At 45.7% G+C, this 72,089-nt stretch overlaps 1 protein-coding gene across 1 annotated transcript; it reads left to right on the top strand.

Moving 5' to 3' along the window:
* The first annotated feature begins 17,371 nt into the window (after positions 1 to 17,371).
* On the top strand, positions 17,372 to 68,859 carry SMAD9 (SMAD family member 9). Its single transcript, XM_063951844.1, has 7 exons — positions 17,372 to 17,703; positions 58,156 to 58,709; positions 59,229 to 59,486; positions 59,573 to 59,677; positions 61,625 to 61,846; positions 64,316 to 64,572; positions 68,130 to 68,859. The coding sequence occupies exons 2-7, from the start codon at positions 58,298 to 58,300 to the stop codon at positions 68,271 to 68,273; spliced, it is 1,398 nt and encodes a 465-aa protein (XP_063807914.1). The 5' UTR covers positions 17,372 to 17,703; positions 58,156 to 58,297; the 3' UTR covers positions 68,274 to 68,859.
* The last annotated feature ends 3,230 nt before the right edge of the window (positions 68,860 to 72,089 follow it).

The raw sequence follows: 72,089 nt of genomic DNA, 5'->3' as shown, positions 1-72,089 counted from the left end.
GAGTTTATTGATTTTCAGACCTCGAGGTATTAATTGGTCCGTACAATATTTTTCTAGGGACATCACCTCCCACCATAATTTTCCCTCTTTAATGAGAAGTTTCTCCAATTTGTACATAACATTGTCTAAGTCAGTATCCACCAGACAATGTTTATCATCATTTCCAAATACATCGTCCATCTGGGCCTTCCTCTGGGCCCTATGTGAAAACATTCCTATAGTAGATAGGCAGCAAGGCACAACTCAACTGGTGTATGCACAATATACCAAAAAACAGACAAGAAAGTAATAACTTGCGCCTCTTTAGCAGCTTTGTACTGAAACCCCTTGGAGACACCACTTCCAAAAATGCATATATATTATCAAAAAAATTGGAGTAGTACACAAGCGCTTCTAGTTCTATAGAATTTCTTTACACGATACACTCTTAGTATCCGGTATTCTCAGTTTTCTGTGTAGTTCGCACCTCCAAACTGACCTCCTTGCAGGTGCTTGTACACATATAAAGGTATCTTTTTCCCAAATCTTCCTTTCTTATGATCCCTCTTAGTAAGACGCTCACCTCATATAGGAACCCTATATGCTCTAAAAGGTTTCTTTACGGTCTTCATACATCACATCACAATCTGAAGGCACCCTCTCCCTTGTTATAGCGCTCACCTTAAGGTAGATCCCTATGTTCCTTGAAAGGTTTCTTTTGCCGTCAGCGTCCACTGGATGTGTAATGGAAAGGAGCCACTTTTTTCAATCCTAAGCACTCAAGTATGATACCGTACGTCCACAGTAGTAAAAAAATGTAGTTTTAATTAAAAGAAAAAATGTCATACAATTAAAAAACATACATATACCCACATAAGGCCGTCTGGGTTTGTCCCTCTCTACTCCCTTCGGAACCGATGGTGATAATTTCACCAAAAAAGGTTTTTTGATGGCACTTACTGCCTGGGTTCCTGATTGGAGAATTTAACTGATGGAGGAGAAAACAACCCTTAGACCGGGGTAAAAATGAATTAAAAGCCAACGCGTTTCGGAAAAATCCTTCCTCAGGGCATGTTTGAGGACCTACCCAGTCGGCCTTTTAAACCTAACTGAGATTACCTCCCAATATCATAACCAATCAGATGCATCCGTTTTGGGCATCCGTTATAAACATGTTTCTGATGTTCAGAAATGATATTACTGTCCTGTACATATCTATGCATGATATTTTACATGTTTAAACATGAATTAGTACATGTAAATAAAGAAAAAAACAAACTTTTGCATTAATTGGTATTAAACAAGATCCGTTCCGGAATACCCCTAATCCCAATCCCTACTCGTTTTATACGAGTTGATTGCCCTTAGTCCGGAGTTATTGTCCATGTTTCCCTAATGTGCCGTTTTGTCACTTCCGGTTCCGGTTTCTATGGAGACGCACATATCTCCATGCGGTGGTGCGTCTTCAAAGACTCTCCTACTAGCGGTGATGTGGTTCCGAGTGTTGTTATGGAAACCGCTTCCTCAGAATAGTAGCCATGGAAACCTGTGTAGTTTGTCAGTTCCTGTATATGATGACGTGTTTCCGGTTCGGTGGAACGCAAACAAGGAAGTCTGCTGGAACGCATATCCCGTTTTTCACAGCATAGAGTGTAGATGTTCACATATTCTCATTGTGAAAGACAGAGACAACACAAAAAAAAAATTTCTGTTAGTCATGGATCAAGTTTCTATACTTTGTATACATATACAGTTAGACAGTACTTAGAAAGATTTCTATTACAGGAACCACTTCATTTCGAATTCTACATTTAATCCATTTGGGACCAGAGTTTTTAGCTCATAAATGGTCCTCATCTCACTTTTTGCCAGTCGTTTTTCCCCATCGTTAGTTCTCCAATTAGGGGCAATTAATTTAATTCCACTGAAACTTTTTAGATGGTTAATATTGCATGCATGAGCATTTTTGAAGTGCAATGATACATTGTGGGTTTCTAACCCTTTTTTGATATTACGTACGTGTTCAGCCATCCTTATCTTAAGCACTCGGGTAGTTCTACCCACATATTGCAACCCACAAACACATTCTAAGAGGTATATAACGTTTTTAGAGTTGCATGTTATGAAGTCTTTGATGTTATAAAACTTCTGGGTTTGTACAGACTTGTATTGGGTGATTTTGCTCTCTTTATTTTTGCACATTTTACACACAGTGCACAGACCGCATCTGTAAAAGCCTTTTGATCTATTCCTAGTAAGCATTTTTGGGGCTGTAACCACACTGCTTACTATGCTTTCTTTCAGATTTTTAGCTCTTCTATATGTAAATCTGGGTACTTTTGAGACCACATCTTTAAGACATGGGTCTTTTCCTAAAATTGACCAGTGTTTTCTTATTATTTGCTCAACCTGTCTGTATTGGCTGTTATAGGTAGTGATAAACAATACATTGTTTAACCCTTCTTTATTTTTAGATGATTCGGTGGTCAACATCTTAATGCGGTCATGTTTCCCAGTTTCCTTCATAATCGATGTCACATTGTCTTGCTCATATCCCTTTACTTTAAATTGATCCTGCAAGGTTTGTGCCTGTTCCCAATATTTATCAATATCTGTACAGTTCCTCCTTATCCGTTGGAACTGACTTTTTGGGATGCTTTTAAGCCAGTTTAAGTGGCTTAAAAGCATCCCAAAAAGTCAGTTCCAACGGATAAGGAGGAACTGTACAGATATTGATAAATATTGGGAACAGGCACAAACCTTGCAGGATCAATTTAAAGTAAAGGGATATGAGCAAGACAATGTGACATCGATTATGAAGGAAACTGGGAAACATGACCGCATTAAGATGTTGACCACCGAATCATCTAAAAATAAAGAAGGGTTAAACAATGTATTGTTTATCACTACCTATAACAGCCAATACAGACAGGTTGAGCAAATAATAAGAAAACACTGGTCAATTTTAGGAAAAGACCCATGTCTTAAAGATGTGGTCTCAAAAGTACCCAGATTTACATATAGAAGAGCTAAAAATCTGAAAGAAAGCATAGTAAGCAGTGTGGTTACAGCCCCAAAAATGCTTACTAGGAATAGATCAAAAGGCTTTTACAGATGCGGTCTGTGCACTATGTGTAAAATGTGCAAAAATAAAGAGAGCAAAATCACCCAATACAAGTCTGTACAAACCCAGAAGTTTTATAACATCAAAGACTTCATAACATGCAACTCTAAAAACGTTATATACCTCTTAGAATGTGTTTGTGGGTTGCAATATGTGGGTAGAACTACCCGAGTGCTTAAGATAAGGATGGCTGAGCACGTACGTAATATCAAAAAAGGGTTAGAAACCCACAATGTATCATTGCACTTCAAAAATGCTCATGCATGCAATATTAACCATCTAAAAAGTTTCAGTGGAATTAAATTAATTGCCCCTAATTGGAGAACTAACGATGGGGAAAAACGACTGGCAAAAAGTGAGATGAGGACCATTTATGAGCTAAAAACTCTGGTCCCAAATGGATTAAATGTAGAATTCGAAATGAAGTGGTTCCTGTAATAGAAATCTTTCTAAGTACTGTCTAACTGTATATGTATACAAAGTATAGAAACTTGATCCATGACTAACAGAAATTTTTTTTTTGTGTTGTCTCTGTCTTTCACAATGAGAATATGTGAACATCTACACTCTATGCTGTGAAAAACGGGATATGCGTTCCAGCAGACTTCCTTGTTTGCGTTCCACCGAACCGGAAACACGTCATCATATACAGGAACTGACAAACTACACAGGTTTCCATGGCTACTATTCTGAGGAAGCGGTTTCCATAACAACACTCGGAACCACATCACCGCTAGTAGGAGAGTCTTTGAAGACGCACCACCGCATGGAGATATGTGCGTCTCCATAGAAACCGGAACCGGAAGTGACAAAACGGCACATTAGGGAAACATGGACAATAACTCCGGACTAAGGGCAATCAACTCGTATAAAACGAGTAGGGATTGGGATTAGGGGTATTCCGGAACGGATCTTGTTTAATACCAATTAATGCAAAAGTTTGTTTTTTTCTTTATTTACATGTACTAATTCATGTTTAAACATGTAAAATATCATGCATAGATATGTACAGGACAGTAATATCATTTCTGAACATCAGAAACATGTTTATAACGGATGCCCAAAACGGATGCATCTGATTGGTTATGATATTGGGAGGTAATCTCAGTTAGGTTTAAAAGGCCGACTGGGTAGGTCCTCAAACATGCCCTGAGGAAGGATTTTTCCGAAACGCGTTGGCTTTTAATTCATTTTTACCCCGGTCTAAGGGTTGTTTTCTCCTCCATCAGTTAAATTCTCCAATCAGGAACCCAGGCAGTAAGTGCCATCAAAAAACCTTTTTTGGTGAAATTATCACCATCGGTTCCGAAGGGAGTAGAGAGGGACAAACCCAGACGGCCTTATGTGGGTATATGTATGTTTTTTAATTGTATGACATTTTTTCTTTTAATTAAAACTACATTTTTTTACTACTGTGGACGTACGGTATCATACTTGAGTGCTTAGGATTGAAAAAAGTGGCTCCTTTCCATTACACATCCAGTGGACGCTGACGGCAAAAGAAACCTTTCAAGGAACATAGGGATCTACCTTAAGGTGAGCGCTATAACAAGGGAGAGGGTGCCTTCAGATTGTGATGTGATGTATGAAGACCGTAAAGAAACCTTTTAGAGCATATAGGGTTCCTATATGAGGTGAGCGTCTTACTAAGAGGGATCATAAGAAAGGAAGATTTGGGAAAAAGATACCTTTATATGTGTACAAGCACCTGCAAGGAGGTCAGTTTGGAGGTGCGAACTACACAGAAAACTGAGAATACCGGATACTAAGAGTGTATCGTGTAAAGAAATTCTATAGAACTAGAAGCGCTTGTGTACTACTCCAATTTTTTTGATAATATATATGCATTTTTGGAAGTGGTGTCTCCAAGGGGTTTCAGTACAAAGCTGCTAAAGAGGCGCAAGTTATTACTTTCTTGTCTGTTTTTTGGTATTCAGTGTGTGTATGTTGTTGTATGTATATGTGTAATCATGTGTATGTCAGTGTATGTACAGGTGTCAGTGTATGTATAGTAGTCTGTGTGCATATGTTGGTTTATGTGCAGGTGTCAGTGTTTGTATAGGTGTCATGTGTATGTCGGTGTATGTATAGGTGTCAGTGTGCATATCTTGGTGTATGTACAGGTGTCAGTGTATGTATAGGTGTCAGCATGTGTATGTCAGTGTATTTATGTTGGTGTATATACAGGTGTCAGTGTATGAATAGGTGTCAGCGTATGTATAGGTTTCAGTGTGTGTATGTATATGTTTAATCATGTGTATATCAGTGTATGTAAAGGTGTCAGTGTGTGTATGTCGGTGTAAGTACATGTGTTGGTGTAAGTACAGGTGTCGGTGTATGTATAAGTTTCAGAATGTGTATGTTGGTGTATGTACAGGTGTTGGTGTATGTACAGGTGTCGGTGTATGTACAGGTGTCTGAGTATTTATAGGTGTCAGCATGTGTATATCGGTGTATGTACAGGTGTCTGTGTATATAGAGGTGTCATCGTGTGCATGTCAGTGTATAAACAGGTGTCGGTGTAAGCATAGGTGTCAGTGTGTGTATGTCGGTGTATGTACAGGTGTCAGTGTATGTAGTTAGTGTGTGTATGTTGGTGTATGTATAGGTGTCAATGTGTGTATGTCAGTGTATGTATAGGTGTCAGTGTGTGTATTTTGGTGTATGTACAGGTGTCAGCGTGTGTATGTTGTGTGTATGTACAGGTGTCAGCATGTGTATGTCGGTGTATGTACAAGTGTCAGCATGTGTATGTCGGTGTATGTATAGGTGTTGGTGTATGTACAGGGGTCAGCGTTTGCATGTCGGTGTATGTACAGGTGTCGGTGTATGTACAGGTGTCAGCATGTGCATGTCGGTGTATGTACAGGTGTCGGTGTATGTACATGTGTCAGCGTGTGTATGTAAAGTTGTATGTATGTATAGGTATCAGCATGTGTATGTCGGTGCATGTACAGGTGTCAGCATGTGTATGTCGGTGTATGTACAAGTGTCGGTATATGTATAGGTATCAGTGTGTGTATGATGATGTATGTACAGGTGTCAGCGTGTGTATGTCAGTGTATGTACAGTTGTATGTATGTATAGGTAACAGCATGTGTATGTCGGTGCATGTACAGGTTTCGGTGTATGTACAGGTGTCAGCATGTGTATGTCGGTGTATGTATAGGTGTCAGCGTGTGTATGTACAGGTGTCAGCGTTTGTATGTCGGTGAATGTACAGGTGTCGGTGTATGTACAAACGTCAGCAGATGTACAGGTGTCGGTGCATGTGTAGGTGTCAGCGTGTGTATGCACAGGTGTCAGCATATGTATGTCAGTGTATGTACAGGTGTCAGTGTATGTACAGGGGTCAGCGTGTTTATGTCAGTGTATGTACAGGTGTCAGCGTATGTATAGGTGTCAGTGTGTGTATGTTGGTGTATGTACAGGTGTCAGCAGTGTGAATACCCCACCACCTGTTTGCGGGATGAAGCAATGTCAAAAGTTTCCCTAGACTGTCCCCTGACCCTCATATGTCACTATATCCCTCTACACCCCCTGCTTATCATGATCTGTGTCAGTGGCGGAACAAGCAAGCGGTGGGCCCAGGTGCAACAAAATGCTTTGGGCCCCCCCCCCCCCATCCCATCCAAGTCCACCCCATGGGCAGTGCGCGCCGTAGGCGCGCGCAAAAATACATAGTGGCGTGGCTTCGTGGGGAAGGGGTGTGTCCACAAAATAATACCAATTCATAAAACGGTGCACAGTAGTCTCCATTCTTCAAATTACGCCGCACAGTAGCACCACTACACCAGGTAGAGACCCTTTTACTCCTTACAGCGAACAGATTCCCCTTTTTACACAACGGCAGACAGCGTGCACTTTTTACACATAACGGCAGACAGCGTGCCCTCGTTACACATAGCGGCAGACAGCATACACTTTTTACACAATGGCAGACAGCGTGCCCTCGTTACACATAGCGGCAGACAGCGTGCCCTCGTTACACATAGCGGCAGACAGCGTGCACTTTTTACACATTACGGCAGACAGCGTCCCCATTTTACACATTACGGCAGACAGCGTCCCCATTTTACACATTACGGCAGACACCATACACTTTTACACATAACGGCAGATAGCGTGCCCTTTTTACACATTACGGCAGGCAGATTCTACCTTTTTACACATAGCGGCAGGCATATTCCCCATTTTTATACATAGCGGCAGGCAGATTCCCCATTTTTACATTGCGGCAGGCAGATTCCCCATTTTACACATTGCGGCAGGCAGATTCCCCATTTTTACATTGCGGCAGGCAGATTCCCCATTTTTACATTGCGGCAGGCAGATTCCCCATTTTTACATTGCGGCAGGCAGATTCCCCATTTTTACATTGCGGCAGGCAGATTCCCCATTTTTATACATAGCGGCAGGCAGTCCCCCCTTTTTACACATTGCGGCAGGCAGTCCCAACAAATAAAAAAAGAAAGAAAGAAAGAAAGAAAGAAAGAAAGAAAGAAAGAAAGAAGAATTATACTTACCCTCTCTGTTGGCTCAGGCTCCTCTGTGCAGCTTCCCGGGCAGTAGTGAAGAAGGAGGAGGGAGGTGGAGGAGGGAGCCGCAGCAGCGCTGTGTTACTGGTGGAGGCGCTGCTGCTGCTGCCCCTCTGCTTCCCTATAGGCTGTTCTCAGAGACAGCCTATAGTGAAGCAGAGGAGCAGCAGCAGCAGCGCCTCCACCAGTAACAAAGCGCTGCTGCGGCTCTCTCCTTCACTGAGAGTCGAGACTGTGACCTGTTTGTATATGAGGGAGGGAGGGACGGACCCTCCTCCCTCCTTCGTGTGCGGGTGGCCAGAATCGTTCCTTATGACGGGCGGGTCACGGGAGCGCTGGTGTGCGGCTGCGGCATGACATACAATGAGTCATTGTGACTCATTCATGTAATGCCGGCCGGCGGCTGTGGGCCCTTGAGTGCGGCGGGGCCCCAGTGCAATGCACTGCCTGCCCCGCCAGTAGTTCCGCCCCTGATCTGTGTTCCCTGAACTGCACCCTGCCTCCTACTGGGGGTCATTCCGAGTTGATCGCACGTAGCAACTTTTTGCTGCTCGTGCGATCAACCTGACGCCGCCTATGGGGGAGTGTATTTTAGCATAGCAGGGCTGCGAACGCTTGTGCAGCCCTGCTATGCTAAAAAAGTTTCAAGTAAAACAAGACCAGGGCTGCAGTTACTCACCCAGTGCGAAGAATCCAGCGATGAAGGTCCCGGTCCTGATGTCAGACATCCGCCCTCCAAACGCCTCGACACACCTGCGTTGGACTCACCACGCCTGGAAAACAGTGAGTATCCGTCCCGGAACGCCTCCAGTCTGTCCATCCTCTTGCGATCGCCGCTGCGTTCACATTTCTCGCTGGCGTCGTCGTTGCCCAGCGACAATCATCGCCAGGCAACGACGCATGTGCGCAAAGCATCCGCCGCGCATGCGCATTTCCAACCCATTCGCACTGCAGCGAAGAACCGCTGCGTGCGAATGGGTCGGAATGACCCCCATTGTACCCTGCAGAGGAGCCTCCTCCTTCCCTCAGCCTCCTCCTCCTCCCCACCACCAGCAGCACAGCCGGGATCAGAACCCAGGCTGACAAACATGACAAGCTCTCATTTGTGCACACCCTGGCTGGGCAGATGCAGTCAAGGTACCCAGAATCCTCCAGCACCTCTGTGACAGGCAATCACCCCAGCCTCAGTCAACCAGCCACCGAGTGACTCCCTACCTGCACCTGCCAGTGATCTCTGTCAGGAATAGCACTGCTCTCACACTCTGCAGTAGCTCCTGAAGTTCGGCACTTCTGTCTGTCCTCAAGACCACTTTCTTCTGGCGAGGTCACGTGTCACTCAGCAGCCAGCACGCGGGTGAAAGTCCTTGATCACCAAGCTCTGGTTCTGTATAATGCTGCAGAGCTGTCAACTGTCACTGATACAGTTTAGTTGTAAATGGTGCAGCATCTGCAGCAACATAGTAATGCCTTCGAGAGCATCTCCTTCATTGCAGGAGGTGGGTGCCGACTCTATTTCAGCAGTAATTTAGGGCACCGAACGGGGCAACACACCCGGCTGCCACACAGAGCACTTTTAGATTTAAAATTTCCCGGAAGTGCAATTAATAAACTAGATGACGTTACTCACTGAGCTCTTAAAGCCACCTCTGGCAGAGCACGGGCAGTACAGAGATTATTAATTAGAGCAGTGTTGGGGCTAATAATCGCACAGCGTGCCCCCACCCCCACCCCCAACCACGATACTCCCCCACCCCCCTGTATAACATAAGCACTGCTAATTCCCCTAACACAAGAATTCAGTTAGCGAGTCAACCATGTTTGTGTACCCAAGTGAAGCCACTGTACACCCCCCGCAGGTGGCTATGTACTGCGCAGGCGCAACAAATTGAAAATTCCTTATCTCTATAGTGGGGAATATTTTACTAAATTTAAAAAAAATCTGTAACTTTCTGAAAAGTCTTAACCCTAAAAGGCACTACACTGGGACAAGCTATATCTAATAAAACAAACCACAAGTCTTAATTCATTCTCTACCCTGAGTTATGCCTTCCCAAAAATCCCCCCATAGACTACATTAGAATAACTGGCAAAAAAGCCAAACAGGAAGTGGCAGAAAAAAACTGACAGTTTAAACTTTTTAGATTACTCCCAATGACTAATTTTTAATTATTTTGCCCTGACATTTTAGTAGTGTTATATACCTGCGCACTGTGACTCAATACAATGTTGTGGCTAGCTGCTGCACATCAATAGATAACCAGCCTATATGTAAACAAGAATGCAGTATAGGATGTGCTGCGCTCAGCCTGGTGTTGTGATGCTCTTATACTAATACTCTGTGAGAGTAAATAATCAGTCTGAATAAAACACTTTAACTTCGAATAAACAATGAAAACAAATATAGTTTTAAATGAGTTGTATATCTTGAATTGCACACATTACATAGTTCATATACTTAATGTGGTGATGGATTTGTAAATGAGGGGAGAGAATGAAGGAAGGAAGAAAGAAAGGTAAGTATTAAAGAGAGGTGTTGAAATGGAAGAAATAAGTAAATGAGAAAATATGAACGGGACAACAATGGTATATATGCACTGATGTGGCTATGATCAATCACAGGTGTATGAAAAATAGAAAAAATAAATAAATATATAAATGAATAAAAAAAAATGAAGGATGGAAATCCCAATACTGAAAGTCTCTGTATAAATTGTGAAGAGCAATGTATAAATTCCCTGGATTGCTGGATTGTAGGTAATGTCTCTTAAATAATGATGGTATCGGCTCCAAATGTTGAAAATTAATGAGGTAGATAAACAATTAAAAATAAAAGTCTGTGGCTGGCAGCATCCCACTCACTCACTTTTGAATACCTTATGAGTCTGCGGTGTCTGTCTGGGCTGGATATTTTTCACCGCCTGCGTGCTCCTGAGCTCCAGATTTGACACGCTCCCATCCGGAGCCGCCGTCTAGGGGAGCGGTCACAGAGTGATCGTCCACTAGGATACGGAGCCCGGGCAAGAGCTGGTCGTTAACTGGGGAGAGGAACTAACAAGGTCGGGTTTTGACAACCTTTCCCTGCAGCTTCTCCCCGCTATGGAGACTTACCAATGGTGCCTTACAGGGTTTGTCTGTCCTTCCAGCACTGGATGACAGTTCTACACATTCATGCCAAATTTCAGCTCAGTAGGTCCAATCACTTTTTGAGTTGTAGCCCCTCAAACACCATGCCCCCATCTCAGAAGTTCCCTATGGGAGAATTCCGGTTGTTTGATTCAGCCTTAATATAAGGGCACGACCGTGCCCTTATAACATATACACACACACACACACACACACACACACACACATATATATATATATATATATATATATATGTTAGGTACGTGTGACCGGCGGTCACAATACCAGTGGTGGGATCCTTGCTGTGAGATGGCCGTCGGGGGAGGCAACTGGAATAAAGCCCTTTGCGGGCTCACTGCGCTCCCCACGCTGCAGACAGTGGCAGGTGGGGAGTATGACTGGGGCGGTACACCTGTCAAAACGTAACACAGGTGTCCTAAGGCGAGCTCAGGGAGGACAGAAACCTCCCGTGGAGCAGAAGGGCATAGAGCGCTCGCCACAGGTTCGATTCCCATTCTATGGGTGCTGTGGACACCCACGAGTGGGAATAGTCCCTGTTAGTCGGCATGCCAACTGTCAGGATTGTGAGGGGGCTTCGGTACTGTCGAACTGGTCTTGCATCAACTAAATAAGCTATTGCAAAGAAATGTGTGATGATGTGCCAAGATGGCATTGACGTGCCCAAACAGTCTCATATTTGCCGGCTCGAAGAGAGCCCAGACTAGTTCACCACAGTGTCCGGCTTTTGTTTGTATTGGAATCGCTGCAGACTTGCGAAGTCCAAAGAACCATGGAGAATTACTCACTTGGGTTCATCTTGCAGCAAGATCTTCCGCATCCATTTAAGTGCTTCTCCCAGGGGCGCTCCTCTTCTCCTCCCTTGGAATAATTTAGCTATGCATTTTAGGGGTATACAAGACACTATAGTTTAAGGTTCTAGCGTGCATATGCTCTATCAAGATGTCTTAAGTACAAATAGAAAATTTATCGGGAGTTGCAATGTACAATGCAATGGACCTAGGCCCTCATTCCGAGTTGATCGCTAGCTGCCGTTGTTCGCAGCGCAGCGATCAGGCTAAAAATCGGCACTTCTGCGCATCCGTACGGGCCGCAGTACGCACGCGCGAAGTACTTTCACACAAAACTATGCAGTTTTACACAAGGGCGAGCAACGCTTTTCTGTCGCTCTGCTGATCGGTGAGTGATTGACAGGAAGTGGGTGTTTCTGGGTGGTAACTGACCGTTTTCTGGGAGTTTGCTAAAAAAACGCAGGCGTGACAGGTGAAAACGGAGGCGTGCCTGGGGAAACGGGGGAGTGGCTTGCCGAACGCCATGCGTGTTTGTGAAGTCAAAGCAGGAACTAAACTGACTGAAGTGATCGCAAGGTAGGAGTAGGTCTGGGGCTGCTCAAAAACTGCATGAAAAATTTCACGAGCAGTTCTGCTAACCTTTCGTTCGCACTTCTGCTAAGCTAAGATACACTCCCAGAGGGAGGCGGCTTAGCGTTTGCACTGCTGCTAAAAGCAGCTAGCGAGCGATCAACTCGGAATGAGGGCCCTAATTCAGACGTGATCGCAGCAGCAACATTTTTCTCTAATGGGCAAAACCATGTGCACTGCAGGTGGGGGAGATATAACATGTGCAGGGAGAGTTAGATTTGCACGTTATATCTGCCCCACCTGCAGTGCATATGGTTTTGCCCATTAGAGAAAGATTTTGCTGCTGCGATCAGGTCTGAATTAGGCCCAATATGCCTAAACACAGAAGATGCATTAACCTGCAGATTTATTACAGCGGTAACTCATATGACAACCAAGAATGGAATCTTCTTCTGGTTCTTAAGTCACTAATGAGGGAAGCTTTTGAACCACAGGATTCCATTATCTATGGACTGTGTCAGTGAAGATAACACCAGAGTACTAGTTAGATTCCTGGATTACTTTTAACCCAAAATGATTTCAGTGAACATATTCCATCATTCTTTCATTCAGATTAACATAAGTGGCATGCATTATAAGGTCAGGTCCCTTAAAATGTAAACTGGAGGGAAAGAAGTTTCGGGAAAACTGATTTTTACTTTACTTTTTATGTCAAATACTAAACAGTGCATGAGTCAGGCCATCTTAGAGCTCACTCTACAGGACGTTCTATACTCTATGCACATGTACTCTAGGAAAGATTTTCAGACCTGCAGTGTGGTCTTCATTTACCAGTTTTGTCAATTATTAGAGTTATGCAGCTTCCACAACTGAAGTTAATGCGCCAAATATAATAGCCACTGCCCGTAACTCACAGAATATTACATTTGGGCCAATATTGGCTGTAAAGCTTTGGGGGAAGAACTTTTTCAATAAAGTATTTTGCATTTGTCATTGTCCTTCCCTTTGTTAAATGGTATTTTGCTGGGTGGTCTGCTGTGTGAAGGTAGAGACATATGTAAACAATAATTACCAAAATGTTCTTTTCCACTACAATTCCTACCAATGTCTGGTTCAGGATAGTCAATGACAGGAGAAGCCAGTTATGAACAGATGCTGTGTTGCAATATATCTTGTGGATTTTAATTAATATTATCTACCAATATTTGTATGCGAAGAGTAATTTAATTTAGAGTATTATTATACAGCGTGGGTAACTGAAAAAAATCTAAATATGAATGATTTCATTATTGCAGCTAATCTATTTTTGCGCAAGTGTCGCTTCTTCATTTAAGGAGACATTATATGGTTACAACTTTTTTGTAACGCCTATTTTCCTAACACAGGCATGGGGACCATACATAACATAGGATCCCGCTCTGTGGGTGTTTCAGCACCTACAATATTTGTTCTGCAAATAGCCATTTTTCAGTAATGTGGGGAAATGGTAAGACAATCAACCAAAATCATTGTAAAAGCTGTTTCCTTTATAAATAGGGGTAAATTTACTAAGATGGGAGTTCTATTTAAGATGGGATGTTGCCCATAGCAACCAATCAGATTCCAGGTATTATCTTCTAGAAGGTACTAGATACACGAGAAGTAGAATCTGATTGGTTGCTATGGGCAACATCCCATCTTAAATAGAACTCCCATTTTAGTAAATTTACCCCATAGTGTCACTGTATGTGGCAGGAACACCTTAGAGCAGAAAAAAAGTCAATATAGCGGTGGTATGGGAGCTCAGGTTTGGATCATAGGGTCGACAGTAACTAGGTTGACAGTCATTAGGTCGACCACTATTGGTTGACAGTGACTAGGTCGACACCTGAAATAGGTCAAAATGGTCATTAGGTCGACGTGAGTTTTACATTTTTATGTGTTTTTTTTTTCCGTAAAGTGCTCAGGAACCGTTGCACTCAGCACAGGTTACTATTTCCAATCGAAGTCCACGTGGATCGTAAACTATGAAAAAGGCAAAAAATTAAAAACAAAGTGTGCAAAACTCATGTCGACCTTTTCCATGTCGACCTAGCGACCATGTCGACCAATATTGGTCGACCTAATGAGTGTCAACCTAAGTGCAGTCGACCTAAAGAGCGGATCCCGGAAGCTCGCCTCTACTGCAATCCTTGTCCTGCCTGTATAGTATCAGCCTAGTGCTGATGCGATATGGAATGCTCCGATGGTGAGCATCTGTGAGGTCGTAAAAAAAGGGACTTTATGGTGCACAGGCGAGGATGTCTAGTAAGCGGGGCTGGTAAGTAAGCAAACAGCCTGCCTTTTAATACATTTTGGAGAAGCAAGTAATCACCTATTGCTATTATCGCATAGTACCCTAATGAATTACTTAGACCAGTGTTTCTGAAACTGAGCCCTGGCAGCCTGGTGTGCCACGAGGCTCTCACACGGGTGCCTTGGGTTGGTGGTCCAGGACCATTACAAATTATTTATGGTCAATGTAATAGGCAAAACCAGTGCTGGTTGCTGTCAGTTATAAAATATGTGGACAAACAGAAGCAAACCTTGTACCTCACCACATAACTGAACCTAAGGATGACATATAAACACAATTCATTTAATGAAATATTTCTTTCTAAATTTCTCAATAGAAACGTTTGTCCTAGTGGTGCGTTAAAAAAATTCTAATACTCTAGGGCGCCGTGATTCAAAAAAGTTTGGGAACCACTGACTTAGACAATCGATGAATAAACTGTCCTCAGTAATACAATTTTGTCACTTTATTGGGGACCGCATGATGCAGAATACAAGCAGGGGTCAATGGAGCCTGACTGCCTGATCTCCATCACCTCCAGCCCCTGCATGGCAGTGCAGCCCACAACAACAGTCATCAGTACTGGAGGAAACAGGTAAGGCAGCAGCAGTGGGTGCATGTCTGTATATAGGAGATGCGGGAGTAGCAGGCAGGGCAGCAGTTGGCAGTGGTGGGTGTGTGGAAGATGCTGGAGCAGGCAGGACAGGAGCTGGCCGCAGTGGGTGTGTGGGAGAGGCTGGAGCAGGCTGGGCAGCAGTGGGTGTATGAAAGATACTAGATCAGGCTCTGTAGCAGTGGGTCTGTGGGAGATGCTGGAGTAGCAGGCAGTGGTGGGTGTTTGGAAGAGGCTGGAGTAGGCAAGATGGCAGCTGGCAGTGGTGGGTGTGTGGAAGAGGCTGGAGCAGGCAGGACAGCGGTGTGTGTGTGTAAATGGTATATGCTGGAGTAGCATGCAATGCAGCGGTGGGTGTGTGTATGTGGGAGATGCTGGAGCAGGTAGGGCAGCAGCTGGCAGTGGTGGGTGTGTGGGAGAAGCTGGAGCAGGCAGGACGGCAGATGGCAGTGGTGGGTGTGTGGAAGAGGCTGGAGCAGGCAGGATAGCAGCGGGCGGGTGTGTGTAAGTGGTATATGCTGGAGTAGCAGGCAGTGCAGCAGCTGGCAGCGGTGGGTGTGTGTATGTGGGAGATGCTGGAGCAGGCAGGGCAGCAGCTAGCATTGGTGGGTGTGTGGGAGAGGTCTGGAGCAGGCAGGGCAGCAGCTAGCAGTGATGGGTGTGTGGAAGAGGCTGGAGCAGACAGGGCAGCAGCTGGCAGTGGTGGGTGTGTGGAAGAGTTCTGGAGCAAGCAGGGCAGCAGCTGGCAGTGGTGGGTGTGTGGAAGAGGCTGGAGCAGGCAGGATAGCAGCGGGCGGGTGTGTGTAAGTGGTATATGCTGGAGTAGCAGGCAGTGCAGCAGCTGGCAGCGGTGGGTGTGTGTGTGTATGTGGGAGATGCTGGAGCAGGCAGTACAGCAGCTAGCATTGGTGGGTGTGTGGGAGAGGTCTGGAGCAGGCAGGGCAGCAGCTAGCAGTGATGGGTGTGTGGAAGAGGCTGGAGCAGGCAGGGCAGCAGCTGGCAGTGGTGGGTGTGTGGAAGAGTTCTGGAGCAAGCAGGGCAGCAGCTGGCAGTGGGTGTGTGGAAGAGGCTGGAGCAGGCAGGATAGCAGCGGATGTGTGGAAGAGGCTGGAGCAGGCAGGACAGCAGTGTGTGCGTGTAAGTGGTATATGCTGGAGTAGCAGGCAGTGCAGCAGCTGGCAGCGGTGGGTGTGTGTATGTGGGAGATGCTGGAGCAGGCAGGGCAGCAGCTAGCATTGGTGGGTGTGTGGGAGAGGTCTGGAGCAGGCAGGGCAGCAGCTAGCAGTGATGGGTGTGTGGAAGAGTTCTGGAGCAAGCAGGGCAGCAGCTGGCAGTGGTGGGTGTGTGGAAGAGTTCTGGAGCATGTAGGGCAGCAGCTGGCAGTGATGGGTGTGTGTATGTGGGAGATGCTGGAGCAGGCAGGGCAGCAGCTTGCATTGGTGGGTGTGTGGGAGAGGTCTGGAGCAGGCAGGGCAGCAGCTAGCAGTGATGGGTGTGTGGAAGAGTTCTGGAGCAGGTAGGGCAGCAGCTGGCAGTGGGTGTGTGGAAGAGGCTGGAGCAGGCAGGATAGCAGCGGATGTGTGGAAGAGGCTGGAGCAGGCAGGACAGCAGTGTGTGCGTGTAAGTGGTATATGCTGGAGTAGCAGGCAGTGCAGCAGCTGGCAGCGGTGGGTGTGTGTATGTGGGAGATGCTGGAGCAGGCAGGGCAGCAGCTAGCATTGGTGGATGTGTGGGAGAGGTCTGGAGCAGGCAGGGCAGCAGCTAGCAGTGATGGGTGTGTGGAAAAGGCTGGAGCAGGCAGGGCAGCAGCTGGCAGTGGTGGGTGTGTGGAAGAGTTCTGGAGCAAGCAGGGCAGCAGCTGGCGGTGGGTGTGTGGAAGAGGCTGGAGCAGGCAGGATAGCAGCGGGTGTGTGGGAGAGGTCTGGAGCAGGCAGGGCTGCAGCTAGCAGTGGTGGATGTGTGGGAGAGTTCTGGAGCAGGCAGGGCAGCAGCTGGCAGTGGTGGGTGTGTGGGAGAGGTCTGGAGAAGGCAGGGCAGCAGCTGGCAGTAGTGGGTGTGTGGGAGAGGTCTGGGGCAGGCAGTGCAGCAGCTGGCAGCTGTGGGTGTGTGGAAGAGGCTGAAGCAGGCAGGGTAGCAGCTGGCAGTGGTGGGTGTGGTCTGGAGCAGGCAGGGCAGCAGCTGGCAGTGGTGGGTGTGTGGGAGAGGTCTGTAGAAGGCAGGGCAGCCGCTGGCAGAGGTGTGTATGTGGAAGACGCTGGAGCAGGGAGGACAGCAGCTGGCAGTGGTGGGTGTGTGGGAAAGGTCTGGAGCAGGCAGGACAGCAGTGGGTGTGTGGGAGAGGTCTGGAGCAGGCAGGGCAGCAGCTGGCAGCAGTGGGTGTGTGTCTGTGTGTGGGAGACGTGTCCTGGGCCGCTTCCAGCTCTGCGCAGTAACAACCCTGACTGACTGACAGACTGGGGCTGAGCGGCTCCCGCCTGACTGACGCCTGGCTCTTCTGTACAGCAGCAGCAGCCTGTGTGTGTTGTTGTTGCCGCCGCCACCGCTCCTCCTCCTCCTCCTGCAGCAGCAGCCGGCTGCTCACTCCTTCACATGCACACCAGACCGGGGGCACCAGCCTGCGACAGCCCGTACAGGTAAGGCGGCATCTCCCCCAGTCCCATCCCCTCAGCTTGCGCTGGGACCATTCTCTGCAGTAATGATCATGCTCTCCCTGTAGGTGATCTATACCCCAGCCTATCAGCGGTCATACGCCTGCTGCGCTGCAATGCCCAGCTCCCATAATAGCTGCTGACACCGGCGCTCTCCTGTCTGCACCCTTTCTCTATATATAGATGCCGGCTGGGGGTGTGCGGCTCACCTTCCAGCCGCTGATTAGATCAGACTTCCAGCATGGGCATTGCTGCTGCTGCTGCTGCTCTATAGAAGTGACATTAGTCAGACAGGGATCTGTTACTTTGGCTTTATTTAGGTAACACGTGTGTTTCTGGATGCTGTGGAACTACAAGTCCCGGCATGCCGGCTGGAGGAGTACGCAGTGACTTTTGGCTCATTACCTTTGTAGAATATATTAATATTTCGTCATGATGATTTTGGTCTCTATCACTTATAGGTGGTCCCTCTTATTTACACCAAATATCCCAAACATAGTTTTCCCAAAACTTTTTGGAAGTTGCCCCAGAAGCAGCAGCAGGGGGCAGCGGGGTGATCAGACTGGGCCTGCTGCAGCATCACACACTGTATGCATCCTGGAGATGCCCTGACATATTGGCTGTGTTATAGTGTGATAGATATTTGCACCAGGGGAGGGGGAGAGACATGGAGAGGAGACACACTGACGCCAGCATTGTGATCAGGAGAGAGGGGAAGGAGGGGTTCTCCCTCACAGGACTGCATCACTTCTCCCTATACAAATAACACGGTGACGCAGGAGACTGCTCTCTGCTCTGGTGACAAACTCATTCTCCCTTTGTTATAGGTTCAAGTGTGTTAACCCCCACACTGCCAGGGATACATGATCAATTATTGTTATTAGTTTTACAGGCGAGTCTGACCCATCCCTCATTGTAGTAGAACCTGTTTAGGGATTTATCTATCTAGATGAGGGATCATTTTCAAGTCTAGTTCTAGTATTGATACATTAGATACACAATAAACTGTACCGCTTGTTGGGGGGCGTCAGAATACATATATACCACAATTCACACCTTGAAGGGTGGGGATGTATCATGCAGTGGTATATAGGTCCACAGAGAGAACTGCAGAATTCCTATTACTATAATTGTTGTTTGTTGACACATAATTTACCGGCTGTCACCTGGACTGCGGTCATTTGCTTTCCAGGTCCTGCACAGCATCATCTTCTGCATGCTGTACCACTACGTCTTTGCACAGACCATATTATTATATAGATTAACACTCATTTTTATATAGCACCGGCGTATTTCATCATACTTGACAATTGGGGTATACAGCAATAAAAGAAGACTGGGTATTAACTGTTAGTGAGAGAGGTAAGAGGGCCCTGCTCACATGCTTACATTCTATAGGATAACTGGGTAAATGGAATAGCCTGAGACTTGCAGGCAAGTGTGAGATCCCGGTGAGTCTGGCCGATGTTTTAAAGCGGAAATATTTAAAACCTAGTTTTGCTTTTGAAATGATTTCCACTTTAAGGGGGACATTTACTAAGCAGTGATAAGATCGGAGAAGTGAGCCAGTGGAGAAGTTACCGCATCAACCAATCAGCAACTCTGTATAATTTTATAGTATGCAAATTATCAACCAATCAGCAACTCTGTATAATTTTATAGTATGCAAATTATAGGTGTTAAATCAGTGCTGATTGGTTGCCATGGGGAACTTCTCCACTGGCTCACTTCTCCGCACTTATCCTTAGTAAATGTCCCCCTAAATCAGGGGTGGGCAATTATTTCAGCTGGGTGGCCACTTAACACTTTCAAGTGAATATCGAGGGCCGCACACAAAACAATGTGGCGCCAGCAGGGTACTTATCGCAGATTATGCTTCGAGTGCTTTCCCTACTGCCACCGACATTGAATAGGTGTCAAAACATCACTTGCTAACAATCACATTTAATAATAATTATAATAATAGAAAAAACTTTTTACAGTTATCATCTTCCCTCTCATCTCCTCCCTCCGTGGACAAAATAATCAGCTCCCCTCCCCAGACAAAGTTACCAGCTTCCCTCCCTGGACAGAATTGCCAGCTGCCCCCACCCTGGCACCCCCACACTGGGCACTCCTGCCCCCTTGCCAGGCAGATCCCGCTGCCACCCGCCATCCAAACATGTACCTTACTTAGGTGCTCTTCCCCGAGTCCAGATAGTGCTGTGCCTGTGCTGCTGCATGTGTTCAAACTGCCCGCCACACGCCGCCCGCATCCACGCTGCCGCTCTGCCTTTGGCTCCACCCCCAACAGCGCCTGATATCACAGGTAATCTGGCCGGCTGTACCCAACATGACCAGGCTTACTCAGCAGCGCCCACGGCTCAGAGGTAATGCAGCGCAATGACAAGCAGCTCAGCCAGTCGGAGCGCTTGTCATTGCACACTGATGCGGTCCGCAGGATCAGTTCACGGGCCGCATGTGGCCCGCGGGCCGTAGTTTGCCCACCCCTGCCCCAAATTATTGGCCAGACTCGTAGGGATATCGCTGATGCTTGCCAATAGTTTGTACCTAGAATGGGTTGTTTGTGCATAGAAAGAGAACACTCGTAATAATAGATAAATAAAATAAAGTAACATGCGTAAATTGTAGTAAAATGTAATGTGACATAGTAGTAGCAGAGTAACTCTAACTTCAGAATGCCACAAGGGAAATAAAATGAAGAAATTATGCAATCCTGTTTTACTGCACCAAAGCATAATAAACAAACATGGTAGTAAAAAGTACATGTTATTTACATACATAATCCACTGACTGACTTTAACAGACATGAAATATCAGGAACATTTCCAAGTCAACCAAAAGTGTTTAGATAGTTTTTCATTTATAGCATCTTGTAATCTAGTAGAAATGGGTAACAGACAGACAAACATGAGGCCAGCTCCCCCCATATGAAAGAACAATTGCAGGGGAAATGCTGTTTTGTCGGGTGTGAATTATCGGTGGCATCTACAGGGGAGCAACAGTTTGACCCTTATTATACTTTAGGTCCGTTTGGGGCGGATCAGTAGTATTCATTGACGGGTACATATTTGGGGCATGAGTATCCACCCAAGGCAAAATTAAATTTCTCTGACGTCCTAAGTGGATGCTGGGGACTCCGTCAGGACCATGGGGATTAGCGGCTCCGCAGGAGACAGGGCACAAAAGTAAAAGCTTTAGGATCAGGTGGTGTGCACTGGCTCCTCCCCCTATGGCCCTCCTCCAAGCCTCAGTTAGATTTTTGTGCCCGGCCGAGAAGGGTGCAATCTAGGTGGCTCTCCTAAAGAGCTGCTTAGAGTAAAAGTTTTGTTAGGTTTTTTATTTTCAGTGAGTCCTGCTGGCAACAGGCTCACTGCATCGAGGGACTTAGAGAAGTGAACTCACCTGCGTGCAGGATGGATTGGCTTCTTAGGCTACTGGACACCATTAGCTCCAGAGGGAGTCGGAACACAGGTCTCACCCTGGGGTTCGTCCCGGAGCCGCGCCGCCGACCCCCTTGCAGATGCCGAAAAGTGAAGAGGTCCAGAAACCGGCGGCAGAAGACTTTTCAGTCTTCATAAGGTAGCGCACAGCACTGCAGCTGTGCGCCATTGTTGTCAGCACACTTCATAGCAGCGGTCACTGAGGGTGCAGGGCGCTGGGGGGGGGCGCCCTGGGCAGCAATGATAGTACCTTATTCTGGCTAAAAATACATCACATATAGCCCCTGGGGGCTATATGGATGTATTTAACCCCTGCCAGGTCTCAGAAAAACGGGAGAAGAAGCCCGCCGAAAAGGGGGCGGGGCCTATTCTCCTCAGCACACAGCGCCATTTTCCCTCACAGAAATGCTGGTGGGAAGGCTCCCAGGCTCTCCCCTGCACTGCACTACAGAAACAGGGTTAAAACAGAGAGGGGGGGCACTTATTTGGCGATATGACTATATATATTAAAATGCTATAAGGGAAAAACACTTTTCTCTAACGTCCTAGTGGATGCTGGGGACTCCGTCAGGACCATGGGGAATAGCGGCTCCGCAGGAGACAGGGCACAAAAGCAAGCTTTTAGGATCACATGGTGTGTACTGGCTCCTCCCCCTATGACCCTCCTCCAAGCCTCAGTTAGGTTTTTGTGCCCGTCCGAGAAGGGTGCAATCTAGGTGGCTCTCTTAAAGAGTTGCTTAGAAAAAGTTTTTAGGTTCTTTATTTTCAGTGAGTCCTGCTGGCAACAGGCTCACTGCATCGAGGGACTTAGGGGAGAGAATTTCAACTCACCTGCGTGCAGGATGGATTGGATTCTTAGGCTACTGGACACCATTAGCTTCAGAGGGAGTCGGAACACAGGTCTCGCCCTGGGGTTCGTCCCGGAGCCGCGCCGCCGACCCCCTTGCAGATGCTGAAGATTGAAGAGGTCCGGAACCAGGCGGCAGAAGACTTTTCAGTCTTCCTCAGGTAGCGCACAGCACTGCAGCTGTGCGCCATTGTCTGTCAGCACACTTCCCACAGCGATCACGGAGGGTGCAGGGCGCGGGGGGGGGGGCGCCCTGGCAGCAATGTAGAATACCTGTATGGCGAAAAATACATCACATATAGCCCTTGAGGCTATATGGATGTATTTAACCCCTGCCAGACTTCACAATCTCCGGAGAAGAAGCCCGCCGAAAAGGGGGCGGGGCCTATTCTCCTCAGCACACAGCGCCATTTTCCCTCACAGAAAGGCTGAGGGGAAGGCTCCCAGGCTCTCCCCTGCACTGCACTACAGAAACAGGGTTAAAACAGAGAGGGGGGGCACTGATTTGGCGATATACATATATATTAAATGCTATATGGGAGGAACACTTATATAAGGGTTGTCCCTGTATAATTATAGCATTTTGGTGTGTGCTGGCAAACTCTCCCTCTGTCTCCCCAAAGGGCTAGTGGGTCCTGTCCTCTATCAGAGCATTCCCTATGTGTGTGCTGTATGTCGGTACGTGTGTGTCGACATGTATGAGGAAAATGTTGGTGAGGAGGCGGAGCAAATTGCCTGTAATGGTGATGTCACTCTCTAGGGAGTCGACACCGGAATGGATGGCTTACTTATGGAATTACGTGATAATGTCAACACGCTGCAAGTGGGTTGACGACATGAGACGGCCGGCGAACAAATTAGTACCGGTCCAGGCGTCTCAGACACCGTCAGGGGCTTGTAAAAACGCCCATTTACCTCAGTCGGTCGACATAGACCCAGACACGGACACTGATTTCAGTGTCGACGGTGAAGAAACAAACGTATTTTCCTTTAGGGCCACACGTTAAGGGCAATGAAGGAGGTGTTACATATTTCTGATACTCCAAGTACCACAAAGAAGGGTATTATGTGTGAGGTGAAAAAACTACCTGTAGTTTTTCCTGAATCAGATAAATTAAATGAAGTGTGTGATGATGCGTGGGTTTCCCCCGATAGAAAATTATTGGCGGTATACCCTTTCCCGCCAGAAGTTAAGGCGCATTGGGAAACACCCCTCAGGGTGGATAAGGCGCTCACATGCTTATCAGAAAAATATCCTAAAAAGTATACACACACATGCTGGTGTTATACTGTGACCAGCGATCGCCTCAGCCTGGATGTGCAGAGCTGAGGTGGCTTGGTCGGATTCCCTGACTAAAAATATTGATACCCTTGACAGGGACAGTATTTTATTGACTATAGAGCATTTAAAGGATGCATTTCTATATATACGAGATGCGCAGAGGGATATTTGCACTCTGGCATCAAGAGTAAATGCGATGTCCATATCTGCAAGAAGATGTTTATGGACACGACAGTGGTCAGGGGATGCAGATTCCAAACGGCACAAAGATGTATTGCCGTATAAAAGGGGAGGAGTTATTTGGGGTCGGTCCATGGGACCTGGTGGCCACGGCAACTGCTGGAAGATCCACCGTTTTTTACCCTAAGTCACATCTCTGCAGAAAAAGACACCGTCTTTTCAGCCTCAGTCTTTTCGTCCCTATAAGATATCTGCCCAGGGATAGAGGAAAGGGAAGAAGACTGCAGCAGGCAGCCCATTCCCAGTAACAGAAGCCCTCCACCGCTTCTACTAAGTTCTCAGCATGACGCTGGGACCGTACAGGACCCCTGGATCCTACAAGTAGTATCAAAGGGGCACAGATTGGAATGTCGAGGCGTTTCCCCCCTCGCAGGTTCCTGTAGTCTGCTGTACCAATGTCCCCCTCCGACAGGGAGGCAGTATTGAAAACAATTCACAAGCTGTATTCCCAGCAGGTGATAATAAAATTACCCCTCCTACAACAAGGAAAGGGGTATTGTTCCACACTATAGGGTGGTACTGAAGCCAGAAGGCTAGGTGAGACCGATTCTAAATCTGAAAAATTTGAACACTTACAAGGGTTCAAATCCAGATGGAGTCACTCAGAGCAGTGATAGCGAACTGGGAACAAGGGGACTATATGGTGTCCCGGGACATCAGGGATGCTTACCTCCATGTCCCAAAATTTGCTTTTCTCACCAAGGGTACCTCAGGTTCGTGGTACAGAACTGTCACTATCAGTTTCAGACGATGCCGTTGGAGTGTCCAAGGCACCCCGGGTCTTTACCAAGGTAATGACCGAAATGAGGATTCGTCTTCAAAGAAAATGGACGACCTCCTGATAAGAACAAGGTCCAGAGAACAGTTGGAGGTCGGAGTAGCACTATCTCAAGTAGTTCTACGACAGCACGGGTGGATTCTAAATATTCCAAAACCGCAGTTGTTCCGACGACACGTCTGCTGGTCCTAGGGATGATTCTGGACACAGTCCAGGAAAAGGGTGTTTCTCCCAGAGGAGAAAGCCAGGGAGTTATCCGAGCTAATCGGGATCCTCCTAAAACCAGGAAAACTGTCAGTGCATCATTGCACAAGAGTCCTGGTAAAAAATGGTGGCTTATTACGAAGCGCTTCCATTCGGCGGATTTCACGCAAGAACTCTTCAGTGGGATCTGCTGGACAAATGGTCCGGATCGCATCTTCAGATGCATCAGCGGATAACCCTATATCCAAGGACAAGGGTGTCTCTCCTGTGGTGATTACAGAGTGCTCATCTTCTAGAGGGCCGCAGATTCGGCATTCAGGATTGGATGCTGGTATCCACGGAGGCCAGCCTGAGAGGCTGGGGAGCAGTCACACAGGGAAAAAATTTCCAGGGAGTGTGATCAAGTCTGGAGAATTCTCTCCACATAAATATACTGGAGCTAAGAGCAAATTTGTAATGCTATAAGCTTTGCAAGGCCTCTGCTTCAAGGTCAACCGGTATTGATCCAGTGGGATAACATCACGGCAGTCGCCCACGTAAACAGATAGGGCGGCACAAGAAGCAGGAGGGCAGTGGTCAAAACTGCAAGGATTTTTCGCTAGACGGAAAATCATGTGATAGCACTGTCAGCAGTGTTCATTCCGGGAGTGGACGACTGGGAAGCAGACTTCCTCAGCAGGCACGACCTCCACCCGGGAGAGTGGGAACTTCATCGGGAAGTTTTCCGCATGATTGTGAACCGTTGGGAAAGACCAAAGGTGGAAATGATGGCGTCCCGCCCGAACAAAAAACGGGACAGGTATTGCGCCAGGTCACGAGACCTTCAGGCGATAGCTGTGGACGTCCTGGTAACACCGTGGGTGTAACAGTCGGTGTATGTGTTCCCTCTTCTGCTTCTCATAACCAAGGTATTGAGAATTATAAGACGTAGAGGAGTAAGAACTATACTCGTGGCTCCGGATTGGCCAAGAGGGACTTGGTACCCGGAACTTCAAGAGATGCTCACAGAGGACTAATGGCCTCGGGAGCTAAGATGGGATTTGCTTTCAGCAAGAACCATGTCTGTTCCAAGAGGAACCGTGGCATCTGCCTCTAAGAAAGGACCTGCTCCAGCAGGGACCTTGTCTGTTCCAAGACTTACCGCGACTGCGTTTGACGGCATGGCGGTTGAACGCCGGATCCTAAGGGAAAAGGCATTCCGGAAGAGGTCATACCTACCCTGGTCAAAGCCAGGAAGGAGGTGACCGCACAACGTTATCACCACATGTGGTGAAAATATGTTGCGTGGGTGAGGCCAGGAAGGCCCCACGAAAAAATTTCAACTAGGTCGATTTCTGCACTTCCTGAAAACAGGAGTGTCTATGAGCCTCAAATTGGGGTCCATTAAGGTTCAAGTTTCGGCCCTGTAGATTTTCTTCCAGAAAAAATTGGCTTCAATTCCTGAAGTCCAGACGTTTGTCAAGGGAGTATTGCATATACAGCCCCTTGTGTGCCTCCAGTGGCACCGTGGGATCTCAACGTAGTGTTGGGATTCCTCAAATCATATTGGTTTGAACCGATCAAATCTGTGGATTTGAAATATCTCACATGGAAAGGGACCATGTTGTGGCCCTGGCCTCGGCCAGGCGATTGTCAGAATTGGGGGCTTTGTCTTAAAAAAAGCTCATATTTGTTTTTCCATTCGGACAGGGCAGAACTGCGGACTCGTCCCCAGTTTCTTCCTAAGGTGGTGTCAGCGTTTCGCCTGAAACAACATATTGTGGTGCCTGCGGCTACTAGGGACTTGGAGGACTCCAAGTTGCTAGACGTTGTCGGGGCCCTAAAAATAGATATATATATATATATATATATATATATATATATATTTCCAGGACGGCTGGAGTCAGAAAGTCTGACTTGCTGTTTATATTGTATGCACCCCAAAAGATGGGTGCTCCTGCTTCTAAGCAGACTATTGCTCGTTGGATTTGTAGTACAATTCAGCTTGCACAGTCTGTGGCAGGCCAGCTAAAATCTGTCAATGCCCATTCCACAAGGAAGGTGGGCTCATCTTGGGCGGATGCCCGAGGGGGTCTCGGCTTTAAAATTTTGCCGAGCAGCTACGTGGTCAGGGGGGAACACGTTTGTAAAATTCTACAAATTTGATACCCTGGCTGAGGAGGACCTGGAGTTCTCTCATTCGGTGCTGCAGAGTCACCCGCACTCTCCCGCCCGTTTGGGAGCTTTGGTATAATCCCCATGGTCCTGACGGAGTCCCCAGCATCCACTAGGACGTTAGAGAAAATAAGATTTTACTTACCGATAAATCTATTTCTCGTAGTCCGTAGTGGATGCTGGGCGCCCATCCCAAGTGCGGATTGTCTGCATTACTTGTACATAGTTATTGTTACAAAAATCGGGTTATTATTGTTGTGAGCCATCTTTTTTAGAGGCTACTTCATTGTTATCATACTGTTAACTGGGTTCAGATCACAAGTTGTACGGTGTGATTGGTGTGGCTGGTTTGGGTCTTACCCGGGATTCAAGATCCTTCCTTATTGTGTACGCTCGTCCGGGCACAGTACCTAACTGAGGCTTGGAGGAGGGTCATAGGGGGAGGAGCCAGTACACACCATGTGATCCTAAAAGCTTGCTTTTGTGCCCTGTCTCCTGCGGAGCCGCTATTCCCCATGGTCCTGACGGAGTCCCCAGCATCCACTACGGACTACGAGAAATAGATTTATCGGTAAGTAAAATCTTATTATATAAAGGTTGTCCCTGTATAATTATAGCGTTTTTGGTGTGTGCTGGCAAACTCTCCCTCTGTCTCCCCAAAGGGCTAGTGGGGTCCTGTCCTCTATCAGAGCATTCCCTGTGTGTGTGCTGTGTGTCGGTACGTGTGTGTCGACATGTATGAGGACGATGTTGGTGAGGAGGCGGAGCAATTGCCTGTAATGGTGATGATGTCACTCTCTAGGGAGTCGACACCGGAATGGATGGCTTATTCAAGGAATTACGTGATAATGTCAACAGAGACGGCCGGCAAACAAAATAGTACCTGTCCAGGCGTCTCAAACACCGTCAGGGGCTTTAAAACGCCCATTTACCTCAGTCGGTCGACACAGACACGGACACTGATTTCAGTGTCGACGGTGAAGAAACAAACGTATTTTCCTTTAGGGCCACACGTTACTTGTTAAGGGCAATGAAGGAGGTGTTACATATTTCTGATACTACAAGTACCACAAAAAAGGGTATTATGTGGGGTGGGAAAAAACTACCTGTAGTTTTTCCTGAATCAGATAAATTAAATGAAGTGTGTGATGATGCGTGGGTTTCCCCCGATAGAAAATTATTGGCGGTATACCCTTTCCCGCCAGAAGTTAGGGCGCGTTGGGAAACACCCCTTAGGGTGGATAAGGCGCTCACACGCTTATCAAAACAAGTGGCGGTACCGTCTCCAGATAGGGCCGTCCTCAAGGAGCCAACTGATAGGAGGCTGGAAAATATCCTAAGAAGTATATACACACATACTGGTGTTATACTGCGACCAGCGATCGCCTCAGCCTGGATGTGCAGAGCTGGGGTGGCTTGGTCGGATTCCCTGACTAAAAATATTGATACCCTTGACAGGGACAGTATTTTATTGACTATAGAGCATTTAAAGGATGCATTTCTATATATACGAGATGCACAGAGGGATATTTGCACTCTGGCATCAAGAGTAAGTGCGATGTCCATATCTGCCAGAAGATGTTTATGGACACGACAGTGGTCAGGTGATGCAGATTCCAAACGGCACAAAGAAGTATTGCCGTATAAAGGGGAGGAGTTATTTGGGGTCGGTCCATCGGACCTGGTGGCCACGGCAACTGCTGGAAAATCCACCGTTTTTACCCTAAGTCACATCTCTGCAGAAAAAGACACCGTCTTTTCAGCCTCAGTCCTTTCGTCCCCATAAGAGTCATATCTGCCCAGGGATAGAGGAAAGGGAAGAAGACTGCAGCAGGCAGCCCATTCCCAGGAACAGAAGCTTCCACCGCTTCTGCCAAGTTTCTCAGCATGACGCTGGGGCCGTACAGGACCCCTGGATCCTACAAGTAGGATCCCAGGGGTACAGATTGGAAAGTCGAGACGTTTCCCCCTCGCAGGTTCCTGAAGTCTGCTTTACCAACGTCTCCCTCCGACAGGGAGGCAGTATTGGAAACAATTCACAAGCTGTATTCCCAGCAGGTGATAATCAAAGTACCCCTCCTCCAACAAGGAAAGGGGTATTATTCCACACTATGTTGTGGTACTGAAGCCAGAAGGCTCGGTGAGACCTATTCTAAATCTGAAATATTTGAACACTTACAAAGGTTCAAATCAAGATGGAGTCACTCAGAGCAGTGATAGCGAACCAGGAAGAAGGGGACTATAGGGTGTCCCGGGACATCAGGGATACTTACCTCCATGTCCCAATTTGCCCTTCTCACCAAGGGTACCTCAGGTTCGTGGTACAGAACTGTCACTATCAGTTTCAGACGCTGCCGTTTGGATTGTCCACGGCACCCCGGGTCTTTACCAAGGTAATGGCCGAAATGATGATTCTTCTTCAAAGAAAATGGACGACCTCCTGATAAGAGCAAGGTCCAGAGAACAGTTGGAGGTCGGAGTAGCACTATCTCAAGTAGTTCTACGACAGCACGGGTGGATTCTAAATATTCCAAAACCGCAGTTGTTTCCGACGACACATCGGCTGTTCCTAGGGATGATTCTGGACACAGTCCAGAAAAGGGTGTTTCTCCCGGAGAAGAAAGCCAGGGAGTTATCCGAGCTAGTCAGGAACCTCCTAAAACCAGGAAAAGTGTCAGTGCATCATTGCACAAGGGTCCTGGGAAAAATGGTGGCTTCTTACGAAGCGATTCCATTCGGCAGTTTTCACGCAAGAACTTTTCAGTGGGATCTGCTGGAAAAATGGTCCGGATCGCATCTTCAGATGCATCAGCGGATAACCCTGTCTCCAAGGACAAGGGTGTTTCTTCTGCGGTGGCTGCAAAGTACTCATCTACTAATGGGCCGCAGATTCGGCATTCAGGAAGGGTCCTGGTGACCAGGGATGCCAGCCTGAGAGGCTGGGGAGCAGTCACACAGGGAAAAAATTTCCAGGGAGTGTGATCAGTCTGGAGAATTCTCTCCACATAAATATACTGGAGCTAAGGGCAAGTTACAATGCTCTAAGCTTAGCAAGACCTCTGCTTCAAGGTCAGCCGGTATTGATCCAGTGGGACAACATCACGGCAGTCGCCCACGTAAACAGACAGGGCGGCACAAGAAGCAGAAGGGCAATAGCAGAAACTGCAAGGATTCTTCGCTGGGCGGAAAATCAGGTGATAGCACTGTCAGCAGTGTTCATTCCGACGCCCGGGAGAGTGGGGATTTCATCGGGAAGTCTTCCACATGATTGTGAACCATTGGGAAAGACCAAAGGTGGACATGATGGCGTCCCGCCTGAATAAAAAACTGGACAGGTATTGCTCCAGGTCAAGAGACCCTCAGGCAATAGCTGTGGACGCTCTGGTAACACCGTGGGTGTACCAGTCAGTGTATGTGTTCCCTCCTCTGCTTCTCATACCCAAGGTACTGAGAATTATAAGACGTAGAGGAGTAAGAACTATACTCGTGGCTCCGGATTGGCCAAGAAGGACTTGGTACCTGGAACTTCAAGAGATGCTCACAGAGGACTCATGGCCTCTGCCGCTAAGAAGGGACTTGCTTCAGCAAGTACCATGTCTGTTCCAAGACTTACCGCGGCTGCGTTTGACGGCATGGCGGTTGAACGCCGGATCCTAAGGGAAAAAGGCATTCCGGAAGAGGTCATTCCTACCCTGGTCAAAGCCAGGAAGGAGGTGACCGCACAACATTATCACCACATGTGGCGAAAATATGTTGCGTGGTGTGAGGCCAGGAAGGCCCCACGAAGAAATTTCAACTCGGTCGATTCCTGCATTTCCTGCAAACAGGAGTGTCTATGGGCCTCAAATTGGGGTCCATTAAGGTTCAAATTTCGGCCCTGTCGATTTTCTTCCAGAAAGAATTGGCTTCAGTTCCTGAAGTCCAGAAGTTTGTCAAGGGAGTACTGCATATACAACCCCCTTTTGTGCCTCCAGTGGCACTGTGGGATCTCAACGTAGTTCTGGGATTCCTCAAATCACATTGGTTTAAACCGCTCGAATCTGTGGATTTGAAATATCTCACATGGAAAGTGACCATGCTGTTGGCCCTGGCCTCGGCCAGGCGAGTGTCAGAATTGGCGGCTTTGTCTCACAAAAGCCCATATCTGATTGTCCATTCGGACAGGGCAGAGCTGCGGACTCGTCCCCAGTTTCTCCCTAAGGTGGTGTCAGTGTTTCACCTGAACCAGCTTATTGTGGTACCTGCGGCTACTAGGGACTTGGAGGACTCCAAGTTGCTAGATGTTGTCAGGGCCCTGAAAATATAGGTTTCCAGGACGGCTGGAGTCAGGAAAACTGACTTGCTGTTATCCTGTATGCACCCAATAAACTGGGTGCTCTTGCTTCTAAGCAGACGATTGCTAGTTGGATGTGTAGTACAATTCAGCTTGCACATGCTGTGGCAGGCCTGCCACAGCCAAAATATGTAAATGCCCATTCCACAAGGAAGGTGGGCTCATCTTGGGCGGCTGCCCGAGGGGTCTCGGCTTTACAACTTTGCCGAGCAGCTACTTGGTCAGGGGCACACCCTGACTGAGGAGGACCTGGAGTTCTCTCATTCGGTGCTGCAGAGTCATCCGCACTCTCCCGCCCGTTTGGGAGCTTTGGTATAATCCCCATGGTCCTGACGGAGTCCCCAGCATCCACTTAGGACGTCAGAGAAAATAAGAATTTACTTACCGATAATTCTATTTCTCGTAGTCCGTAGTGGATGCTGGGCGCCCATCCCAAGTGCGGATTGTCTGCAATACTTGTACATAGTTATTGTTACAAAAATCGGGTTATTATTGTTGTGAGCCATCTTTTCAGAGGCTCCGCTGTTATCATGCTGTTAACTGGGTTCAGATCACAGGTTGTACAGTGTGATTGGTGTGGCTGGTATGAGTCTTACCCGGGATTCAAAATCCTTCCTTATTGTGTACGCTCGTCCGGGCACAGGCCCTCATTCCGAGTTGTTCGCTCGGAGTTTTTCATCGCATCGCAGTGAGAATTCTCTTAGTGCGCATGCGCAATGTTCGCACTGCGACTGCGCCAAGTAACTTTACTATGAAGAAAGTAAGTTTACTCACGGCATTTTCATCGCTCCGACGTTCGCATTGTGATTGACAGGAAATGGGTGTTACTGGGCGGATGCACGGCGTTTTAGGGGCGTGTGGCTGGAAACGCTACCGTTTCCGGAAAAAACGCAGGAGTGGCCGGAGAAACGGTGGGAGTGCCTGGGCGAACGCTGGGTGTGTTTATGACGTCAGCCAGGAACGAAAAGCACTGAACTGATCGCACAGGCAGAGTAAGTCTGAAGCTACTCAGAAACTGCTAACTCGTTTGTAATCGCAATATTGCGCGTACGTCGGTCGCAATTTTAAGAAGCTAAGATTCACTCCCAGTAGGCGGCGGCTTAGCGTGTGTAACTCTGCTACATTCGCCTTGCGAGCGAACAACTCGGAATGAGGGCCACAGTATCCTAACTGAGGCTTGGAGGAGGGTCATAGGGGGAGGAGCCAGTGCACACCACCTGATCCTAAAGCTTTTACTTTTGTGCCCTGTCTCCTGCGGAGCCGCTAATCCCCATGGTCCTGACGGAGTCCCCAGCATCCACTACGGACTACGAGAAATAGAATTATCGGTAAGTAAATTCTTATTATAACTTTGTAAGATGAGATTTAGTATGTAAGACAAAGAGATGCACTATTAGATCAAAAAGCGATTTTCCTCATTCTCTGAGGTGGAGGAGATTGGACCTCGCTACAATGGGATGTGCTTTGCACCTTCCACTTGGACTTTAATAGGAAATTGTATTTCTAGGCGTAATTCGGCTGATGTTATATAAAAACTCATACATAGGAAAGATATTTCTGATGCCCCCTCACTCTCCGGAAGAAATAATGGAGCAATGTTTTAGAAAGAAAGTACAGGTTGAGTATCCCTTATCCAAAATGCTTGGGACCAGAGGAATTTTGGATATGGGATTTTTCCGTATTTTGGAATAATTGCATACCATAAAGAGATCTCATGGTGATGGGACCTAAATCTAAGCACAGAATGCATTTATGTTACATATACACCTTATGCACACAGCCTGAAGGTCATTTAATACAATATTTTTAATAACTTTGAGTATTAAACAAAGTTTGTGTACATTGAGCCATCAAAAAACAAAGGTTTCACTATCTCAGTCTCACTCAAAAAAGTCTGTATTTCGGAATATTCCGTATTTCGGAATATTTGGATATGGGATACTCAACCTGTATAACATTTGAGCTTCAGTAGGTAGCACTATGAAATAAAATTTTTACTGTTTTCACCTTGTACAACTGCAGTATATCCAGGTCCAGCTGCTTATCTGTGATGGTGCTGAATGCAGCGCCTTCATGTCTGTAATAGGCTGGGGGTATTGCATTGGGCTATGGTGTCTTAGCCCAGCACTACACACTACCTAGTAATGTGCAGTTTCCCCTCTCCCACCTCTCCTTGCAAGAAGAGCCTTACAGTTGTATTTTCCTGAGCTCTGTTCCTCCCTCCTGCGCATACATTCCCTCTGGTGCCACTCGAAAGACTTGAGTGGCATTACTTGATTCTTTATTAAAAACCAAGGAAGTCCTGGAACAATGGTTGCATATAGCAGACCCTAAGTGTGGGACCTGCACTGCCACCCTATACGAAGTAGTGGTGAAGCTGTAATGTACAGTATTGGCACATATGCTTTAGTGCTACTTGTACTTGGCATATTGCTTTATCTGTCCAGCAACACACTGGGTTTTGACTTTAAAAAATCGCTTCAAGTCGAAAGAATGATTGAAAATTGGTAATTTTGTAAAATCGTGCATTATTAAACATACCCCCAAAACTTCAAACAGGCTCTCAAGACCCACTTTTTCACCAAACCTAGCCTAATGTCATCCTTACCCTCTGTTCCTCCCTCACTGTCTACCCCACCTGTGTCACCCCCTGTCTGCCCCTCCCCTTTATAATGTAAGCTCTCACAAGCAGGGCCTTCAACCCCTCATGTGCTCATCCTTCCCTTACTTAACCACTTAACTGGCATGGTCAGATTTCATGCAACTGCGCCATCCCACCCTTGTCCCCTCATTTTTGACGAGGAGATCCGTTCTGCAGATGTGCATAATATAATGTTTAAATATTTAAAAAAATACTTTTTCAACTTTATTAAATAAAATTATTTAAAAAAAAAACAATGTTGTGAACGCTTTTGAAGGGAAAAATCGTCAGTTAAGTGATTTTAAACCATCTTTGACGGCACCAAATCCCGCGGTTTTCTGCCATCCTGATACTTTTGTCAGTGTTGTCTGCTGCTGTAGTTATGTTTATTTACCCTGTACTTGTCCTATATAGTCTTCAAGTCACGATTTTCCTGTTTTGATTATTTTGTTTATGTACACTGTAATTGGGTGCTGCGGAACCCTCGTGGCACCATATATATATAAAGGATAATAATAATACTGTGTGTTACAAAGACTTTGCGGGAAAACCCAGATGATATCTATTTAATGTATTGCTTAATACAAGTCATCTAATAACATTAAAATTGCAGCTGAAGGTTAAATATTTTGCACACACATCTCTAATAACGCTCCTTCTCCGTACGCCATGCAGGGAGAAGATATTGTACTCCTATAATTCATGGTGATAACGGCCCATTTTAGCACTGGAACAGTTTCCTGCCAGTCACAGCCTGCTAAAATACCTAGAAGATGACTAAGTCACTTTTCCAGCAAGTGTTGCATTTCTCTCTGTCTGTCCAAACACATAGTTCTATAGTGTTTACTGATCTTTATTTTGTCTCCAGTGAACCTGTCCCTAACCAACAACTAGAACATGTCACACAGTCTGGTGCACATAGATTGGTTTTCAAACATAAAATAGAACATAAGAAATATTCTTCTTTGTGTACATCAGTCACATTACATGTCTTAAGTCTGCATTTGTTCTATGCAAGATTGCTTTAGTTGCCTGTAATCAAGGTAAAGATGCAGCAGCTTTTATTTTTTTACCTGCGACATTTTGTGATACACATTATAAGTAAGACACACATTGGTTAGTTATGCTTACTCCATCTATAGCTTTGTGGGTTCAGAATAATCACAACACTGAGAGTATACTGCACCCCTTCAGTGGAACGCGTTCCCCCGCTCCATTAGCTCCCCGACCTTGCAAAGCTTCAAACGGGCACTGAAAACCCACCTATTTATCAAAGCGTACCCCTCCAATGCATAACCTAGTCCTTAGGCTGCTCCTCCATCCCCCTGCCCCATGCCTTGAACATCTCTGCATGGCTTACATACTGCCATCAGGCTTCCTCCTGCTTGCTTGCACCTCATGTCATCTGTCTGTCGCCCATCCCCACTAGATTGTTAGCTCTTCGGAGCAGGGCCCTCTTTACTCTTGTTGTCTAAGCCCTCTTCTCAACACATTTCACTCAGCGACCATCTTTACCTGCTTTTTCTCCTACTGGTAAAGGCTCCTCTCTATCTATGGCCGCCAGCCCCAAGTAGTACAATGATTACTCCTTCGCTACTTACATATAAGCTGTATTATGTTTTGAGAATTGTGGTGCTCTTTGTTACCTGCACTCCATCTTTGTTATTTATTTACTGTTATGCTAAGTTTTGTCTCCCTGTACTGTCCTTTGTACGGCGCTGCGAAACACTTGTGGCGCCCTATAAATAAAATGTAAAAATAATAATAATAATACTGGTCATGATAAAATTGTCATCTAGAGTGCACAGTCAACTTTCCGAATGCACTAATACTCCTTTCAAACTTGACAAATATTTCCCGGGTTATTGCACATGAACGCGCATCAACCCGGGAATTTGCTCAATGTGAAAGGGTCCTGAAAGAATATCCCGGGTCGAGCGTCCCGGCATTTCATCCCAGGTCTCCACCTGGGTTGAATTCGGAATCGACCCGAGATGCAGTGCAGTGTGAATGGGCCCTACCCGGCATTCAGTACACAGGACTGTTAAAAGGCCTCTCATTGGAGCTTTCTTGGGCTCAGAAAAGATGATGTCATCATCCAGAGCCCGGGAAAGCAGAGGAGAAGCCCTGGAAGCGGAGGAGACAGGCAATATGGCGACCTGGACAGATCAAGAGATCAGAGAGCTGCTCAGCATAAGGGGGAGGAGGAATTAAAGAGACAGATAACTGGCACAGTGAAGGATGCTATTGTTTATAAGAACATTGCAAAGCTGCTTGAAGCCAGAGGAATTATCCGTACACAACAGCAAGTTGTTAATAAAATGAAGACTTTGAAAAAGCAGTTCTCCCTTTGCTTGCCTATTGTGACCTCATCTATGTGAGCCAGAAAAATGTCCATTTCTAATGACATACATATGTATTTGCAGGGATTTCCCGGGATCAGTGTAAACGGGGCTATCCCGGATTGATCCCAGGTCTAAGGGGGTCATTCCGACCCGATCGCATGCTGCATTTGACAGGCAGAGGAGGTCGCTCGGCAGGAGGGGACAGGACGGCGGCGTTAAGCCGCCGTTTAGGGGGTACGGTCCGGCCAACGCAGGTGTGGCCGGACCATTGGGGGGATGGGCCGCGGCGGCTGCGTGACGTCACACGCAGCCACTGCAACCCGGGCAGCAAAGAGGTTCTCCCGGCCAGACGCAGGAGCTGCGCTGGCCGGGAGGTACCCCTGAAATGCTAAAGCATCGCCGCTCTGCGATGCTTCTGCACTTCTGCGGGGGTGTTGGCACTGACATGCGGGGCGGACTAGCCCTGTGCTGGGCGTCCCCCCGCATGTCTGAGTGCCTGATTGTAGCTGTGCTAAATTTAGCACAGCTACGATCAACTCGGAATGACCCCCAAAGTGCAGTGTGAAAGGGGTCATTCCCGGGTTGTGTCCCGGGATGCATCCAGGAACACATTCCCAGGTGTGACCCGGCTCTGTCAGTCTGAAAGGGGTATAACAAGCCCTAGTTTAAGCTGGAAATGGTCCGGCTGCTTGTCCCAAGCTCAGAAAGATGGAGTCTCCACCAGTTTGACCACAAACATTCGTATCCATGTATCACTGGCCTCTTAACAGACATCTTTAAATATCTGCCGTAACAGTTACATCAGTAATCTAGTGTCAGATTTCAACATCAGTGCTATAATTATTAATTTGTGTGTAATTGCTAATGTTAAGTTCTAAAAAAGAGATTTTTTTTATTTGTTTTGAATTAATTGGGACCTGTAAAGACATTGAAGTGCTCACTCTGGTATATGAATCCCACCTCATGGTGCTCCCTGCTGCAGTCTGGCCATTTCTATGAAAATATTTGTTGTGAGCAAGAGCTGTCACTCTTGTGGTTTATATATGAAGCTCTGGCACATTCTCTGACATTAATGATTGTAATCAGGGGCACATAAATGTTTTAGTGGTTGGGGGGGCATAGTAAAATATCCATTTTGGCGCTCTCCCCTGATTAACACAACCCCCACCCCCCCTTGCGAGGAGCGCTTACCTTCGGCTCCCCGTGGAGACTCCTACTGTAAAAAGGCTGCCGCCAGAGCCGCATCCTGCTACCACATGTCCTGTCCTGGTCGACTCTTTACGCTTCAGGGATGCATTACTGGGAGGAGGCATGGCTATGCTGGGCCTGCTGGGACATCCGCGCCTCCTCCCAGTAATGCATCAGTGGTGAAGAACTGGCTGGGACAGGACAGGGGGTAGCACACTGTGGCGCCGGAGTCTCAGCGGGGATCCAGCGGTAAGCGCTCCCCCAGTGCCTGCGCCTCTTTCATGTTTGGGGGGTGGGGAAGATACTGCTTCCTTGTCCCCCCCCCCCCCCTACCATTTAGACGTCACTGATTGTAATGTAGAAAACACCAACGAAGCTGACATAAGTAGTGCCAGCAAATGTTAATTAACGCTTCAGGGGTGGCGTTAAGGCCTACTATTGCATGTGCATGGATCTGAAAAGCTATAGTAAAGTGGTCAGGCACGTTACTAGAAGACTTAGATACAATGGATAGAAGTGACATTGAACTGTTTCTACGTAACATACAGGATTCTGCAGGGTTCATGGTGGAATCCATGAAGGACCTGGGTACTCTGAATGCGCGGATATCTTCCATGTCTGTCTCAGCTCGCAGGGGACTCTGGCTATGCCAATGGTCTGCAGACGCGGAATCCAGGAGAAGTGTAGAGAACCTACCCTACAGAGGTTAGGCTCAATTTGGGGAAGCGTTGGATGCGTGGATTTCCACGGCAACCGCAGGTAAGTCACCTTTTCTTCCCTCAGCTACACCTTCTACGAAGAAACCCTTTTCTATATCTGCATTGCAGTCCTTTCGGACCACTAAGACAAAAAAGTCCAAGCCCCCTACGACTTTCTTTAGAGGTTGGCGTGCAAAATCCAAAAAGCCTGCACCTGCAGGCTCCCAGGACCAGAAGCCTGCTTCTGGTTCCTCAAAATCCTCAGCATGACGGTGGACCGCACAGCCTGGAGGCCGGTCTGGTGGGTGCGAGGCTCAGACGTTTCAGCCATGTCTGGGTGTCATCCGGCGTGGACCCCTGGGTACAGTATATTGTATCCCAGGGGTACAGACTGGAGTTTCAAGAACTCCCGCCTCATCGATTCTTCAAATCAGGCTTGCCAGCTTTACTAACAGACAGGGCTGTCCTGCAGGAAGCCATTCAAAAATTGTAAAGGTCAGCGGTTATTGTTACAGTTCCACCGCATATGCAAAACAAGGGTTACTATTCAAACCTTTTCGTGGTACCGAAACCGGATGGTTCGGTCAGACCGATTTTGAACTTGAAATCGTTAAACCCTTATCTGAGGAAGTTCAAAATGGAGTCTCTGAGAGCAGTGATCTCAGGTCTAGAGGAGGGAGAGTTTCTGGTATCCCTGGATATCAAGGATACGTACCTCCACATTCCGATTTGGCCACCCCACCAGGCTTATCTCAGGTTTGCACTGTTAGACAGTCACTATCAGTTTCAGGCACTGCCATTCGGTCTCTCCACGGCACCGAGGGTGTTCACCAAGGTGATGGCAGAGATGATGGTTCTCCGCAGACAGGGAGTGAACATAATTCCGTATCTGGACGATCTGCTTAAAGGCATCGACCAGGGAGACCTTGTTGCAGTCCTTTGCTCTCACGACTCGTCTGCACAGGAAACAAGGTTGGTTCCTGAACCTTCCGAAGGCACATTTGGAGCCGACAAGGAGATTGTCTTTCCTGGGGATTATCCTCGACATGGAAGCGCAGAGGGTGTTTCTACCGGAGGAAAAAGCGTTGGTGATTCAAACAATGGTCCGGGATGTCCTGAAGCCAGCCCGGGTATCGGTTCATCAGTGCGTTCGCCTTCTGGGGAAGATGGTTGCCTCCTACGAGGCTCTACAGTACGGAATATTTCATGCTCGATCCTTCCAACTGGATCTCCTAGACAAGTGGTCGGGGTCTCATCTACCTATGCACCTGAGGATACGTCTGTCGCCGAAAGCAAGGATTTTGCTCCTCTGGTGGCTGCAAATGTCTCACCTTCTGGAGGGCCGCAGGTTCGAGATCCAGGACTGGATCCTTCTAACCACGGATGCAAGTCTCCGGGGTTGGGGCGCAGTCACTCATGGGGAAACCTTTCAAGGAAGGTGGTCAAGTCTGGAATCCAGTCTTCCAATAAACATTCTGGAACTAAGGGCCGTGTACAACGGTCTTCTCCAAGCAGCACATCTTCTGCAAGATCGTACCATTCAAGTACAGTCGGACAATGTAACGACGGTGGCCTACATCAATCGTCAGGGAGGAACGAAGAGCAGAGCTGCATTGTCAGAGGTAACAAGAATCATTCTCTGGGCAAAAAACCACGCGTTGGCGCTGTCAGCAGTTTTCATTCCGGGAGTGGATAACTGGGAAGCGGACCCTCAGCAGACACGATCTCCATCCAGGAGAGTGGGGCATCCATCCGGAGGTGTTCACAGAAGTGACACATCTTTGGGGGGGTTCCTCAGATAGACATGATGTCCTCCAGCCTCAACAAGAAGCTTCGGAGGTATTGTTCCAGGTCGAGAGTCCCGCAAGCAGTGGCGGTGGACGCGCTGGTGTCTCCGTGGGTGTTTCCTCCACTTCCACTCATTCCAAGCATTCTAAAGCTCATAAGGAGAACAAGAGCTCAAGCAATCCTCATTGCTCCAGACTGGCCAAGAAGGGCTTGGTACGCAGATCTTCTGAGTCTACTGCTGGAAGATCCGAGGCCTCTTCCTCTTTTGGGAGGACCTGTTACAACAGGGGCCGATCGCTTATCAAGAGTTACCAGGCTACGTTTGACGGCATGGAGGTTGAAAGCCAGATATTGGCTCGGAAAGGCGTTCCGAACAAGGTTATCCCTACTCTGATACGGGCTAGGAAAGGAGTAACGTCTAAACATTACCATCACATTTGGAAAAAGTATGTATCTTGGTGTGAATCCAAGAAGTTGCCTACGGTGGAGTTTCAACTGGGACGGTTTCTCCTCTTCCTGCAAGCAGGTGTGGATATGGGCCTGAGTTTAGGATCTGTAAAGGTCCAGATTTCGTCCTTGTCCATTTTCTTCCAGAAACAGCTGGCTTCCCTCCCTGAGGTTCAGACTTTTTTAAAAAGGATTCTGCACATCCAGCCTCCCTTTGTGCCGCCTATGGTACCCTGGGATCTTAACGTGGTGTTACAGTTCCTCCAATCGAATTGGTTCGAGCCTCTACAGGAGGTTGAAGTCAAGTTTCTCATGTGGAAGGCTGTCACTTTGTTGGCCTTAGCTTCTGCTCGACGTGTGTCGGAGTTGGGGGCTTTGTCTTGTAAAAGCCCCTATTTGATCTTCCATGAAGATAGAGCTGAGCTCCGGACTCGTCAGCAGTTCCTTCCAAAGGTTGTGTTGGATTTTCATATCAACCAACCTATTGTGGAGCCAGTTGCTACTGACTCCTCAATTCCGTCAAAGTCCTTGAATGTTGTAAGGGTTTTGAAAATCTATGTGAAGAGGACTGCTCATCACAGAAAATCGGACTCTCTGTTTGTCTACGAACTACGAGAAAAGGATTTACTGGTAGGTAATTAAAATCCAATTTTTTCCTCCCACAAAACAAACTGACAGTCACATTTCCTGACTCCAAGGAGTTGGATGATTTATTTAAATTAGTTTGGAAAAATTCAGATAAAAAATATCAAGTGTCCAAAGGGTTTTTGCATACATTCCTCTTTGCTCCTGAAGGCAGGAAATTCTGTGAAGAATCTCCAGCAGTTGACATCTCAGTCTCTCGCCTTTCTAAAAAGGCGGTACTTCCTGCTCCGGGCTCCTTTACAGTAAAGGACCCGGCAGATAGGAAAATTGAGACCACTCTGAAATCTATATACACTGCTGCAGGTGTAGCTCAAAGACCGGTCATTGCAGGTTGCTGGATGACACATGCCATTCATTCCTGGGCTACTCAAATTCAGGAAGGTCTTTCAGGTGATATGACCTTAGTTACTACTGTAACTTTCCTAAAACACATTCAGGACACGGCTAGGGTCCTATGTGACTCCCTTAAAGAGATTGGCAATATTAATGCTAGGACCACGGCTATAGCTGTGTCTGCGCGCAGAGCCATATGGTTGCGTCAGTGGATTGCTGACTCTGACTCCAAATGTATTGTGGAATCTCTTCCCTTCACAGGTGACTGGCTCTTTGGAGGTGAATTGGACGCATGGATCTCCAAAGCTACTGCTGGGAAATCCACGTTTCTCCCTTCGGGGGCTCCGCCTGCTAGACGTACCTACCCGGGCTCGTCTATTCAGTCCTTTCAGTCCTCCAGATTTCGATCTAGGGCCAGGGAGGCCTCTAACGCAGCTAGAGGCACCAGAGGTAAGCCTAAGAAACCAGCCGTTACCGGCTCCCAAGAACAGAGCACCAGTTCAGCTTCCACAAAGACTTCAGCATGACGGTGCCCAACCACCTCGAGGGGATCTCATGGTGGGAGCTCGGTTACGTCACTGCAGCCACATCTGGGACAGTTCCTGCCAAGATGCTTGGGTAAGGGACCTTATATCTCAGGCTTACAAGCTGGAGTTCGACGGTGCTCCTCCCCAATGATTTTTCAAATCAGGCTTACCAGCTTTGGAAAATATGTGTGGCACGCTACTGCTGGCCATAAACAAGTTGGTCCAGTCCCAGGTCATTGTTCTAGTACCCCTGCAACAACAAGGACACAGTTACTACTCCAGTCTGTTTGTGGTGTCAAAACCAGACGGGTCTGTGATACCCATTCTGAATCTGAAGTCCTTGAATCCTTACCTGAAGGTTTTCAAATTCAAGATGGAATCTTTGAGAGCAGTGATTGCAGGCCTAGAGCAACAGGAATTCCTAGTGTCCCTGGATATCAAAGACGCTTACCTCCATATCCCCACTTGGCCTCCTCATCAGGCCTATCTGCGGTTCACCCTACTGAACGATCACTACCAGTTTCAGGCGTTACCCTTCGGCCTGTCTACAGCTCCATTCATCTTTGCATAAAATTGTTTGGAAAGATGATGTCCTGGTACGAGGCGATACAGTTTGGAAGGTTTCATGCCAGACCTTTACAATTGGACATCCTGAACAAGTGGTTCGGTTCCCATCTTCAGATGCACCGGATGATTCGGCTGTCACCCCAGGCCAGGATTTCACTCCTGTGGTGGATACAGTCTTCCAACCTGCTGGAAGGTCGACGCTTTGGGATTCAGGATTGGATCCTCCTCACGACGGACGCGAGTTTGAGAGGATGGGGAGCTGTCACCCAGAGGGCGCAGTTCAAGGGCAGGTGGTCTGCCCAGGAGGCCCTACTTCTGATCAACATCCTGGAACTTTGGGCCATCTACAATGCTCTGCTTCAGGCCTCCCCTATGCTCCAGGATCGGGCGATCCAGGTTCAGTCGGACAACTCCATGGATGTGTCGTACATCAATCGACAAGGAGGAACAAAAAGCAGAGCCTGCATGCGAGAAGTTTCAAGAATACTCTTCTTGGCAGAAAGACTTGCAAGAGCACTGTCCGCAATCTTCATTCTGGGAGTGGACAACTGGGAAGCTGACTTCCAGAGTCGCCACGATCTCCATCCAGGTGGAACTGCCTTCTAATGCATCTGAGCATGCTCGACAATGTCTCTTGTATATTACCACGGCTTCTCTGTACCTTAAGGAGGCCGCATCCGATGCCGGGGTGCTGGCGGCCAAGGCTGCTACTACGTCCGTCTTGGCCAGACGTATCCTTTGGTTGAGATCCTGGTCGGTGGATATGGATTCCAAGAAAACCCTGGAGGTGCTTCCTTTCAAGGGAGACATTCTCTTTGAAGAAGGCCTCAATAAGATTGTGGCTGATCTGGCTACTGCTAAAACAGCTTGCCTACCTAGTATGGCTCCTTCCACGCAGAAGGCTAAAAGTGCTTTCCCTCGGCCCTTTCGTCCTCCAAGTAAAGCAAAAGGTCAGGCGTACCCAAAGCAAGCTTGTGCTTCCAGACCTGCCAAGCGTAGACCGAAACGTGCCTGGGCTGCCCGTCAGCCTGCTTCCAAAACTGACAAGCCTGCCACATGTCGGGGAGGGTCTCCCTCTGGGGGATCCCAGAGTGGGGGGCCGACTTCTAGGTTTTGCCCAGGAATAGTTGAAGACCACTTCCGATGCCTGGGTAAGGGAAGTCGTCCCCCTCATCGATTTTGCCTGACAGATGTTCCTCTGGACCCGACAAAGGCAAACACTCTGCATTCGGTGGTACATTCCCTCCTGTCCACAGGAGTGGTAGTACAGGTGCCCCTGGCACAGAGAGGCAAAGGGTACTATTCACCGCTGTTTCTAGTCCCGAAACCGAACGGGTCCTCGCGGCCCATTCTCAATCTGAAGTCCTTGAACAAGTATGTGCGGGTCTCCAAGTTTCGTATGGAAACTCTGCGCTCTGTTATTCTGGCCTTGGAGCCTGGTGCCTATATGGTCTTCCTGGACATACAGGATGCCTACCTGCATATTCCTATTGCAGTACCTCAGGTTTGCGGTGGGCAATCTTCATTACCAATTTTGGGCGTTACCCTTTGGTTTGACAACGCTTCCCAGAGTTTTCACCAAAGTAATGGCGGTCATGACGGCTACACTCCGCCGTCAAGGGGTCAGGATCCTACCGTACTTGGACGATTTGTTGATCCTGGCAAATTCCCCAGAACTTCTCCTGTGTCATCTCGATCTGATGGTCTAGTGCATGAAAGCCCACGGGTGGCTGATCAACTGGAAGACATCCTCACTGGTTCCTGCTCGGAGCATGGTACACCTAGGAGCGTTATTGGACACGCACAACCAACGGTTGTTCTTGTCTCAGGAGAAAGTCCTGAAGCTTCAGGACAGGATTCGATGCTTCCTATCACGTCCGCAAGTGTCGATACATTCGGCAATGCAAGTGCTAGGTCTCATGGTGACGGTTTTCGACATGGTGGAGTATGCTCAATTCCATTCTTGCCCTCTGCAGAAGTTAATTCTGACCAAGTGGGACGGCCTGCCTCACCAGATCAGATCTCACACGATCTCCTTGTCTCCGGAGGTCCGCCTGTCACTGAGCTGGTGGTTTCAGGACCAACGATTGAGCAGGGGCCGTCCCTTCTGGATATCCAACTGGGTCCTGCTGACTACGGATGCCAGTCTGAGAGGTTGGGGTGCGGTGTTGGAACAACGCTTTCTTCAGGGTCGGTGGACCAAGGAGGAGTCTCTACTCCGGATAAATATTCTGGAACTGCGGGCAGTGTTCAATGCGTTGACAACGGCCCAGCATCTAATACAGAACAGACCTGTTCAAGTACAATCGGACAACGCCACCACGGTGGCATACATCAATCATCAAGGCGGCACTCGAAACCGCATGGCAATGAGGGAAGTATCACGGATTCTTCAGTTTGCAGAACGCCATCTGCCGGCCATATCTGCAGTGTTCATTCCGGGGGTCCTAAACTGGGAAGCAGACTTTCTCAGTCGTCAGGACGTACACGCCGGAGAATGGAGCCTCCATCCAGAGGTGTTTCAACTTCTCGTGGACAAGTGGGGCCTTCCAGATGTGGACCTGATGGCGTCTCGTCACAATCGCAAGGTTCCGGTCTTCGGAACAAGGACAAGGGATCCTCAAGCAGCGTTCGTGGATGCTCTGTCAATCCCATGGAACTTTCGGCTGCCGTACGTGTTCCCTCCGGTGTCACTCCTGCCCAGAGTAATACGGAAGTTCAAGCAAGAAGGAGGAAAACTACTTCTGATCGCTCCAGCGTGGCCCAGACAGCACTGGTTCTCCGATCTAAAGGGCCTCTCGCTAGGTCGTCCCCTTCTACTTCCACAACGACCAGACCTCCTTGTTCAGGGCCCTTGTGTTTACCAGGACTTGGCCCGTCTGGCTTTGACGGCATGGCTCTTGAAGCTTCCGTCCTGAGTGCCAAGGGTTTTTCTGAGGCGGTCGTTCAAACTATGTGGAAGGCCCGTAGGCCGGCTTCTGCTCGGATTTACCATAGGGTCTGGAATGCTTACTTTACTTTGTGTGCGTCTCACAATCATGACGTTTTCAAGTTTAGCACGGCCAAACTGTTGGCCTTCCTACAACAGGGCCTGGACTTAGGCCTGCATCTGGCCTCCCTCAAGGTTCACATTTCTGCCTTGTCGGTTTGGTTTCAGAGAAAGATTGCTGCTCTTCCGGATGTTCATACAGTCACTCAGGGCATGTTGCGGATTCAGCCTCCTTATGTACCTCCTGTGGCCCCTTGGTATCTGTCGGTGGTACTGGAGGCCTTGCAAGAGTCTCCATTTGAACCTCTTGCCTCTGCTGACCTTAAGTGGTTGTCCCTTAAGGTGCTATTTTTGCTGGCTATTGCTTCAGCTAGAAGGGTCTCGGACTTGGGTGCCTTATCCTGTAAGTCCCCCCATTTGATTTTTCATCGTGACCGGGCGGTTCTCAGATCACGCCCGGGTTATTTACCCAAGGTGGTGTCTTCATTCCACCTTAACCAGGAGATTGTGGTTCCGGCTTTTAATTCTCCTGAGTTGTCTTCCAAAGAGCGGTCTTTGGATGTGGTACGGGCTCTCCGTATCTATGTGAAGAGAACATCCTCCATTCGGATATCTGATTCTCTGTTTGTACTGTTTGGTTTTCACAAACGGGGCTGGCCTGCTTCCAAGCAGACCCTGGCCAGATGGATTAGAATGGTGATTGCACATGCTTATGTACAGGCTGATCGCCCAGCTCCTGCTACCATCAAAGCCCATTCTACTCGGTCGGTTGGACCTTCTTGGGCGGCCCACCGTGGTGCGACCCTTGAACAATTGTGCAAGGCGGCTACGTGGTCCTCAGGGAACACGTTTATAAGGTTCTATGCCTTTGATACTTCCGCCTCCCAGGATACTTCCTTTGGACGCCGGGTTCTTGTGCCCGCTACAGTGCGTCCCCTCCCATGAGGAACTGCTGTAGGACATCCCGGATGTTAATCCTTGTGGAGCCCAGTGTACCCCGCAGCAAAAAACGAGATTTATGGTAAGAACTTACCGTTGTTAAATCTCTTTCTGCGAGGTACACTGGGCTCCACAAGGCGCCCACCCTGACGCACTTAGCTTCGTTGGGTTGGTGTGGCATAGCCGCTGACACCCTCTCCTGTGGTGAGTGTGTGGTGTAATTGGCTACAAGCGATTGTCGTCTCTAGTACCTGCTACTGCATTGGGCTGGTTAACGAAACTGAGCTCCTGTGCACTGAGGCGGGGTTATAGAGGAGGTGGCGCTGTGCATCTTGGGAACAGTCAAAGCTTTGAGCCTGTTGGTGCCTCGAATCAAGATCCTACTCTGCACTCGATGTTAATCCTTGTGGAGCCCAGTGTACCTCGCAGAAAGAGATTTAACAACGGTAAGTTCTTAGCATAAATCTAGTTTTAACAGTATTAGCAATAGTGAGATGGGCAATTTTACCCCATGGGGGTAATTCCAAGTTGATCGCAGCAGGAATTTTTTTAGCAGTTGGGCAAAACGATGTCCACTGCAGGGGGGGGGGGGCAGATATAACATTTGCAGAGAGAGTTAGATTTGGATTGGGTTATTTTGTTTCTGTGCAGGGTAAATACTGGCTGCTTTATTTTTACACTGCAATTTAGATTGCAGATTGAACTCACCACACCCAAATCTATCTCTCTCTCTGCACATGTTATATCTGCCCCCCCTGCAGTGCACATGGTTTTGCCCAACTGCTAAAAAATTTCCTGCTGCGATCAACTTGGAATTACCCCCCATGTCCATCTCTTTGAGTATTTCCATAACTAAAACTTTAATCAAGCATTGCATTGCTCTTTCACTTAAATATATACCTCAGTTAACGTACAACCTTTTAAGTAATTATGTAGTTATATAGGCTGTTTTATAGGGTTGTAGAGTATGTTGGTGCTATAAATGAATGTTAATAATAATAATAATGTATTTTTTTCTGTTTGTTTTTACCTGCCAATCTTCCCTTGCCCCAGAGGTCCCTTCTTCTGTCCTTCTCTTTCCTAACTCAGATGCCACAAAACACACAGCTTAGAAACATCTTGGAGAAAGTTTATTAAATATACAATCTTAATGCTTGCTTGTTTCTACTTATAGTGCCCATTTAAAAAACAAACATGTATGATAACTGAAAGAGTGTTGTAGAAGTAGGATGCTAAAACTATGTATTTATACAGATGACCTCAAACAGGTTTTACAACATTTTGCAAATTATTTCTTCTAACTACATTCACGGTGATTTATTATCTGCCATAAACACTGAGTTTGATACAGGTGCCCACGTCAGGTTATTGTGTGAATCAGGAAACGTTGCTCACTGGACTCGGTTCTTGAGTTGTAGATAGCAAACCCCATGGGACGGTTACCAATGATAGGCCTTAGAAGCAAGCACAAGCAAGTCGCTGATAATATATCCGAAAGACTTCCAATGGCAAATATCATTGGAAGGTAGCAATGGGTAGCAGTTGATCTACAGACGGACACAATACCGACGGTCATAAACCCGACCGCCAAAATACCGCCACGGTCAAAGTACCGACATTCATTATGCTAACATGTTCCGAATACTGACATTTGGAATGCCGACATGTTAAAATACCAACATGTATTTTTAAGGAATTTTTGCCCCAAGCTTTGTTCATACTTTACCATCCCAGTGGACCTGGAGGGGAAATATAATAGCGTGGCGAGTGCGAGGAGACGCGGTACACTTAGACAGTGACCTATGTCGACATTCACACAGCACCCCCCCCCCCCCCCCCCCCCCCGAAAAACTTGTGTCTGTATTTTGACATTTCGGTATTCTGTGTCGGCATTTTGAACATGTCGGCACGATGAATGTCGGTCAATGGCTGTCGGGATTATGACCGTCGGTATTGTGAACCCATAGCAACCAATGAGAGGCTGGCAGCTATGATATAATGGCTCCAATTATGACTTTCTCTCCTCACGAAGTATGAGGAGATCTGCTGGGTTAAGATATGGTCCTATATGGACAAACAACAGCACTTCTTTAATATATTTATAAAAACATCAGTAATCCCATGTATCAATTTCTTTCAACACCCTACCTAATCATAGCATGAGGCAGTGTGCTTGTCTTGAACTGCATGGTCTTTGCAGATGCTACACGTGCTATTGATGCAGTCCTGTTATGTCTACATCTAACCAACCAGTTCTGTGTCTTTAAAAAATCAAATAACAATTTGTTTAGATAAAGTTTGCCAGTTACCCTCAAGATGATTATTGTAATCTTGCCAAGGTAAACAAATGAACAGTTGACTCTAGGGGGTATACTGTATTTACTAAAGTGTGTGTCTATAGAAGTGTAGATCTTGCCTATAGCAACCAATCAGATTTTACTTATTATTTATCTAACACCTTCTAGAAGATAATAGCCATTGGTTACGTAGCTGGGCGTTATGGTTCCTTCGCCATGGGAACCACCCCTCCCCATTTATACGGGCTTAGGACCGGCTATGAGATTCAAACAGACTGGGTTATCTGTTGACCAGTGATAGTTGAACCCAGGTAATTAAACAAGTGACATCACGAGTCGTATAAGTTGTGCCACAGCTGCCTTTGCATCTCTGAAAAAAGGTCCAACAGGACATTTCCATTGCCACAAAAATTAAGGAATTAAACGCATTGGTTAGAACAATATTACTTTATGGATCAGAATCATGGACAATCCTTAAAAACGACTTAATGAGGCTGGAACATTTCCAACTGAGGTGCTTACGAAACATCCTACAAGTAAAACTAACAGACTGCTGGAGAATTGAAAACATCTAAAAACTATGCCAAACCCAACCCACAATTGAATCCTGTATTAAAAGACAGTGTTTAAAGTGGTTCAAGACATGTCTGCAAAATGGAGCCTTAAAGAATACCATACCAGTGCCTAAAAAACACATGCCCGTATGGATGGAAAATAACACGTGATGCAAGAAAACATGGCTAAAGCAGGTTGCCAAAGACCTTCAACCATTGCGCTTCCATAATGATGATGCCAAGCAAGCTGCCCTAAACTGATAAGAGTGGCGTGCAATTATTAGAGATTCCCTGCCCTTGGCTGTCACAGTGCCTGCCACCTTACCCTACTGGCGCTAACGACAATTAAGTCTGAAGAGTAAGTCTAAGATAATAGCTAGAATCTGATTGGTTGCTATGAGCAACATTTCCACTTCTATAAACCTGCACTTCAGTAAATATACCTCCTAAATGTTATTTACCAAACACAAATCCCAGTTGCTATTTCTAAGGGATCGTCAATCTTGTTACACTAATGCCTAGGGACAACCACACACTTCCAAAACCAGACATTCTCCATCTTCTTGTGATATGCACATTAAAGCAAACTCTATGCATGTTTTTGTGTGATTCCTAGAAAAGTATCTACATCTCATGTACTGTATGTCATTGTGGAATTCCTATAGAAGTGTGTATAGATAGATACAAACCAGGACTCCAATACCATGATTTTTCAGAGCACTGTCTGTTTCTCTCTCACACACAGAAACACACATATAAATCCGTAGAAAGGTGGCACTCTGGGAAAAGAAACAATTATTGCTGTTCCAATGTTTCAGTGTTTATTACACTATTGTCAGGGATAGTGTTGGCTGAGGGCATGAAGGGCAGGTCGGGGGAATGCAGTATTAGGGGCCTATGCTTAGGGGTGTGGTCAGCTATCACAGAGGTTTTGCTAACTATGCATTGGCTGGGCCCCTTGTTAAATATACAACATATAGTAAATACTGCAGGATAATGTACAAGATTAATACCAGCAATGCACTGTAGAAAATACACCATAGTCCTGTAAAGTATAAGGTAACATATGAATACTGTATGTCAAGTGCACAGTCTGGAACCTGATATCTAGAGGAGGTGATGGGCCCCCAGGCAGTGGGGTCCACCTGGGGTTACTCCTGTTGGCCAGTCCAACCTGGTCAGGGATAATAGTACAAATTACAAATCTTACCTAAATACCAGTGAACAGAATCCAACACTGCCCAAAGACAGCTGACCGGTCTTTCCTCATGAGATGCTAACACAGGAGCTGGACGTCAAACCACCAGAGTCACCCAAGAGGTGTTCGTATGAGGTGTCTTAATGGGTGCTATTAGAAATGCCATCAGCAGTGCAACAGTTACACTGATGCACCGCATGTGTGTGCCTATATAAATATTTTCCATAGGGTAAATGTGGAGGGGTGGTCTTCAGTATGCCGACTGTCGGGATCCCGGCGCACAGTATACCGGCGCCGGAATCCTGACAGCCGACATACCAACACTTTTTCTCCCTCGTGGGGGTCCACGACCCCCCTGGAGGGAGAACGCGCGCCACCGTGCCCGCAGTGTGGCGAGCGCAGCGAGCCCGCAAGGGGCTCGTTTGCGCGCGCCACGCTGTCTGTATGCAGGCGGACGGGTTCCCGGCGCCGGTATGCTGGTCGCCGGGAGCCCGGCCGCCGGCAACCATACTACACCCATGTGGAGTACATTGAAACGTTGGAAAAGATGTGTACTGTTATGTGTTCAGTGATTCCCTGAGTGCCGCCATATCTACTAGTTATATAATTTTAACTAAAAATAATACTACGAGTACTTTACAATTTTGCAGTTCCCAGTGTTATTCAGGACTGGAAGACGAATAGCTGTATTAAGCCTTGACTGCAAGCCCGCTTACTATGCTGGATAATCTTCTTTATTGGGAAAATTTCACAACCTGTGCAGTCTGAAAATACTATTCCAGTTTAAACTATTCAGCCCATTATCAGGCATGTCGGTAAATGCGGTCAGAAGATGTCTAGAGATGTTTGCTGCCAACTTGTTTGTCTAACAGTCAAATCGCAAGAGTTGTCCAATTCAGCCACTGACTCTGGGGCAGATTTATTAAGCTTGGTGAAGTGATAAAGTGGAAGGTGATAAAGCATCGGCCAGTCAGCTCCTAACTGTCATTTTTCAAACCCAGCCTGTGACATGGAAGTTAGGATCTGATTGGCTGGTACGTTATCACCTTCCACTTTATCACTTCACCAGGCTTAATAAATCTGCCCCTCTGTTCCTTACTCTGGGTTTAGTTTTTGAAGGACCAGTGTTCTGCCAGAGGATAGTTTAAGCTTAAAGTAAAAAGTCTGTTCAGAAACCAGCATTCCAATAGCCCCATCCATACATCATTCACCCAATAAAGAGAAGGATCATTTGAATAATGGAAGCAGGAGATGGATGTAGAAATTATAGACTCGCAGAGTACATCATGTTTTCAGCTAATGGCAAAGATGTCCTGTATTTATCTGTGCTTCATACTGTTTTATTATCACTAAGTATCAATTATGTGTTATTGAGAAAAGAACTTGGCATAAAGAAATTCTGCGCGGCCGCTTTATCTGTACTTCTATCAGACAGAGTGCACGCTATTGCTTTATCTTCAATTCACACTCTTGGCTCTGTTCCCATTGACAAGAATGGTGTTCTAATTCGGGCTGATGTCACCGGCGAGCAATTTTATTTAACTGGAAGGGGATCAATGTTCTTCTCCATTCCTCTCCAAAGCAAAACATTTGTGTAGTATTGACTGTGATGATCTGGTGTCACATTTTCTATTCATAACGCTATACACATAAAGCTTGCAAAACAGCTATTAATGTCTGCTGTAATCTCTGCCTGTCTGGCTGGCTGAGGGTGTTATTTGTAAATGTTGCTGGCATACTACACTGTTACAGTATTAAAGAGGTTTTCAGGGATTCTCACATCCAATCATATTGTGACATCTTTAGCCAAGGCTGCTCTGGAGTCACCCAGCCATCCATTGTGATGCTGCCAGGAGAGTTTCCTACCCCTTTATCACTTGCTAGCCAAGAAACATTTGGAGTCTTACACTTAAGGTGCATACACACGGTGCGATATAACCTTGCGATTGTGACTATATAGTCAAAATCGCAAGGAAAGTTAGTGCATATTGCACCGTGTGGACACAGCTTGCGATACCAATGCATGGTCCCCCGGGGTCGGTATCGCAAGCTTAGATAGACTGTGCAAGCAAGTCAGTTTTGACTATCTAGTACTAAAGTATAGTCAAAATCGGCCATGGCCAATATCCAATTGAGGTGTACCAAAAATCCTGGTGTAACATTTGTATTGCTAGTAACGGAGATGGAGTATTGTCTGGCCCCATAACAGTGCACCAAAACTCTGTATTTGATGTTTCTGGGTGTATCCAGCTTCAGTGGCCATTAGTTAGTATTACTAACCTAGTAACCACACTATAACAAAATGAGGCTCAAGGCTACAAAGATGGGATATGACTTCATAAGAAACTCTAAAAGAATCTGTAACTTGATTTGCTAGGCCAGGTCCTGTTACCAGTGCCTGAGACCAATAGCATTATCCTTTAATTGCATGACCTACTTCCTTCACTAAAGTCCCATACACACTAGACGATTTTGAGCTCAAAGTAGCTCACTTTTGGCATTTTGAGCTCAGACTCGGCCAGTGTGTATGGCCGGGCAATTAGCGCTGATGCGCGCTCCTGCATCATCGCCGTCCATCGGGCTGTTTAACCACTTTCCAGACTCCTACTGTGGAAAGTGGTCCCACCCCCCGTGAACATCGTTAGGCCAGGTAAAAAGTAAAAAGTAAAAAGTGCTCAGTGTGTATGCACTGAGCATTTTTCCTGCCAGCGATGTTCTCATCATCGCTCAGCATACACACTGGGCAAAAACAGCTAGTGTGTATGCACCTTTACACTATGACCATTCACTAGTCTCCTGATAAATCGTCATGCCCTTTATAAGAAAGAGTTTTGTGCTTACCAGATGTTCTTATGTAGTTTTTATCTCTGGGAAGATAACCTGGGCTCCTGAGCCATGCGACCTCAGGCAAACAGTGTTGTGCCTGGTTGTGAACCTTGCATTTATCGATTTTCTTGAATTACAAACCCTCGCCTTGTATCTTGGCTATAACTCATTGCCTTTGACCTCTACCCCGGCTATAAACTGCTATTCTCAAGAAACCATTGCCAAGCTATGTATTTTTTCAGGACCTGTGACAAATTATTATTAGGATGAGCGTATGGGTATGGATATGATTCCATATACAGAAATCAGTTAAACTGGTAAGCACCAAAAATACGATTGGTTTAATTGGCCATCGCCTAAATAAATTAATATTTTCAGTTTGCATTGATTGTCCTCATAATCAAGTTATGGATTATTTGAGAAAATGATTTTGTTTTACCTCTGTGTGTGGTGTTCTATGAGGTTTACATACATATATATATATAATATATATACACACTGCTCAAAAAAATAAAGGGAACACTTAAACAACACAATGTAACTCCAAGTCAATCACACTTCTGTGAAATCAAACTGTCCACTTAAGAAGCAACACTGATTGACAATCAATTTCACATGCTGTTGTGCAAATGGAATAGACAACAGGTGGAAATTAGAGGCAATTAGCAAGACACCCCCAATAAAGGAGTTGTTCTGCAGGTGGTGACCACAGACCACTTCTCAGCTCCTATGCTTTCTGGCTGATGTTTTGGTCACTTTTGAAAGCTGGCGGTGCTTTCACTCTAGTGGTAGCATGAGACGGAGTCTACAACCCACACAAGTGGCTCAGGTAGGGCAGCTCATCCAGGATGGCACATCAATGCGAGCTGTGGCAAGAAGGTTTGCTGTGTCTGTCAGCGTAGTGTCCAGAGCATGGAGGCGCTACCAGGAGACAGGCCAGTACATCAGGAGACATGGAGGAGGCCGTAGGAGGGCAACAACCCAGCAGAAGGACCGCTACCTCCGCCTTTGTGCAAGGTGGAGCACTGCCAGAGCCCTGCAAAATGACCTCCAGCAAGCCACAAATGTGCATGTGTCTACTCAAATGATCAGAAACAGACTCCATGAGGGTGGTATGAGGCCCCGACGTCCACAGGTGGGGCTTGTGCTTACAGCCCAACACCGTGCAGGACGTTTGGCATTTGCCAGAAAACGCCAAGATTGACAAATTCACCACTGGCGCACTGTGCTCTTCACAGATGAAAGCAGGTTCTCACTGAGCACATGTGACAGAGTCTGGAGACGCCAAGGAGAACGTTCTGCTGCCTGCAACATCCTCCAGCATGACCGGTTTGGCAGTGGGTCAGTAATGGTGTGGGGTGGCATTTCTTTGGGGGGGCCACACAGCCCTCCATGTGCTCGCCAGAGGTAGCCTGACTGCCATTAGGTACCGAGATGAGATCCTCAGACCCCTTGTGAGACCATATGCTGGTGCGGTTGGCCCTGGGTTCCTCCTAATGCAAGACAATGCTAGACCTCATGTGGCTGGAGTGTGTCAGCAGTTCCTGCAAGACGAAGGCATTGATGCTATGGACTGGCCCGTCCGTACCCCAGACGTGAATCCAATTGAGCACATCTGGGACAGCATGTCTCGCTCCATCCACCAACACCACAATGCACCACAGACTGTCCAGGAGTTGGCGGATGCTTTAGTCCAGTTCTGGGAGGAGGTCCCTCAGGAGACCATCCGCCACCTCATCAGGAGCATGCCCAGGCATTGTAGGGAGGTCATACAGGCATGTGGAGGCCACACACACTACGGAGCCTCATTTTGACTTGTTTTAAGGACATTACATCAAAGTTGGATCAGCCTGTAGTGTACTTTTCCACTTTAATTTTGAGTGTGACTCCAAATCCAGACCTCCATAGTTTAATAAATTTGATTTCCATTGATAATTTTTGTGTGATTCTGTTGTCAGCACATTCAACTATGTAAAGAACAAAGTATTTAATTAGAATATTTCATTCATTCAGATCTAGGATGTGTTATTTTAGTGTTCCCTTTATTTTTTTTGAGCAGTATGTGTGTATATATATATATATATATATATATATATACTTGCAATTCAGTCGGCACTCAATAGGTTAAACAACCACAGCTAGCCTCCGTGCAACGTTAAAGATGTCAGATGCAGTACTCCAAAAGAAACGGCACTGGAGGCAATGAATTCAGGATTAGAGTGTATTGTAAAACGGACAGCTGTTTCAGGGCAACAGCCCTTTCCTCAAGCAGACAACAACACCACCAAATATTGGACAAGACAAACACACATAGAACACTTACCCCACCTAAATACCCGCTGAAGTGCTCCCCGCCGTCGCCTCTCCACGCGTCCCTGCTTCCGGGAGTGAAGCCGCCGGGTCACTTCCGGTCACCGCATCACTGGTTGCCATAGCAAGCCGATGTTTGCGGCTCACCTCGTCACCGCTGCGTATCACAGGAGGCCGACTGAGCTTCCTCCATAGCCTGGGAGCCTGCGATCAGAGGGGGAGGGCGGCGATCTAATGCACCTCAGTCTATAAAGAAATGACAAAAAACAAATATTGTACATAGGAATTACAGAGCGAAAAGTGAAAATAACATTGAATACAACCATGCATGAATAAGGTCACAAAAAGGGAACCCATTGAAATCCCTGCTCTGTAACCCAGAGGCATATCCAAGCAGGGGAACCAGACTTTTAATAGCTGAAAAGAAATGACCTAATGCTAATAGACCTTATAATATTGGGGCTAAACTAAGCCCCAATATTATAAGGTCTATTAGCATTAGGTCATTTCTTTTCAGCTATTAAAAGTCTGGTTCCCCTGCTTGAATATGCCTCTGGGTTACAGAGCAGGGATTTCAATGGGTTCCCTTTTTGTGACCTTATTCATGCATGGTTGTATTCAATGTTATTTTCACTTTTCGCTCTGTAATTCCTATGTACAATATTTGTTTTTTGTCATTTCTTTATAGACTGAGGTGCATTAGATCGCCGCCCTCCCCCTCTGATTGCAGGCTCCCAGGCTATGGAGGAAGCTCAGTCGGCCTCCTGTGAGACGCAGCGGTGACGAGGTGAGCCGCAAACATCGGCTCGCTATGGCAACCAGTGATGCGGTGACCGGAAGTGACCAGGCGGCTTCACTCCCGGAAGCAGGGACGCGTGGAGAGGCGACGGCGGGGAGCACTTCAGCGGGTATTTAGGTGGGGTAAGTGTTCTATGTGTGTTTGTCTTGTCCAATATTTGGTGGTGTTGTTGTCTGCTTGAGGAAAGGGCTGTTGCCCTGAAACAGCTGTCCGTTTTACAATACACTTTAATCCTGAATTCATTGCCTCCAGTGGCGTTTCTTTTTGGAGTACTAGTATTTGGCAGATACACAGTAAACCAAGTGGGCATATTTGCAGTTATATTATGTGTGACACAGTTGCTAGGTTTTAATTTTGAGACTCTGTGATAGTGTAGGACCTGCATGAAGATGGGGTACCTTGGCGAGCGGTTTGCAGGCTTCCGTGCATTGGCCAATGCACTAACTAAACCCCCATCATTTATTTATTGATGTTGTGAAAATAAGTGAGTTTGCTTTGGTGAGTGCTGAACTTTCTGTTTGTGTGTGTGTATATATATATAGATATGTCCAAGCAGTCGGCACTCCAGATTTAAATAAATGTAACGCCTGGTGCCTTCTCGTGCAGAATAAACCACTGTATAAACACGTAGAAATTGAGCGGCACTCTCAGGACTATAATAAAGAACGGGTCCTCAGCCCATCAATAGTTTGCAAACTATTGATGGGCTGAGGACCCGTTCTTTATTATAGTCCTGAGAGTGCCGCTCAATTCTACGTGTTTATATATATATATATATATATATATATATATATATTACAGATGGAGCCACGATCATCTTGGCATCTATGCTGCACCTAGGCACACCATGGTTTATTAGCATAAGCCTTTTATCTATTGTTCACAGCTGCAATACAATAAGAGAGAACAATACAGGGGATTAAGTCATTGCAGCAGGGGATTAAGTCCAATTTCACAAGCTAGCAAGTATACATGTCGTGTGTTAAACATGCCAACATAGAAAACACACATGTATATTTGTGAATGTTAAAAAAAAAAACCTGCATATAAGATCTCATTATATTACGATTACTTTAAAAAAAAAACAGATTGACAAAGCGCCGAAATATGTTCATGAGCTGAATCTGTTTGTACTTTGTTTGACCCCTGTGGCCAAAAAAAAAGACATGGGGTATATTTATTAAAGGTCGATTTTCATTGATTTTTAACAATCTAAAATCAATCTGAAATCGATATTGTTTTTCATGGGCTATAACACTTAAGAAGAGTCTTATTGTGCGTGGGAGGGCATTCCACAGAGTGGGTGCAGCGCGAAGAAAGTCCTGCATTTGTGAATGGGTGCGAATAATTAACATACAAGATATCTTCTCATCAGAAGAGAGACACATTTATATTCACAATACAGATATTGCCATCTTGATGTGTCAGTATATATGTTGCTTGTAAATAATGGCTTGCAGGTATACTGTATAATGTTACAAAGTGGCATACTTAACAGAGGGTGCATTTTTTAATTATCCTTATTTAACCTTTAGTTTATCCAGGCAACATGTCACTTTCATGAATCACATTATGGTTAAAATATATGTGGCAATTTCTGTGGGCAATTTGTATGCCCTAAAATGATCGTCCTGGTTCGGATTTGATCATCAGACTGGGTGGTGTGCTGTCATCAGACACTTTCATTCAGATTATCCAGTGAGCAGACAAGTCTGTCCTATGTATTTCAAATATATTGGATGTTGCTTAGAGAAACCAATCAGATACTAGCTATTATCTAGCTATTATCCTCTAGAAGGTGCTAGATAAATTATTGGTTGCCATGAGCAACATCTCCCACTTTTAAAAACCTGCACCTAAGTAAAAATACCCCTTAGAGTTTAATAATTTGTTGCCTTTAATCAGTAGTGCTTTTATGGGTTTTTTTTCTCAGCAACCATGTAAGAGGACACAATACTTTCTATATTATTCATGTTAGTTTCTTTTAATTTATTAGTCAATAGAGATATGTATATAATATATATATATAAAACCGCTCTAATTGTGACTTTTGTTTCATCACCAGGACAGCCAAGTATTTCCACAGTCTTTCCACTTGTTGAGAACAACGCACTCCATGACCAGATTAGAAATTTGGAATTTAAAAAAGTAGAAGACGTGTTTATATATTTACTTCATTAGAGTGCAGAGTGACTTTACCTACTCTTATGCACTCCAGCACCCCCATCAGTTCTCTGTTCTCCTTCACTAGCCCTGCTGTTAAACGGCTGCTTGGCTGGAAACAAGGAGATGAAGAGGAAAAATGGGCAGAAAAGGCAGTGGATTCCCTGGTGAAGAAGTTAAAGAAGAAAAAGGGCGCAATGGAAGATCTTGAGCGGGCACTGAGTACACCAGGACAGACCAGTAAATGTGTCACGATCCCACGTTCTCTGGATGGGCGGCTGCAAGTGTCACATCGTAAGGGTCTTCCGCATGTCATCTATTGTAGGGTCTGGAGGTGGCCCGATCTACAGTCCCACCATGAGCTAAAACCACTTGAATGCTGTGAGTTCCCATTTGGATCAAAACAGAAGGACGTATGCATAAACCCTTACCATTACCGCCGAGTGGAAACTCCAGGTAATACTTATTTTTTGTTGCACTAATTCTAATCCATTATTGAGCTATGAATATTAGACACGTTTTGCACGAAGTGCTCCTTTCTCTGTAGATTTAGACATAAATCAAGCCTCATCCAACCTTTTCCTTCACATCTGGAGAATTTTTGTTGTGAGGTGCAGAAAACCCAGGAATTGCTTCACTGTTTGATATTCCCATTCTTTACATCATTATGATTGGCAGTTCAAGCTCTCATACAGGAGATATCTGTGGGAACTGCCATCCGTAAGGAAGTTGGCACAATATAACCATCTCCTTGGGGCTGCAGTTGCTAGGGACAGAGTTGTCCACAAAGCTAAGCTATAATTCAGTATCCTGATCAACTGCTGTGATTTTTGTTTTGCTGATTTTTCATAAAAACATTAAATTGGAAAAATAATTATTTGTGAATATTATGACATCTTTTGATTAGTAATAACTTGTCTATATATAGAAATGTTATATTCATTGTTTGTATTCTCTGTATGTGTTTTCTTTAAGTTTTACCACCAGTTCTAGTTCCAAGACATAGTGAGTTTAACCCGCAACTCAGCCTGCTTGCCAAGTTCCGAAATACGTCCCTCAACAATGAGCCACTCATGCCACACAATGCAACCTTCCCTGAGTCTTTCCAGCAATCGTCATGCACTCCGTTCTCTTCCTCACCCAACAACATCTTTCGTCACTCACCAAACACTATTGGCTTTCCTGATTCTCCCAGAAGTTCCTCAGAACCTGGAAGCCCCTACCAGATCACAGGTGAACTATACAGATAACGGCAAAGGCTGTGTTGTCTGATTTACTATATTCTCCCTTCACAAAAACCTGTGCCTTTGTGTCCTCAGATACACCTCCACCACCATACAACCCTCCAGAGATTCATGGAAACCAGAACAGACACTCAGGGGACTCCAGTGATTGCCAACTTGTTTTTTCAGCAACAAATAGAGGTGGGTACATGTTTGGAGACTAGAGGGTCTATACATGAAGCAGTGAAAAGAGTAGAGCAGTTGCCCATGGCAACCAATCAGTGTTGAGGTAACATTTATAAAGTGCATTCCATAAAATTTTACCTAGCAACTGATTGGTTACCATGGCAACTTCTCCACACTCGATGAATAGACACCTCTAAATATTGGTAGAACGATAAGTTTCTCATATGTGTAACATGAGTTTAACATGCTTTTTATGTACTTTTAATTATTTGACTTTGTACCTATTATAAAAGTCTGTTATAAATGTATTGCTGAAGAAAAACACTGTAACAAAAATGAGTTGGTTAGTATGAGTTGGCCTTTACTGTTTCATTAATGGATTACAGCAAGTATTTGCAATAAATAATGTCAGGCTAATTGGCAGAATTGTTCTGGCATGATATGTGGACATCCTTATAAAAATTCCACCCAACCAGTATACTGGTGCCAACCTGGCATTGAAAACTGATTATTACTGGCACCTGCTGGTACTGCGCTCAGCTCTGCACCTTGATTCGCTCACCGTGTCTCACAGACGTGTCACTGGCTGTAGTGCGACAGCTGGAACAAGCAATAAGTGACTGAGGGCCTGATTCACTACCGTTTGCAAATGTGAGATTGCATGCCGTGAGCAATTAGCGGCAGACTGCGTATGCGCTGCAAACGCCTTGCGCATGCGCAAAGGGCAAAATGCGATTGGCTTGTGTGTGCAGCTTAATTGTATAGAGAATGCATTTTGATTGACAGGAAGTGACCGTTTGTGGGTGGTAACATGGCGCTTGTGGAGAGTGGTTGGGAAAATGCAGGCATGTCATGACCGTTTTCGGGGCGTGTATCTGATGTCATCTGCGAATGCTGTGTTCAAAAACAAGGCGCCGGTGTGACAGAATTCTCATTGATTTAAGTATGCTGGGGTCAGCCGCAACTGTCAATGGAGCTCATTTTTTGCGTATGCACAGCAATTCTGCTAACGCATGCGCAGATTTGTGAAAGCATCAGTAAACGCCTTTTATCCTTTCTGGGCGGCTCTTCACATGCAAGAGCAGATTTGTGAAAAGTGCTATCTCAGCCTCAATAGCGATCCATAGTGATTTATGCCCTGAATACATGATTACCTACCATTTACATTCTTATTATTATGATGCTAACATAACCTGGCTTTGTGCTTTTCTATTACAGATGTGCAGGTTCGGATTTACTTGGTTCTTAACGCCAAATTACTATGTTTGGATTTATCCTGATTTTTCTTATTGGCTATCTAAAACACGTGACAGCCGGATAGCCAATAGTATGCTGTTTTGAGATCAGAGTAAATCCAGGTAATTCTGAACCCGCACATCTTTACTTTTTTATGGTCATAGAACTCATCTGCGACCTCTAATATCCTATCCTTATATCTCAAGGCAGAGAGCACGTTATTCATTATAATACAGGATAACTAGTTCGAAGATGAAGAGAAGTAAAATCCGTTCGTGTTTTATTTACCAATGACTGGCAGTAAGTTTTGGTACACATAGGTTTTGTTTAATTATCTATATGAGTTTTTTTTATGAAAAACGGAAGTTGCCTGTATCTAGGTATGTAGCAGCCTAAATGCAAAAGTGTTGAAGGAATTGCACATAACTTCAGTTTTAGGAGGCAGCATCTCATTAGTACATATACCGCCACGTGTGACATATCTCCTTTTGTATATCTGTAATCCATGGTTTAAATATGTCTTACCACAACCACCATAGTAAAATATATTATTATATTTAGTGACAAGTGACATCAGAGGCTAACAATTATAAGGCTATAATTCACAGCTATTTATAGACTATTCACACCACTCGTGTTATAACTTCATTTTGCAATGACTGATGCACTACGTGCTGCAGCAGGTGAACGGTTCTTAGAATTCTTTTTGATTTAACTTTCTTACAGACTTCCGTCCTGTTTGCTACGAGGAACCGCTACACTGGTGCTCCGTTGCTTACTATGAACTCAACAATCGGGTGGGCGAGACGTTCCAGGCATCTTCTCGCAGTGTACTCATTGATGGCTTCACAGATCCCTCCAACAACAAGAATAGGTTCTGCTTAGGACTTCTCTCTAACGTCAACCGAAACTCCACTATTGAAAACACCCGCCGGCACATTGGGAAAGGTAAGAGGAATTAGCTTCACAAGCAGCTTGAAAACAGTTTTGGACATATGTAATTAGACATTGTAGATGTACCCATCAATGATTGTCGTGCTTTTCCAAAACAACTATGCAGTTGTGTCCTCATCCATCATTGCTCAGTCACGCCAAACAGCCCCTCTTGGCACGCCAGGTCCCGTGAGAATCTAGCATCGGGTGGCATTTTTGCCGGAACAAAAAAGGCTTAGTCACAATACAATGCAATAAGGACTCACAGGGAGACTGTGTTGATCAATTTGATACATGACACTCCTATATCTGTGTGCGACTGAGTCTCTGAATCTGTATACAAAGTGCTACAATGTAGCAGCCGCAGTTTTTTTCCAATACAAGTTCTGTTCTTCTCCGTATACAGACAATATACAAGTGTCGGCAAATAAAGATGCCCGCCGCTAGCCGAGTTGCACCAGGCATCTCTTGTTACATGGCGTATTGAAGCTAGATGTATGAGGACACATGTATTAGTAAGAAAGCATAGAGGTCTATATCGTTCATCTGACAGAAGTACTGAAATGTTAATGCTGTAATGTACAGCTGCATTTCTTACAGTTCTGCACACTTCTGTGAAACCTTCAAGGTTTCAATGCATTTCAACCACTTTAGATAAAAGTAGACTAGGCAAAATCATCAGCGGTATGTACTGGAGTCCAAGATCACCGGAGGTACGGGATCGCTGTTTTTTTTAAAACCACACCAAAAGTTCACCAATGTACAGTGGGGCAAAAAAGTTTTGGACAGCCACCGATTGTGCAAGTTGAGCCACTTAAAAAGATGAGAGAGGTATGTAACTTCCATCATAGGTACACTTCAACTGTGAGAGACAATCTGAAAAAAAAATAGGAAATCACATTGTATGATTTTTAAACAATTTATTTGTATATTCTTGTGGAAAAAAAATATTTGGACAATCAAAAAGTTTAACTCAATACTTTGTAATATAACCTTGGTTGGCAATTACAGAGGTCAAACGTTTCTTGTAGTTCTTGACCAGGTTTGCACACACTAGCAGGTATTTTGGCCCACTCTTCCATGCAGATCTTCTCTAGATCTGTCATGTTTTGGGGCTGTCGCTGGGAAACACGGACTTTCAACTCCCTCCACAGATTTTCTATTGGTTTGAGGTCTGGAGACTGGCTAGGCCACTCCAGGACCTTGAAATGCTTCTTACAGAGCCACTCCTTAGTTGCCCGGGCAGTGTGTTTGGAGTCATTGTCATGACCCAGTCACGTTCCATCTTCAATGCTCTTACTGAGATTTTTGCCCAAAATCTCACGATACATGGCCCCATTCATCCTCTCCTTAATACGGATCAGTCGTCCTGTCCCCTTTGCATAAAAGCAGCCCCAAAGCATGACGTTACCACCCCCATGCTTTACAGTGGGTATGGTGTTCTTGGGATGCCATTCATCATTCTTCTCCCTCCAAACACGGCGAGTGGAGTTTATACCAAAAAGTTTGATTTTGCTCTCATCTGACCACATTACATTCTCCCTGTCCTCCTCTGGATCATCCAGATGGTCACTGGCAAACTTTAGATGGGCCTGGACATGTGCTGGCTTAAGCAGGGGGACCTTTCGGGCGCTGCAGGATTTCAATCCATGACGACGTAGTGTGTTACTAATGGTAATCTTTGTGACTGTGGTCCCAGCTCTCTTGAGGTCATTGACCAGGTCCCCCCGTGTAGTTATGGGCTGATTTCTCACCGTTCTCAAGATCATTGATACCCCACGAGGTGAGATCTTGCATGGAGCCCCAGGTCAAGGGAGATTGCAGTGATCTTGTATTTCTTCCATTTGTTAATAATTGCGCCAACAGTTGATCTCTTCTCCCCAAGCTGCTTGCCTATTGTCGAATAGCTCATTCCAGCCTTGTGCAGCTCTACAATTTTGTCCCCGGTGTCCTTAGACAGCTCTCTGGTCTTGGCCATGGTGGAGAGGTAGCAGTCTGACTGTTTGAGGGTGTGGACAGGTGTCTTTTATACAGATAACCAGTTCAAACAGATGCCATTAATACAGGTAACGAGTGGAGGATAGAAGAGCTTCTTAAAGAAGAAGTAACAGGTCTATGAGAGCCAGAAATCTTGCTGCTTGGTAGGTGTCCAAATATTTATTTTCCACAAGAATATACAAGTAAATTGTTTAAAAATCATACAATGTGATTTCCTGGGTTTTTTTTCAGATTCTGTCTCTCACAGTTGAAGTGCACCTATGATGGAAATTACAGACCTCTCTCATCTTTTTAAGTGGGTCAACTTGCACAATCGGTGGCTGTCCAAATTCTTTTTTGCCCCACTGTATATGGAAAATGACTTAGCATCAGTCTCACTCATTTAGGAAAATTAAATTGTTTATATTTTGCAATCCATATTTGACATGTTTCGCCAAATGTGATGAAACTGGCACTTTGAAATAAATATTCTCTTGTCACATCTAGGGGTCCATCTGTATTATGTTGGTGGAGAGGTTTATGCTGAGTGTGTGAGTGACAGCAGCATTTTTGTACAAAGTCGCAACTGCAACTACCAGCATGGCTTCCACCCGGCAACGGTCTGCAAGATCCCGAGCGGCTGCAGCCTGAAAATCTTCAATAACCAGCTGTTTGCCCAGCTTCTGTCACAGTCGGTTAACCAAGGTTTCGAGGTGGTGTACGAGCTGACCAAAATGTGCACTATACGCATGAGTTTTGTAAAAGTAAGTACTAGTACTTCGTTGCACTTATTACACACATCGGGCCCTTTTATTTCTGCGTAATGTCCAATGCATAATCAGTGACAGAATATTTAATTTCCATCAAAACACAGCATTCTCCTCTTCCCAAGTTCATAAGCACCAGCCCCCCCCCCATGTTTTAGAACACATAGCTACCCTTAAATCCAAAGCATTATACAGTGTAAAGAAGCCTGCACACTAGGCGATTTCTGCATAAAAAATAAACAATAATTACATTTATAATTACAATAATTACATTTATATCGTTATCGCTTCTTCTTAGCTTGCAATCGGCCAGTGTGTATGGGGGTCAGATTGATGATCAATGAACGATGCGCGCTCCTGCACGTTGATCAGCTTTCATCAATATTGAGCTGACATGCAGCTCAACCCGTCAGTGTCAGGCTGAGCTGCATGTTCGGGAATGGCGACGATGACGTCTCTGAACGTTATCGTTATACGATAACGCTCTGTGTGTACGCACTATATGGTTGGAATGCTACTGTATATCGTTCAACGATATAGTCGGCCATCGCTGCCGTTCTGCCATCGGGTAGTGTGTACCCGCCTTAAGTCAAACACACCACCTCAATTTAATACATTATAAAGCAACTTGCACAAATTACTAATAAAGTATTTTAAGAAAAAGAACGTTGAGAGTCACTTCTAGCTTCCAAGAGGTTCACTTCTTCATTTGTTTATCATGTTGGCTGTTTAACTTACTATGAACAAGGAGTGTTAGGACTTGCTGTACTTGTTCCCATCCAGCTCCCATTTGTCTTTTTTTATTAAATACAAAAGAGTCAGTATCACCCTAGGCTATCTATGTACCATATGCTGTTTATTTTCATAGCAAAAGGGTAACACAAAAAAGGGTTGTATCTCTTCTCCAGCTTGGTTTACAAAATGAAATCAAAGATCTGGTTGGTTACTGCAGCCATGTATCTTTCTCCTTGTTATCAATTTTTAGAAATGCCCCCACACGATATGTTGATGTTGAAATAAACAGTCACAAATGCATTGCATCTTGGTACCATCTATCTAAAATAAGCTTTTATCCTACAAAAAAATATTAAGCCCACACCATTTCAGTCTTTGATGCATTTCCGCCAGTCCTGGATTTGTGTATATTTAAGAATTTCTTTAGTTAGGGCTGAATCATTTCAGTAAATTTATTTAAAACAGTTGGATACAATGGAGCTGGAACCATGGCTATTGACTGTCATATTCATTATTTATTCTCTTATTCCTACTGTAATATGTAATTTCTTATAACCATTACAATTCACTGCTATCTAACTAACTGCAACGCATATTTAGGTTTCTTACTATATATGTATTATTTTTGCCTATATATATATATATATATATATATATATATATATATATATATATATATATATATAATGTATATAGATACATACACACTATGTAGACAAAAGTGATTGGGCCCCCCGTGCAAGAAAAATGGTGTGCTTCTGCTGCAGACACATGTTTGTAAAGGTATAAAATGGGCAGATGGGCACTGGTTAGATAATTTGTTAATTAATTGGCTTGCCAACAGGAGCTGTCCGAATTTGAAAAGGACATCATCGTAGGCTGCACAATGTCATGTTTCCAAGGCGATGCTGGACTGATATACAGAAATTTCAGTAACAAGGATGGACTGGCCAGCTCAGAGTCCAGATCTTAACCCCATTAAGAACCTCTAGGACAAACTGGAGCGACGTTTTAGACTGACTCAACCTTCTTCAGTGTCGCAGTTGGTCACTGTAGTTAAGGTGGAATGGCAAAACATACCACCTGCTATTGTCCAGGAACTTGTGGACAGTTTACCAATAAGAGTGTCTGCAGTAATAAAAGCACGTAGCAGACCTACAAAGTACTGACATCAATAAATCTCATTGATCTATTTGCTGTCAGTGTCCAATCACTTTTGTCTACGTGGTGTGTATATATATATATATATATCTATATATCTATACATCTATGCATACATATAAATGTATTGATATTTCGGAGTGCTTGTTTTATACATGTATATTGCCCCTTTGTTTGGTGTAATAGGCTGCATTGCTCAATGCCAGAGTATACAGGGATGGAGTCACTGCTTTCTTAAATTAATAGGAATTGGTTCATTTTTCGTGGAGTGATACATATCACAAATGTAAATGTATTCACCCATTACCTAAAATCTGTGACATTTTCACTTTTTAAAGCATGTATACAAACTTACAGTATATACATAAAACTGGTGCTGCGTATATATAGATTTATATATCAAGCTAGTCATCTATTCTCATTTCATAAATAAATGCTTTATATTCTGCTTATCTCTCCGGTGGAGAGGTACAAAGTCATTTAGCAATGTCATACAGAGTAAAGTGTGATAAGGAATGTTAGACTCGTTTTATTTTGGTGGTTGGGATTCTTGCATGATTCATGATTGCAAATTTAACCTATTATATCTGTAAGCATTTGCTGTATAAACTCTCTGGTATCATACTTGGAGGGCCATGTGTAGTAAATATCTGGCAGAAAAGCAGGAATATCTATATACTGACAGGATACAAACCACATTTGGTAAATTAATTTGGACAATCATACTAGGTAATGCAACATGTTACTTTTATTTCATCACCCAATCAAATAGATAACTCCTTATGCGGCATCTCATACACACCAGTGTTTTTTTTAACTAGTAGACTTTTTAACCTGGGTCCACAATGCTCCTGGTAAATAATATGTACAGGGTTTCCTTTTTTAATATTTTTGTTTAAGCATAAAAGAGGGAAACTTTATACGTGACCTGGTGTCTTTTTAACCTATAATTATTACTCTTGTTTTACTTTAGCTGCAGCAAAGTTGTTCATACTAATACTAATCCTGATGATTCTGGTGCATCACTTCAAACTGTAAGAATGTAAATGTTCTCGGGAAAAGGAATTGACCACCCAAAGACAAGCATCTCTTTGTAGATGTAGGTGCCAGTTTATGAAATGGGTATAACCCCTTCTCCTCCTCCTCCCTACCTTTCAAACAGTTTCCATCCGCAAAAGCTTCCTATTGCAAAGTGAAAACCTATGAAGGAACAATTCTGCAGTCTTTTTATCGTCATTGACTTATCAGGATGGAGATAGCAGGAATGACCCACAGAAAAATGCTTCATTGATTTATTTAAATAAAGCATTTTTTTCTACAATAAAATTAGATTATTTAAAATATATATATATATATATATATATATATATATATAATCATTTTTTAAGTAAAGTGGGACTGGAATCTCAATCGGCAGAGTGGGTCATGCATGTAGGTCTAGGCGACGAAATGGTAAGACTCCTCTTTCCGCTGTTAGCCGCTATTGCCACTGAGCGGAGTTTTAGTCTGCTCCCCAAGCAAAGTTTTATTAGTAATTTGTGGTAATACACCATTTTCTGCAGCAATATAAAAATCCTTGCTACCGCTGCATATTTATAAATCTACTCTTTAGCCTAAGATGTCGTCATCCTCTAACTTCATGCCACTTTGTTTCATAGGGCTGGGGAGCAGAGTATCATCGTCAGGACGTAACAAGCACTCCTTGCTGGATTGAGATCCATCTTCACGGCCCCCTGCAATGGCTAGACAAGGTCCTGACTCAAATGGGCTCACCCCACAATCCCATCTCTTCCGTGTCATGATACCACTCTCTGGAGCGCTATTGCAGGCAGTGGCTTAGAAATATATCATTTTCCCCCTTTTTTTGTAATGTAAATACCTATATTTCAGTATATGTAATGTGGCTTTTTTTTTTCTTTTTGTAATGTGGTGTAATTGTAGAAAAACAAACTGACAAATTCATGTTGTGTTTTTGATATATTCTGCAGCTGTGTTTCTTCACAGATATTGTGTGCAGCAGTTCCTAGGAAAGCAGAACACGGTTTCACTTGATTTCTAAATAGTTCTTGTTCTCTTATAAAAAAAAACAAACAGATTTGATGCACGTAACCACGGTACACGATGTAAGGATTTTATTAATTTTATTGCTTATTTTTTTATATAAATATTCTGTTTTGCTGAAGTCACTTAGTTTTAAGAATTATTTTTCTATTTTTTTTTTGTATATTGAATTATGAGAGAAAAACATTTTAAAAAATGTTTATCAAAACTGCTGAATTTACCATAGCAATATGAACAATCATTTCGTTTCTTAAAGGTGTTTTACGTCTAAGGATGATTTAAAGATTTAAATATGTCTTCTTGAAATGTATTAAATATATTGCTTTATGTTTTTGTCTTCGTTTTGTGTTTTTATGAAGTCATGTATTGATAACATAATATTTCTTATGCTGTAATTACCAATTCTGTGTCTGATTATATCAATGCATGCCTCAAGCGCACAATAGGAAGCCAGGAAGATACAGTTGTGCATTTATTAAAAGTTGCAAGAGGGCATGGAAATTAACTAAAGAGCATTTCATTAATTTTGCATTATCCGTGACACAAGGCAGCTCAGTTGGAATCTTACCAACAAAGTAAAGATCTCTATGCTGAATGCAAAGGCTATGGGCTTGACTAATTTTTCCGGATGTTTCTGTCAGATTCAAATAATGTGTTAATGTACTAGATTAGACTTAGGCATCCTTTGACTGTATACTGAATTATGGACCTAATTCAGACCTGGACGCTGCTGTGGCAGCATTCGTAGGCTGAAACCCGGTGAGGTGTGTGCACACATAGGCTTTGTGGGGCGGGCCGATCCAGACAACGCAGGTGTGTCCGGACTGTTTACAGGGCAGGCCGCATTGGCTGCGTGATGTCACACGCAGCCACTGCGACCCAAAACATGGCGGGTAGCTGCCTGCCTTCTCAGCCAGGCTGCGTAGAAAGAGGGCTACTCGAAACATGCAAAAGCACCGCTGCCGTGCGATGCTTTCGCATGTCTGCGGTGGGGGTCTGGATCCGGCATGTGGAGCAGACTTGCCCTGTGCTGGGCATCCCCCCACATGTCTAAGAATTTATTCACATCTACGATCAGGTCTGAATGACCCCCTTTTATCAGTTAGATGAACAGCAGTTGGCAAGCCACAGGTTACATACCGCATGTCTACACAAATGCGGCTGTTGTGGCGACAAGTAGTAACTGCGCCAAGCATTGTCACAGAAGATGTCTGAATGCCCACCGTTCCCCTGATCAATAGTCTTACAGCATTGATATCACTACAGTGGTCGCACATGAAGATCCAGTAACTTTGAGGTTGATGCATTAAGCAGTGAAAAGAGTGGAGAAGTGGGTCAGTGGAGAAGTTGTCCATGGCAACCAATCCAATTTCAGGTAGCATTAATCAAATACATTCTCTAAAACAATAGGTAGCAGCTGATTGGTTGTTTGTCCAATTGTCCACTCTTTTCACTGCTTGATATATCACCCCCTTAGTAATGTAGGAAATTTATCTTACAGCTTATGTTTCTTAATAACACAACAATAATCAGTTATTAGCAATTTGGGTATTAGCTGATAAGATTATGATAGAGTTCCACCTTTTTAATGTAACAAATGGTTGACTACTGTTCATAAAATAATGAATTTGCCACTCAAGTGGATGTAGAACATTAATTTTTGGTGGCTATTGTTGATGTGTGGGTTTTTTTCGTGTTTTTTTTTCATGTATTCTCCCCATTTTCCTTTTTACAATGAGAAGCTGTAACTAAATGGTGCAAGAGAAATATTGGCACATGCAAAAGTCTTATTTAACACATACACTCAGTCATTGTTTTGTGAAAAATGGCGAAGCACATAAATAGACGCAATTAGTATTATTAAACTGTATTTATAAGGTGCCACATGTGGTCTACAGCTCCATACAGAGGGCAAACAATGAGGCAGTACATGATACAGTAACACAGTATAATATAGTAAACAGTGTAATACAGTGGGGTATATTCAATACGAATCGGGTCCATTCCGACATGCAGTTGTCGGAATGGACCCGACAACCCCTATTCAAAAGAGCGGCCAAATCCGACTGTCTGATTTGTCCGCTCCCGGAGTCCTGTCCTACTGCTGCTGATGTCAGCAGCGGGGGAAGCTGTCAGCGGCGCCGGCCGCCAGGAGGAGGTGATGTCTGTGGCGCCGGGGGAAAGGGAGAGCAGCGGAGAAGACGGAGCGGACGGGGGAGGAGACGGGGGGAGCAGCGGCTGCAGCAACGGAGGCTCACGGCAGCGTCCACCCGGCTCCAGCAAGCAGGACGTCGCTTGCTGGAGCCAGGTGGACGCTGCCGCTGGGTCCCTGCTCTCCCCGCTGCTCCTCCGTCTCCTGCTCTCAGCTCACTCATCTCAATCCGACTTTCTCTTACGTCCTAGAGGATGCTGGGGACTCCGTAAGGACCATGGGGTATAGACGGGCTCCGCAGGAGACATGGGCACTTTAAGACTTTAAATGGGTGTGAACTGGCTCCTCCCTCTATGCCCCTCCTCCAGACCTCAGTTAGGTTCTGTGCCCAGAGAAACTGGACACACACTAGGGGAGCTCTACAGAGTTTCTCTAGAAAAGACTTTCTGTTAGGTTTATTGTTTTCAGGGAGCACTGCTGGCAACAGGCTCCCTGCTTCGTGGGACTGAGGGGAGAGAAGCAGACCTACTTCTGTGAGTTAAAGGCTCTGCTTCTTAGGCTACCATTAGCTCCAGAGGGTCTGATCACTTGGTATAGCCTAGCTGCTCGTTCCCGAAGCCGCGCCGCCGTCCCCCTCACAGAGCCAGAAGAGAGAAGCCGGGTGAGTAACCGAAGCAAAGAAGACTTCAGTGAAGGCGGCAGAAGACATCAGTCTCAGAGGTACCGCGCAGCGCGCCATTGCTCCCGCTTACAAACGGCACTACACGTGTGCAGTGGGGCGCCCTGGGCAGCAATAAAACCTTTTAAGATCTGGCACAGAGGTATACAGTGCGCAGGCACTGTATACAGACTCCCGCCAGTATAAAAATAAGCGGGACACAAGCGCGCCATTTAGGGGCGGGGCTTCGTCCTTCCAGCTCTTATCAGCGCCATCTTTTCTCACAGCAAGCTGCAGAGATGCTGGTCCTGGCCCTTCACTTCTGTCACAAGTAACAGGGTGCAAAAACAGGGGGGGGGGCACAGCATATTTGGTGTTGAATATATATATATATATATATAAAAGCGCTGCAAGGTCTGGGGCATTGTATATTCCTTCAGACCGGGTGAGGCGCTGGGTGTGAGCTGGCAAACTCCCTCTCTGTCTCTCTGAAGGGCCTTACTGTGGGTCTGTTCCCTATAGCCCAGTGTGATAGTGGGTGTCGGTACGCGTGTGTCAACATGTCTGAGGCTGAATGCTCTTCCCAGGAGGAGGCTGGTGTGGGGGCAGAACAGAATGTGGGAGTAACTCTGTCGGCGCCGCCGACTGCTGAATGGGTAGATATGTGGAGTGTCTTAAATGCAAGTGTGGCTTCGTTGTGTAAGAGATTAGACAAATCTGAGTCTCAGAACCAAGCATGGAGACAAT

This window comes from Pseudophryne corroboree, chromosome 2 (genome assembly GCF_028390025.1).
Source record: "Pseudophryne corroboree isolate aPseCor3 chromosome 2, aPseCor3.hap2, whole genome shotgun sequence".
In the NCBI taxonomy this organism is placed as follows: Eukaryota; Metazoa; Chordata; class Amphibia; order Anura; family Myobatrachidae; genus Pseudophryne; species Pseudophryne corroboree.
Note: the sequence above shows the minus strand (reverse complement) of the source record. Positions and strands in the feature narration are given on the sequence as shown.

Coding starts and splice junctions, on each gene's coding strand:
- SMAD9 (XM_063951844.1), top strand. CDS start 58,298: ATGCACTCCAGCACCCCCATCAGTTCTCTGTTCTCCTTCACTAGCCCT. Junction 59,678..61,624: donor TTTTTCAGCAACAAATAGAG/GTGGGTACATGT, acceptor ACTTTCTTACAG/ACTTCCGTCCTGTTTGCTAC. Junction 61,847..64,315: donor CCGCCGGCACATTGGGAAAG/GTAAGAGGAATT, acceptor TGTCACATCTAG/GGGTCCATCTGTATTATGTT.